Source organism: Bidens hawaiensis, unplaced genomic scaffold (genome assembly GCF_021521415.1).
Source record: "Bidens hawaiensis isolate Kalapana, Puna unplaced genomic scaffold, B.hawaiensis_p1.1 tig00017853_1, whole genome shotgun sequence".
NCBI lineage: Eukaryota > Viridiplantae > Streptophyta > Magnoliopsida > Asterales > Asteraceae > Bidens > Bidens hawaiensis.
In genome coordinates, this window is record NW_027492690.1 from 342,263 (window position 1) to 403,210 (window position 60,948).

At 33.6% G+C, this 60,948-nt stretch overlaps 6 protein-coding genes and 2 pseudogenes across 7 annotated transcripts; 6 read left to right on the top strand and 2 right to left on the bottom strand.

Moving 5' to 3' along the window:
- The first annotated feature begins 2,685 nt into the window (after nt 1-2,685).
- On the top strand, nt 2,686-4,575 carry LOC143554757 (vacuolar protein sorting-associated protein 9A pseudogene; annotated as a pseudogene).
- A 1,479-nt stretch (nt 4,576-6,054) lies between these two features.
- LOC143554758 (protein IQ-DOMAIN 2-like) lies at nt 6,055-7,901 on the bottom strand. The gene is made up of 5 exons (XM_077044449.1): nt 7,554-7,901; nt 7,382-7,455; nt 6,986-7,282; nt 6,690-6,902; nt 6,055-6,549 (listed from the first exon to the last, which is right to left on the bottom strand). Exons 2-5 carry the CDS (start codon nt 7,445-7,447, stop codon nt 6,160-6,162), a joined length of 966 nt encoding a protein of 321 aa, XP_076900564.1. The 5' UTR covers nt 7,448-7,455; nt 7,554-7,901; the 3' UTR covers nt 6,055-6,159.
- Nucleotides 7,902-11,814: 3,913 nt separating this feature from the next.
- On the bottom strand, nt 11,815-13,499 carry LOC143554759 (pentatricopeptide repeat-containing protein At2g42920, chloroplastic pseudogene; annotated as a pseudogene).
- A 3,440-nt stretch (nt 13,500-16,939) lies between these two features.
- On the top strand, nt 16,940-21,848 carry LOC143554776 (transcription factor GTE6-like). The gene is made up of 9 exons (XM_077044463.1): nt 16,940-17,025; nt 17,328-17,450; nt 17,681-17,899; nt 18,828-18,905; nt 19,112-19,336; nt 19,963-20,061; nt 20,150-20,208; nt 20,767-20,917; nt 21,508-21,848. The coding sequence occupies exons 2-9, from the start codon at nt 17,334-17,336 to the stop codon at nt 21,697-21,699; spliced, it is 1,140 nt and encodes a 379-aa protein (XP_076900578.1). The 5' UTR covers nt 16,940-17,025; nt 17,328-17,333; the 3' UTR covers nt 21,700-21,848.
- A 1,933-nt stretch (nt 21,849-23,781) lies between these two features.
- Nucleotides 23,782-25,195, top strand: LOC143554760 (putative serine/threonine-protein kinase PBL9). The gene is made up of 4 exons (XM_077044450.1): nt 23,782-23,852; nt 23,976-24,113; nt 24,191-24,336; nt 24,419-25,195. Exons 1-4 carry the CDS (start codon nt 23,846-23,848, stop codon nt 24,563-24,565), a joined length of 438 nt encoding a protein of 145 aa, XP_076900565.1. The 5' UTR covers nt 23,782-23,845; the 3' UTR covers nt 24,566-25,195.
- Nucleotides 25,196-39,462: 14,267 nt separating this feature from the next.
- On the top strand, nt 39,463-41,105 carry LOC143554735 (putative serine/threonine-protein kinase PBL9). The gene is made up of 7 exons (XM_077044434.1): nt 39,463-39,517; nt 39,630-39,775; nt 39,866-39,935; nt 40,207-40,436; nt 40,555-40,693; nt 40,794-40,936; nt 41,019-41,105. The coding sequence occupies exons 1-7, from the start codon at nt 39,463-39,465 to the stop codon at nt 41,103-41,105; spliced, it is 870 nt and encodes a 289-aa protein (XP_076900549.1).
- Nucleotides 41,106-43,576: 2,471 nt separating this feature from the next.
- LOC143554774 (uncharacterized) lies at nt 43,577-46,786 on the top strand. 2 transcript variants are annotated; one of them, XM_077044459.1, is made up of 4 exons: nt 43,577-43,616; nt 44,418-44,566; nt 45,176-45,460; nt 46,022-46,786. In XM_077044459.1, the coding sequence occupies exons 2-4, from the start codon at nt 44,429-44,431 to the stop codon at nt 46,631-46,633; spliced, it is 1,035 nt and encodes a 344-aa protein (XP_076900574.1). In that variant the 5' UTR covers nt 43,577-43,616; nt 44,418-44,428; the 3' UTR covers nt 46,634-46,786. The 2 variants fall into 2 exon arrangements, with proteins under 2 accessions (XP_076900574.1, XP_076900575.1); XM_077044460.1 differs by having other exon boundaries at nt 46,037-46,786.
- Nucleotides 46,787-51,320: 4,534 nt separating this feature from the next.
- Nucleotides 51,321-60,517, top strand: LOC143554775 (MLO-like protein 12). The gene is made up of 15 exons (XM_077044461.1): nt 51,321-51,545; nt 52,364-52,421; nt 52,524-52,675; nt 54,660-54,776; nt 55,123-55,183; nt 55,360-55,448; nt 57,294-57,368; nt 58,084-58,172; nt 58,251-58,300; nt 58,641-58,681; nt 58,756-58,929; nt 59,164-59,199; nt 59,297-59,364; nt 59,441-59,501; nt 60,087-60,517. Exons 1-15 carry the CDS (start codon nt 51,405-51,407, stop codon nt 60,498-60,500), a joined length of 1,626 nt encoding a protein of 541 aa, XP_076900576.1. The 5' UTR covers nt 51,321-51,404; the 3' UTR covers nt 60,501-60,517.
- Nucleotides 60,518-60,948: the final 431 nt, after the last annotated feature.

Below are 60,948 nucleotides of genomic sequence, written 5' to 3' on the forward strand. Positions count from 1 at the left end.
ATGCGATAACGATTTAATGTTTGTATTTTTAATGTAAAAGCTATAAATGAAAGTTATGTGTTTTTAATCTTCCAAGCAAAGAATGCTAACAACGAAACCCTAAACCCTAAACCCTAAAGCAAAAAAAAAAAAAAAAAAAAAAAAAAAAAAAAAAAAAAAAAAAACCGGTTAACCGGTTAGACCGGTTATTAAAAACCGGTTGTAAAAAAACCGGTTTAATAACCGGTTCTAACCGGTTTCTAAACCGGTCCAAACCGGTTTGGCCGGTTTGAGTTTTCATTGACAAAAACCGGTTAATAACCGGTCCGGTTATTAACCGAACCGGTTTTTTTCTGGATAAAAAAAACCGGTCCGGTTAATAACCGAACCGGTTTTTTCAAAAAAACCGATTTGTGCACCTCTACTTGACGATGGATAGCATTATTTTACGTTGACCATTAAGTTGTTGGTGACCCTTTAATTTAGTCTTTTTCGCAATAAATTATGTCATCTAGTACCATCATCAATTAAATTTAATAGAAGGCCACATCATTAAAGATAGGTATCCAAAGTGGCAAAAGAGTGAATCCAAAAAGTCATGAACAAGAAGTGACTTGATCTTGACAAGGGGTTTTGTATTTAAGTTATCATATGTGTTAAATATTACATAAACGATGAAAATATATAATCTGATTCAATATAATTTGGCTGTATCATTCATATACTATAAATTGTTGATTAATATATATTTGCTTAGATAATCAGTTGGTCATATGTCGTGTTCTCAAAACTGATCCTGACAAAATTACATAAAATTTCAACTGATACTGTCACATAAATTACCTTCACCCTAGATTGAAGATAATTTAGCAGTTCAGAAAAACTCGAGCCAAGATACAAGTTTAATGACCATACAACTATACAAGTGCTATTTATGATGTCATAGGCTCATAGTGACCCAAAAAAGGTTGTAGTGGTGGTAAATTAGTAATCATGCATTTCCCTAACTCTATTTTTGTAGCATCCCCTTTTTGTCTCCAAAACCAACACCACCCTTTTTTTACCCTTCCTTTTACTTCTAGCCAATTTACTTTTGTTAAGTCCATATAACTGCTTTTTATTTCTATAATTGAACAACTTTATGTTCATTGTTTCAAAAATGGAAATTAATTGCCGTTAAAGTTAGAGTGCAAAAAGCTATTCAACCATTAATCCCTTTTATTTTCAATGATGATTTGATAAAAGTAAACTAAACAATAAACTTTAAGTAAAAAGTTAAAAAACGCTACATCCGGTAATACTGGCCGGTTGAAACAGGTTTTTTTCATTTATGTTATGAATTCGCTTCTCCATAAATAGAGATGGACTGATAGTTGACTGTCCTAGGGCCATGGACTCATGGCTGAAAAGACTGGGCTTCTAAAGAAGAGTATTGAGCTTCTAAAAAAAGTGGGTACTGGGCTTTTGTCTTATTTGGACCGGAGTTTTACGATGGAAAAACTAAAATTATTTAATTGACTACTTTTAAAGTTTCAATAGCTTTTGTACAATCTAAATTTGTGAATGTTGCTTAAAATGTCATTTCTCTTACATGCATTCAAATCCTGTAAATATTACTTTAAGTGACTAGATATAAATGTCATTACAAAATATTCTTCTACGGGTTTCTTCCATCGATTTTGAGTTAGCGCATGACATGATATTACATTAAACAGAAACTACTTAACATAAAGCTATATTAGAAAACACAGAGTTCCTGTCCAATTAGTTTGAAATTCGATAGCATTGTAAATGTTAAGTAAATCACAAGGTTTTTTTTACACACCCATTTTTTAGGTGTTGACAATAGGGTGCCATTATCAGTTTGATAGGGTAGTTAGGTTGTTAGGATGTGTAATAGGGGGTAAAAGCCGGTTCAATTCATATAAAATGTAACATTTAGACGTCCAAAAAACAACTAATTAATAGGGTAAACTTACTGGGCCCATAAGAATTACTAGTAGGGTTTTATGAAAAATGTTATATAATCTTAGGTGTATAGGTTTTGGGTCACAAGTAGCGAAAGTGGCAAAAAGTACACAAAAATCTTCTTGACCAGTCGCATGAAAACGAAAAAAGAAAACTAAGATTTATTGATCTATAGATTCTATCCTCTTCGACGTTGCACAAAAAACAACGAGATCAATAGGCATGGTCTCGTCTTTGTTTCGATAAAACAAGAGAAAGAGACAGGCCCAATAGTTAAACCAATACAAATTTGAAACAAGCTTTTGGATACTACAAAAAAGGAATTGTAGTCCTGCTCATAAGTGAGTTTGGTGTAATCACGTTGTTTCTTAGTTCTACCTTGTAAACGAGGTATGTTGAACCGATAATTCACACGGATTCTGTAATATCACCTGAAATCAACACCAAATACTTACTACTTCCTCTATATTTACAGCACTGATTCGCGAACGAATTCCTGCTTATGATATTATTATTACCTCTTCAATTGTTTATACTCTATCCCTGTTATTCATATAATGTATCAATTTGAACCTAAAGTCAGTTATTTGCCCTAGAAAATATTAATTTAGGTCACATAGTATTTCAATTTGGGATCCTGAGAGCTTATCATTTAAATCACAATTTCAGTTTTAGATGCAATAGATTATTATTATAGTTCAATTCAGTAGTTAATAATCATAAACATCTTCTAGGCTATATCAATGGAGAATTCTGAATCATCAGTTTCATCTGCCGCAACCCGTACATGGCACGACTTTTTGGACCGAATGCGACAACCTTCCGCGACAGAATTCGTTAAACAGATCAAAAACTTTATCGTGTCATTATCAAACAACGCTCCCGATCCGGATCGAGACGCTGCATCCGTACAGGAATTTTTCAGCAACATGGAAGCCAGTTTCCGGGCCCACCCTTTATGGGCTGGTCGAACCGAAGAAGAGTTGGATAGTGCGGGTGAAGGCCTCGAGAAATACATAATGACAAAGTTATTCCCTCGGGTATTCGCTTCACACCCTGATGATATCAAAACCGACAATGAATTATACAAAAAGTCTGCTTTGATCCAACAATTTATACATCCTGATAACTTGGATATCAAACCAATGTATCATGAAACGTCATGGTTACAAGCACAGAATGAACTTATTAAAATCAACTCGTATAAATCACCACGAGACAAACTCTCGTGCATCCTTAGCTGTTGTAAGGTTATTAGTAATTTGATGATTAACGCGTCGGTTTCCGGTAATGAAAATGGAAATCCACCTGGGGCTGATGACTTTTTTCCGGTTTTAATCTATGTTACCATCAAAGCTAACCCGCCGCAGTTTCACTCGAATTTGATGTACATCCAAAGGTATAGAAACAAATCCCGACTCGCTGGAGAGGCGGCTTATGTTTTCACCAATATGCTCTCTGCAGAATCGTTTATTTTGAAAATTGATGCAAACGCGTTGTCGATGAGTGAAACCGAGTTTGTTAAGAATATGGAATTGGCTCAAGTAGTTGTTTCAGGGCTTTCTGGGGACGCTAATGGTGAGAATATGCATAGTCAAAGTGTATCGGAGTCGAAGTTGAAAGAAGTGCCGTCGGTTTCGGATTTGGAGAATAAAGGCGCGAGTATGGTTGTGGAGGAAGAAGCGAGTGAAAAGTTTGAGGATTTTCGGTATTTGTACTCGAAAAGTGGAGATTTGACAATAGATGATGTGGAAGATTTGTTAAATGGTTATAAGAAGCCTGTGTTCAAGTATGTTTGTCTTGCTAAAGGGATGGGTGTTCCGGTGGTGGTGCCGCCCCAAACGAGTGGTGAAACAAGGGATGATGGTGGGAGGGAAGGGTTGTGTGTGGCGGAACCACCACCGGAAAGCCAGACTGGTGGCGGGACTGAAAGTGGTGTGGATGGCGAGGCAAGAGTTGGTGGTGAAATGGCGGATGCTCCGGAAAATGATGGCGTAGGAGCTTCTACGTCTGAATCTCTGTCGACTAGTGAAGTTGATTCTAAAATTGAGGAAAATGTTGAAAAATAAATTGTATATTTTCGAATTTTGTTGTGGATTAGATCTTCTTCCATTTCCATTCATCTGTATTAACAAATAATTAGCATCATCTATATATGACGATCACGCTGTCAAAGTGCAACACCCAGTTCCAGCTGTGGCCCCTCCTTCAACCACGGTTCAACTCAGTTGCAGTCACATCCCTAGTCACGGTTTTGTTCATCCGGCTGCAGCTCGTGTTGTTTACAAAGTTAGATTTCTATTAGATCTGGGTAGTTAGGCTCATTTTATTTCGGCATTGGTGAGTTGTTTCTCGTTTATGCTTTAGTGGTCAGTTGTGTCCTTGTTATTTTGCGTCCATGTAGCCTATATAAGGCTTGCTTATTTGCTTTTGTATGCAATTTTGATTATACAGAAAATTAACATGTTTGTGTGTACATTTTTTTTACTTTCTTACATGCATAACTTTGATTATTCTACTAAAGTTAACAAGTGGTATCAGACTCCCTTCATGGTTGATCTTCCAAGTCAAAACCATTTTAGCAGGTTAAACAAAATCAGTGAACAGTGTTCACCAATCCGCGGCAGGTGAAGATGTATACTTGAAGTGTATTTTTAAGTCAAGGTTTTCACTCACTGTGACTCCCATCTTTGCTGTATACTTAAATCTAAAAGTTGAAACTTCATCCGTGTTCCCGTACTTCACCGAACCAGAAGCCAAAACAAAATGTACCATCACCAGCAATCAACCAAAAAGGAAGAAATAAAGACATGCGATGGCTATACATAACGCTTCAAGGGGCTTCTTGTAATCTCACGCCTACTAAAATAAATTGTTTGTTTTTGACTGCCCTGAGAGCTTCACGCCTGAGGCGTGCCTTTAAAATCAAGAACACCCACTAAGTAGAGATGTCGACGAAGTTCTAAAGAAGTGGAAGGTTAAAATGGGTAAGGCAATGTTCATTCTGAAGACGTCCAGAGAAGGTTTGCTAAACCACATTAGAGACACAGCAACCCCAAAGGTAACTTAGATACGCCGTCGGCATTGTTTTCAACTTTTGGAGAACCAACTTCGATTTGTGGCTGAATGTTACAAGACTACCCCCCCCCCCCCCCCCAATAGTTCCGTTGCTTTGTTTAACCCAAACGAACCCACTAGCAAATGTCTAAGCCTATCAGATTTGATAAATACTGTATTATCTATTTATCTTGTTGATATCTGTAATGGAAGAAATTATGTAAGAGCTCAGATTTTCTAATAGTTTCATATGTTAATTTATATATTTAGATCAATATATCAAAAATATAAAAATGAATAATCTTATGTTTCTTGATAGATAACATTAATGATATTTTACTTAAAAAATATATCCTATTTTTAATTATTTAATTACAAAAATCATACAAAAGAAATGATATATATATATACATATATATATATGTAAATATGTGTGTGTTAAATAAACTTATTAATTAACTAATAAAATTTTAAATAAGTTTATAAAAAAGAAAAAAAATAAAGTAAAAGAAAGAAAAACAAGAAAAAAAAATCATGAAGATTTTATTATTTAATAAGAAGGGCAAAATAGTTATTTCATAAAAAGTTACCAGGACTAAGTTTTAACACTAGCTAGTAGAAATGGTGAAATACATAACATATTAACATAAAGGACGATATATATAATATTCATCGTTAAAGAAAATTCATGCAATTTATATAAAAACAACTCTAGCTTATTTAGTGATGAATTGAGGTTACAAATACGATCACGACGAATCGTTAAGTTTCAGGCTTCGTGAGTTAAATTAAACCTGAACACCCCCTATGAATTTTTCCTTGTAAGATGCATAGATCTTTAACTAAAACACACTTAAAGTTATAGCCCGGACACAACCTTTCTAACTCATTAATCTACCAAGTTAAACAACCAGACAAATTACAAACGAGTTATAATTAAGTTGTATACGTGTTAAAGAGATCAATTGTTATGCAATTTTTTTTGTTTATTTCCAAAATGATGAGTGAAACAATGAAGCCACATCCCATTAACGCCCAAATACAAATTTTTTGTTGGGATATTAAATTCAATCTCATACATAATCTCTGCTTATTCCACACCCTTTACATATACATCTCAAATTCATTCTTGGTTCAAACCCTTTATAACTCTCTTCACCTCACCAAAACCATAGGTGCACATGTGGTCAGTTTACCGCGCGTAGACAAAGACTTTGTGACCAAGTTCCTCTTCGCGGGGACAGCTTTTAATATCTGTGACTTGTTATTGGTTGGTTTCACTCTTTGACCCGTTGACACAGACTTAGAGGGTGACACCTGGCGTTTGACCGGTGACTTTGTTTCCCATGGTCTGTTTGCATCCCATCGGTTTGACCAACTCCAATTCCATTCGAATGCAGGAACTGATTTCTGTGAGTTCCTCCACTCTTGTTGACGAATCTTTGCGTAAGCTAATGCCTTTTCTCGTCTTTCGGAAGCTTGTTTTCGGTTTCGCAACATGGCGTCTACTTGTTCCTTGGATCTTGGGCTCAGGTCAAAGGCTTGCTGTAATATCCAAATCATTATGCAACAACATAAAGTTAGAAAATAAATATTTTTTAAAAGACTCAGTTTTGCTATCCAAAAAACGCTAGTTTTTTTTATCTTTTTCATTGTAAAAAAATGATTGATGTAAAAAATATAACCTTTTCAAGAACTTGGCGCTTCTGCCTTTGTTGACGTTTGAGAGCCTGATTGACTTCAGCCGTTCGAGTCTTCCGGGTCCGGACCTGGGACTGGACCCGACCCATTTTCTGTATACGCATCAACGTGAACGCGGTTTGTTGCTTAACCGCTTGTCCTTGAATCCACAAATTCAGTCTCGACATTGCTCTTAAAGACCGGAAAGCCTTTCTTGCCTAAAACAACAAACTCCGCAAATTAAAAAACTTGTAATGACAAGAGTTAGTGATTCAAGTTTATTTTCTAAAAAGAAAATTACCGTGTATCCACGATAAGCGGTTTGAATCTTGATGGCACCGGCTTCTTCCGTTGTTTTACCAAGGAAGCAAGAGTTAGATGTCGTGCATTTGACATCGGCATCTTGTACAACGGTTGTGGTGTAGGTGACCGAGTCCACGTGTTTGATGTCCTCATTCTCGGGTAGATTGAACTCCCTTTCGGTTATTAGATGATATTGATCAAGGGGGTTAGCCAATGCAGGTTGTGTATGAGATGAACATGCATCCAAGCTCACATTCAATGAGTTTTTGGGACTTGAATTGGATTTTGGGGATCTCTGTCATCATGAACATGTTAGTAAATAATAACTCATATATATATATATATATATATAGTTAAATATGCAAAAAGTAAGTAGTAACACACACACACACACCTTCTCTTTTTTAGAAGAAGCCCTCATAGCTTTCTTCATGGCAGAAAACCAGCTTCTTTTCCCCATTTTACTCTCTTCAAAAACAATAACAATTTGTAATAAAAAATGTGATTTATTAATATATGTTAGGAATATGGTTATCATATATAAATGTTAATAATAATAATAATACCTGCAGCAACCAACAGGAAGATTCGATCCTTGACTTATGTTTCCTTAGAATTAAGGAATCAGTGAAAAAGGATAATCCTTGTTGCTGCTAGAGATTTGGGAGGTGAAGAGAAGAGATCCTTAGAAGATTGCTTGTTGCACGTTGATGGTAATGTTAAGAGCACGATGAATATATAGCATGAATGATGGCTATTTTGGGAAACCATAAAGGTGGTGGTTTGTGTGGAGGAGAAAGTCCATTTCTATATTTGGCATTTGATTATTATTTAAGCCACAAGTTAATTAGTGATAATTTATAAACCATCAAAATATGGTTTGCATTCCGTTAATTTTGTTATGAAGGCGTGCATTATTTGTTATTTTAATTGCCAAACGTATACTAATTATTTCACTAGCTAGTCCCGATCTATATATAGTGTCATAAGTTTATAAGTAAAACAATCTTAGGTCTGATCCAAATCTACACCAATTTGGACTAGAACAGCAGGACAACCTCTTTTTGTGTAGCTGCCCTGACCACAGGTTCCAAAGTTGTCATTCTTCGTGTGTCCCTCATCAACTTTACCGCAAACTAAATTCGTATTGAATCGATCTTATAAAGAGAGTTAATTTTTTACAATTATTGTTATTGAATTGAGTTGAGCTATATAAGATTGAACAAGAGTTGTGATTATAATGAAAAAAAAATATAACAATGATTTGTTATTCGGTTTATTATACATTTGCTTATACGTACTCGGTTCAGATTTATGAAACTGAAAATCAAATATATAGTTTTGTTTTAAATTGTTTTAGTTCGATTCATTTTGTCAGTTTAATTGACTAAATATCCAATATACCCCTCATGGGCTCATGGTATATTATAGAATGTTAAATCGTTAAGCCGTTTGCTAGCCGGACTATGTTCTAGATAAAACCGGTCTTAGCTTTATTTTATATTAGGCCGCCGGCTAATTAATTGTTGGTGGCTTTTCTTATTTGTTATTTCATATTAATATTATTTTAAATTATGTAATTAGTAAATAGAAACACACATATTTATTGTGATCGATATAATTATAAATATATTATATATAATCAATGTTAATTTATTTATTTTTATCAATAGCACGTATTACTTTTCTTCAGTGATTTATAACTTTTATTCCATTTTTTTCCTTCCTTTCGCTATGTATAATTTAAGATTATTACATGAAAAGGTTTCGCATTTTCAAGGCGTTCGATGTCCCGTGGTAGTAAAAAAAATTGTAATTTAGAAGTAGTGTTAGAGAGTGTGCGAGTTGCCGTTTAATAAAAAGAACCTAATAATCACATATTTTATTTTAGTTAATATGTTGAATAAAATATTGCAAGAAGGAAAGAAGAGATGAAAAGGCATAAGTAACAACACAAGCCTTTCAGAAAAGAACGAAAGCTATGTCTTGTTCTGTGTGAATGACCGATAGAGGTTTAAATATTTTATTATGGGATATTGGTTTTAAATACTTCCAACTTTGACTAATTGGTAGATAACCCTTCTAATTTACGAAATGTTTCCCAACACTCCTAACTTTTAATATATTTTCTTCTGGCACTTCCGGAGTAACGAGACACTAACTTCGTTAGTGTTTGGGGTAAAAAAATGTCATTTTTTCAAAGTTCAAGTGATAAAATCAAAATTTTAATTTATTATATATTTCACATCCTTCACCACCCAACCACCACCCCCTCTTCCGTGCCACAACCACCACCCCACCTCCCAGCCAACAACCACCCACCACCACCGCCATCAAAGACCACAACAAAAGAATCTGTCACCACCACCGTCGTACTCACCCTCGCTACCAGATCTAAGGTCACAGTCTTACCCTACCACCCCCTGCTATCATCACCATCTCTAGCCACCCTGGGTTTCTCTTTGCTTTTACGGTTAGTGCACTGCCATCATCATCCCCGCCACACACATGCACAAACACCATCGTCGTCATCATCTCTGTTTTTTGGATTTTGAAATGGGGGGTTTTGTTGAAAATTAGATACGGTGGTGGTGGTTTGTGGCTGCAGTGGCGGTGGTTGGTGGCTATCAGTGGTGGTGGTTTGTGGCTGCAGTGGCGTAGGTGGTTTGGTGGTTGCAGTGGCGATGGTGGCAGGGAAGAGGGGGTGGTGGGTGGGTGAAGAAGGATGTGAGTAATATAATAAACACAATTTTGATTTTATCTCTTGAACTTTGAAAAATGACATTTTTTACCTCAAACACTAAGTTAGTGTTTGGTTACTCCGGGAGTGCTAGAATAAAATATGTTAAAAGTTAGGAGTGTTGGTAAATATTTCGTAAGTTAGGAGTGTTATCTACCAATGGATTAAAGTTGGGAGTATTTAAAACCAATATCCATTTTATTATTGATCTTCTTATAAGTCGTATTTAATTTTTTAATTGATTAAAAATTGAATTAAAAACTAAAAAGTTATTACACATATAGTCCCTATTGTTTTGACTTTTGGCATAGTGTGTGAAATGGCGTCGTGCCCTTGTCCATATCAAATATCCACTTGTATTTTACCTAAAAGTTAAAAGTTTGTGTTAAACATCTTATTAGCAGAGCCAAATGAGAATAGAACCAATAATAGTACATAATTGGTGTACTAAACCTTAAAACAATAACACAGAAAATCATATACCATCGTGTCATACTCCACACTCATTAAGTCATTAGAGCTGGTTTTTAGTTTCAAATCTATTAAACGAAAACCGAACCAATTAACACCCTTATTGACCTCAGATTTGGTCTCGTATAGTACAACCATGGACATATGGTACCCCTCATGCCTTTTACATTATAGTGTTTTCCTTATTTAATCAACTTTCCAAGTAATATACTGATGAATGATGATATGCATAAAAGGAATTTCAATGTTCATCAAATGCAACGTATATATATTGTTTAATGTATTTATATTACCATAGTAATATAGACATTGTCATTTTTGGCCACATAAAAACTTTCAAAGTATAGTACTTGTTTCTTAAATCAGACACTCATGATCAATCAAGTTCAATAATAAAGTTTGCATGGTGTCTCATATATGGTGGTCGATTTCAGTACCGCCACCACCACAACCTAAGAACCTTATAAGCCCCCGGGACTTAGTTCTGCCATGGTAGCGATCCTGAGTCCTCTTGACGAATGTTTGTCTTTCCCTTAAATCTCTAATATGCATCTTCTTAGGATACTTGCCTGATCCAAATCCAAACATGAACACGTACCATGATCTTGGTTTTGTCCTTGAACCTTTTTGATGCTTCTTGCGCTCGAACATCTCAACGTTTTGTGGAGAAACTTGAATGAGTTTCCCACAAAACACAATCGGGTTCGATGAATCATGAGAAGTGATCATCATCTCACTTGAAAACTCGAAGTCTTGATCGAAATCATGACTCGTGCTTTGGTTCTCAACCAAGAATTCGATATTCTTGTCATTGTACAAGAAAATACCAGAAAGAGAGAGGGTGTCTTCATCTTCTTCGTTTGATTCGCATGTTGTAGAGTTAGGGTTTAGATTCTCCATTGATGGATACTTGATTAAGTACTGTGTGTTAAGTGTGTTTGGGTTTGTGAAACAAGATATAAAACCATAGTTATATATAGTTGACAAAAGATTTGGTGATGTGATGACATGGTTGTATTAGTAAATTTCTAAAAGTATTTGGACATGCCAAGTGGCAAAAGGAGGTGTGATTTGGTGGGATATCCATTTTATTGATTCTGCAAAAAAATGGCTGGCGAGGTTATATCATACCCAAAAAACAGTGTTAATATCACCGACCAACATTTACTTGACTTGGTGAAGTTGGAAATGGTTAATCAGTTTTTATTTGGTTCAGCTAGGTCATGAGTTGGTTAATGGTGAATTGATCTTGAAATGTTTGGGTCTAACCCAAAATAATGTAATAAGGTCTCTAAGTTTAGGCTTAAAATGTTTTTAACTACTAAATAAAAGGCTTGAAATTTTTATGTTGTACCTTTTGAGTTTTGACACTTGTATCACTCGTTTTGTACGAATACGTTATATGCACTGGGTCGTCCAGCTAACCGCGAATTTACTAAAACTCGGTTTGGGTCGGTATTGTCGATATAGATAACCCAAACCAACTTGCTAATTTCAGTTAATGGCCTATCCACTGCTTTGCCCCTATTGTAACAAAATTATTAAAAGGATAGCTCTACAAAAAAGAATCGCATGTCAGTTATAATTATGATCATCAATCTTATAGCACAACATTTACAACAAAAAATAAATGAATATTTTATTTTCAAGGGCTGTGGAAACTGATGTCCTGCAACATCAAAGTTAAGTTTTCTAACAAACAATGAATCTCTTGAATTTGAGGATGCAACCTACCACTAGCCACAAATTCATGAACTTCCCCATCCACTTCAATTAAACTGCACCCAGGCTTCTTTTCCATATGCCTCTCTTTCATCAACTTCCTTTCGTGTATCACCATATCAAAGTAACCACGCACCGCATACACATTTGATAAAAGCACATGACCAGAGCTCTCATCAACACCTAAATCAACCAGATTCTTATAAGCCCATTGTCCCATTTCAACATTACCATAGCTCATGCAAGATGACAAAACAGATCCCCATATAACCGCATCCGGTTTCATTGGCATGTTTTTTATAAGTGTTTTCGCTTCTTTAAGCAGTCCCGCTCTGCATAACACATCAATCATGCACCCATAGTGCTTAATTGATGGTTCAAGTTTATATCTTTCGGTCATTAAACAAAAATAATGTTTTGCCTTTTCAACCAATCGTGAGTGATTGCACGCGGTCAGAACACCAATGAAACTAACATGATCAGGGTCCATGTTAACATCAGATGACTCGAGCTTAGTAAACAGCTCGATTGCTTCATTTTCACGCCCGTTAATCGCAAGACCCATGATCATCGAGTTCCAACAAGACAATCCATTTACCGATGCGAATTCAAACACTTGCAATGCTCTTTCAACACTACCACACTTGCAATACATGTTGATAAGTGCTGTAGTTAATATCACATTCGGTTCCACTTTATTCTTGTTAATGTAATCATGAATCCACTCCCCTTGCTTCAGCGCTCCTAACTGTGCTGACGCGTTTAACAAACTCACAAGCGTATACGCACACGGCTTCACGTTTTCTGCTTGCATATCCCTAAAAAGACTCAAACTCTCAACCCACTTCCCGGCCCTCACATACCCACTTATCATACTATTCCACGAAACCGAACTTCTCTCAGGCATTTCATCAAACAGCTTCCGCGCATCGTCCACTCTCCCAAATTTCGCTAAACACATAACCATCGAATTCCAAGCAACAACATCCACACCTTCACCATCTCCAAACACCTCAAACGCCTCACCGAAACACTCGCAATTCGCATACATATGTACAATACTATTCCATATATAAACATCAAACTGCAACCCTAATTTCAACACTCTCCCATGAAGCTGAGCCCCATTTCGAACCAAACCCAGTTCAGCACACGCCTTGAAAACCGAAGGGTAAATCCGATTATCCGGGCCGACAACCGAGTAACATAGCAAGTCAATAAACAACAGTATCGCCATACGAGGGTTTGAGCTTCTGGAGAAGCCTCTAATGATAGTGTTCCAGGTGAAAATATTAGGGTTTTGAATTTGATTGAATATGGTTAAGGCGTAATTGAGATCGGATGCTGGGGATGTGGCGGCAAATGTTAATAAGCGAGAGGCTGCAATGGTGTCTTTGATTAAACCGGTTTTGATGATTTGGGCGTGTATGATTTGAAGGTGTTTGATGGTGGAGCATTTGGTTTCAAGAATGGATAGGTATGGTTGCTCTGATATGAATTTGGATATGGAGGTTGAAGATGATGGTGGTAATGGGGTTAGTGAGCAGAAGCAAGGCGCCATTTTCAGTTTTCTGTTGGATTACGTTGAAGTTGTATAAATATACGGTTCACATGGTATTAAAGATTTAACTAAAATAAATGATTTCATTGATGACATTAATGTAACTTGTAATATATTCTATAAAAAAGGCCAAAGCTTAATGCCGGCTTCACAGTCTGGAGTATGAATGTCACTTTTACCCGAAACTCAACCCGAAAAAATCGTACCCGAATCCAAAATAACCTGACTCGAGAAACCCGAACCTGAACCCGAGAAAAGACTGACCCGAACCCGAACCGAAGTAATTCGGGTTGGTTCTTGGATTTAATTTATAAGATTTGGGTCAACCTGAAAAACCCGAATAAACTTTTAGTTTTGAAATTAAATCTATATTTATGTATAATATGTCATGTCTTAATGTCTTAGCCACTAAAGTTACAAGAATTTGTAACTGACTGTACTCATTTTAACTATTATGGATCGATTTCTTATTTAATTTATGGTTTCCGTTTATTACTAATAGCAAACTGTAATCAAACACCAAATCACGTCCGATTGAATACGATTATGATTCGAGTTAGTTTTACTCTTCTTTTGAATTGTTTTATCAAGTTAAGCTAGTTTATTATTTGTGTTATAAGCAAAGAATAATATGTTGTTTTAATTTTATCATTGTAGTTTTTTTAGAAAGTTTTTTTGTGTGTTTTTTTATGGGATACTCGAAACCCGATTAACCCAACCCGAAAAAACCCGAACCCGAAAACCCGTGAGAGATTGGGTTGGGTTTCAGATCAAGATAAAAACTTTGAAACCCGAAGAACATGACCCGAAACCCGAAAAACGAACCAAAAGAACACCCTAGTCTGGAGGGGAATCAAACACCAAACCAAATTACAACACGTGAAAGCTTATTTAGTTAGACCAGCTTAACGACTTATATTTCGATCTATTTTGGAGCATAAAAAAACTTAAAGACTTTATATCGTTACTAATGCCTTCAATCTTTACTTCTTGCCTTCAAAGAGCTTGTCATTTCTAGCTTTTCAAATTCTTCAACAAGCAAGAATCATTACATCATGAAATACCCCACATTCAAGTGAAACTCCAAGATGTCGCTAACCATGAAGGTGTAGAGCGGCGAAATCTTACACCACAAGCTAATAGCGTTCCAAACCCCTATCGAAACCAAACAACCTGTAAATAAACTATCAGAAGACTCAAGGTCGAAGTTGCAGAGCATGCAAAGATGGTCTAGAACGGGAATGTTTCTTTTACTTAACGTTGATTTCGTAGGAATTGTATCCATTTCGCTCTCTAAATGTGTATACTAAACTTAGCCGAGACCCACTTGCACCAATTCTATCCAAACCATTGATTAAATTCCTTTTAAAACAGCTTCCACAAGTCAGAACCAAAATCCCAATTAATCACCAGAATGAATTTCAAACAATCGTCACATTTAGCATATATGTTGTATATATTAACTTTGATATAAAAGAACTAAATTGTAAAATTTGACTCTGAAATAAAAATATTTTTTAAGGATGATATTTTTTATCCTTATGATTGCAGGACTCTGTAATTTTATATGTTATTTTGTTTGTTTAATCCTGAAATACATTTTTCTCATTTGGCATAATTTTTTAAGTGGATACATATAACACAACATATACAAATAAAGAAACACGAAGTGGATCCGGATCGGATCCAAGTCCAAGTTCCCCGGTCTTCGAATGAATGAACCCACGATTTCGTCTTCCTTTCCGTTTGCTCAGATCTGCCATAGAAAAGTGGGGGTGGAGGTGACTGCTAAGAGTTTCCTCTTGTTTACAGACACAAAAATATGTATGGGAGCCAAAGGTCCAAGAAAAGGTCCTTGCAATGAATGATGAAGACTCCTTATATAGGAACTCCATGACTACCAGTATGAAACCCTAACCTTTATTGGACCAGACCCGGTTAGGGGTTACCTTCACAAACCCTCGGCCCAATGGGCCTAATTAGTAGACAATAATAATAATATGATAAACATAATACATTGTATAATAAATAAAAGGTCGTACAGGGTTTGACGCACACTACACATACAAAATTCATCAACTGATTATTTATTTTATTGTATTTTAGTTTGTACTGTACAATGATTTTATATCAAATCCGTTGTCTGTATTGTAAAATTGTGTTTTTAAAATATATTACATATATTATTTTAGAGTTAAGTGTCATTTTAGTACTTGTGGTTTGGCCAACTACGCAACTTTGGTACCTATTCTTTATTTTGTGCAAATGACTACCTCAGTTTCAAAAAGCTTGCAATTTTAGTACTTTTTTTAACACCGTTTATTTTTTCGTTAAGTCAAGGTTAAATTGGTAATTTCCTTTATTTTATCTTTTCCTTTAACCAAATCCCTCCTGTATATCTTCAACTCTAACCTATCTTCATCTCTAACCCTAAATCCCTAAATCGACCCTCCTGCAATATCAAACAATTGTATCACACCTAAATCACTTTCTCCACCAGATTTCTCTTTTCATACATAAATGGAGGCACCTCCACCACCGATGGAGCTACTGGTTAACGGCGGAGTAAATCCGGCGAACATCCGGTAGAAGCCGCTGGCCCACCCAAACGACAGAGGCGACCGAGCATCAGATTAAGCGAAATCGGAGATCAACACACGTACGATAATCACTGAAGAAACAAACCGCAACAATGGAAAAACGGAAACCGGAAACCGCAACACACTTCAAAACCGGAAACCGGAAAAACGGAAAGCAACCGGAAACCACTACTTTTGCATCTGATTCAGATGACAACGACTTGATTTCGTGGCGCCATTGAGAAGTGGGGTTTGGTTTACAAGAGAAGGCGGCGATGGTGGACTCAGGCAACGATTAAAAGATAGCTGAAAAATCGAGTGGCAGTTGTGGCTCAAGGGATAGAGAGAGACGGTGCAGGTGGTGGTGGAGCCTGGCGGTGATGCAGCAGTGGTGGTTGGCGGTGGTTCTGGAGATGGTGGTTGGCGGTGGTGGGGTGAGATTTGATATATGAAATCGATATAAGATCTCTTTTAATGTTAAGGGGGAGATCTGGAAGAAGACAGTGAGAGAAAAGGCAAAATTACCCAAATACCCTTGACTTAACAAAAAAAATAAATTGTGTTAAAAAAAGGTACTAAAATTGCAAGCCTTTTGAAACTGAGGTAGCCATTTGCACAAAATAAAGAATAGGTATCAAAGTTGTGTAGTTGGCCAAACCACATGTACTAAAATGACACTTAACTTATTGCCCGTGTAATTCACATATTAAGGTAAAGAACAATAAGAGAACATTGTTGTAAACACTGAGGACTAAAAATATAATTTACTCTACGGTTAACACTTTGATGTCTGTTTGCAAACATTCACAATAACCAGGGTCGGCCTTACCAAAACACAATTATGTAAGAATTATTTATACTTTTACTGGCATTTGATTGTATTGAGAAACCCTTACGGCTTCTGCTCCAAACTCTTTGCCGGCCGGACACTTTCTCCGATCCACAGGTGGCGTATCTCCGGCTCCGTTGGCGTAAGATTACAAGGCTTAGTTGACATTTATAACTCTCCCAATTTACTGATTCATCCTTCAATTCAATTAGTTTTAATTAGTTAGGTCAATTAACATGATAGCATAATTCCAACAGTTTTGTGCATGATTACGCTGATGTATTTAATATCAAGCAAATTGATTGTGATAAGTTTGTTTTTTGATTCTGAATTCATGTGAATTTTAGTCGGATAAGTGCTATATTTGTTAAGTGAATTAATTAATTAATTAATTAATTAATTATTGTGCTCTTGTTGTAACAATTTTTATACTCTTAGAAGGAAATGGAAGAAGAATTGATCATTTGTGTTGACGCGAAGACGGAGGATAATAATAATAATAATGCTGATGGTGATGATATTGGCCACAAAGTAGATGATTTGTTCACCAAGGTTGACAAGGTAAGATTATTATTATTATTATTATTATTATTGTTGTTGTTGTTGTTGTTGTTATTATTATTATTATTATTAGTATTATTATTATTATTACTATTACTATTACTATTACTATTACTATTACTATTACTATTACTATTATGTTATTGTTATTATTATTATTATTATTATTATTATTATGTTTGATTAGGTTATTTTGAACCTTATGTTAATAGCTTCATGCTTATTTGCAGCTGGAGCAAAGAGTTAATGAGATCGAGCAGTTCTTCTTAAATGCAAGCAAGGCGCAATCCGGTAGTGCTTCTGTGAAAAGCTCTTTTCTGAAAGATAAAGATAAGATAAAGCATGTTCCAGGGTATAAGAAATATCAACAAGAAGCAGAGCGCAAAGAGGCGGTTGCTGCCAAAAGAATGCAGGATATTATGCGACAATTTGGCTCGGTTCTGCGCCAGGTTTGCTTGTATAAGTTAGCTTATAGAAAACTGTTAGGCAATGGTTGAAAGTTTATCTGATCTTAATTCTGCACTAAGTTTCCTAATTGTTTAAACTTTGGTGTTATATGTTATAACTAGGTTTTGTTTTCTGAATTACAAACTAATTATAGTTGTATATGCATCGTGTTAATTATAAACTTATTATTATCAATGCTTTAATATTAGGGTCTGTTTGGTATGAAGTAATGGAATAAGTGAAGGAATGGAATGGATGAGGTAATGGAATGAACAACAGAATGAAATGGATCATTACCATTCCATTGTCTTGTTTGGTTTCCATATGAGAATGAAATGATTCATCACTTTATTAATATTATTATTAATATTAATAATAATAAATAATAATACAAATATTAATAATAACTAGTTTTTGGACCTATGCATTGTGGTGATATTACCAAGCCAAATAATAATAGTCGTAAAAACGTGAATCACGTATGCACGCTATGAAATGTTTTTAATTCACCAAATTTAAATCAATAATAATAATAATGTTGATAATATAATAATGATATTACATTGTATTATACAAATTAATAATATTAAAAATACAACGGTAATAATAATAATAATAATAATAATAATAATAATATAATTATTGTTGACTTTTCCATTCCTTGAAGGAATGAAAAGAATAACACCTTTTACTAAAGAATGAAAATGCTTAAAAAAGGAAAGAATTTCATTCCTTAGGAATGATCAATTCCATTACTTCATGACAACCAAACATGCTTAATTTCATTCCCTTGAAATGTCTATTTCATTCCACCTTTCATTTCTTCATACCAAACACTACCTTAGTGTTTAGTTGCATATGTTTCTTTAGGGTTTGTTTGGTGTATATATTGAGTTAAAATATCAATTTCATTTACAAATCATGTTACAGATCACTCAGCACAAGTGGGCCTGGCCATTTATGCAACCTGTAGATGTTGAAGCTCTTGGATTGCGTGACTATTATGAGGCAGTCTTGTTTTCAATCTCTTTCGCTGTGTTTATTTTACATATGTTTGAGTTTCTTATTGGCATGTTAACATGCTCTTTTTTAAAACTTGGTAAGGGCAGTTTTGTTATTTCGGTCAGAAAACCTATTAGGGATTATTAAGATGCATGACTGTCCTATGGTTGTTACAATGGTCTAACGTTTGGTTTATGGTTGGCGTGTGTTAGGTCATCGACAGGCCGATGGACTTCAGTACAATAAAACACCAAATGGAGGCGAAGGATGGTACTGAATACAAACATGTTCGGGATATATACTCGGATGTTTGGTTAGTTTTTTCAAATGCCATGAAATATAATGACGATAAAAGCGATGTTCATGGGATGGCCAAAACTTTATTGGAAAAGTTTGAAGAGAAATGGCTTCAGTTTGTACCACGGGTTACTGAAGAGGTAACTGTTACATTAGACAGTTTACGTTTGTTTAAGCTCATTTGTTTACGTACTAAACATATTGATGTTTACATTTAGTTATAATCGGTGTTTGTTCAGTTATGTTCGTATATATGTTCTTTCATCTATGTTAAGTTATGTTTGTTCGTATACGGTAGTGAACCGTTCATTCAACTGTTGCTAAACGAATATAAACATACACGAACAGGAAAGCATTGTTCGTTTAATTGTTCGTGTTTGATTGTTTGTTCAGTTAAAGTTAATACGGACATACATAAATATGCCTCACTGGTGTTCGTTTGGTTTGTTACAAGCTTAATCTTTGTGATCGTATTTGACACAATAATTGTTCATAAAGTTCAAAGAAAAGTAAAAAGTAAAAACTTCACCAGTTTTGACCCTTTATCCAACCCACCCGATCCATGCATTTTGGCACCTCTATTGAGGAGCTATGTTAGTCAAGATGCAATCTGTTTCTGTTACGTGTAAAAGAGAAGAATAATATTTATCTGAATATTGTAATTACAATAGATGGGAACCCTCAAGATATAGGAAACAAACCAGAAACTCTACAACAAATTATTTATAATAATAAACTCGTAAGTATATTATTATTAAATATGCAGGAAAAAAGGCGAGAGGAAGAGGAAGCAGAAGCACTATTGAGTTTGCAGCGTGCTCAAGAGGCAGCTCATGCTAAAATGGCTCGGGATTTAAGTAACAAGGTAAAATAATAATCTCTTGAATATTAAAACATATATTTGTCTATGAAATTCATATCTTTCTGAAATAAAAACTTTGCTATTATTTCAGCTTTATGAAACTGATATGCGGTTAGAAGAACTAAGAGAAATTGTGGTTAAAAAATGCAGGTTCGTTATCGTCATTTCATCTCTTATTCTCGTTCATGTTTGCATATTTACACAAACTTTTTATGACCCATAATTGGTTATGAAAATGTAAAAGTGAGGTGTTTGGTTATTTTTCGGTTAATATATAAGGTGTTATGGTTAATCAACCACTCCAGTCTCAGCCTTCCTTTTTGGGCCTTGTTTGATTGAGGCAAGGTCAATACAAATTTGGGCTTTGATAAGTAAAAAATTCAAATAAATTTAAAACATACTCTGGCCTTAATACATATTGAAGCTCTTAATTTCCTCCCTCGGGAAAATCCTTAAAACGTTTGGTTTGGTTAAGTTTGGTCATATATTGATTTGGTTAAGTTTGGTTTTGTAAATGTATTTAACCAATACTTTACCAATATTGTCACTCGTTCCTTATAATTGTGATGTTTGTGGCCAATAAATTTGCTTACTTGTATGTATGTTACCAAGATTCAAGGGTTATATTAGGTATTTGATAGTTATTCAAAGATTTTTATTGCACTAACTGCTAAGTCTGAAAAGTCTAAAACCGTAAGATATATTCAGGAAAATGTCGATCAAAGACAAAAGAAACATTGGAATAGCTCTTACCCGGTTGTGTCCCGAAGATCTTAGCAAGGCACTCGATATTGTAACTCGCCATAACCTGAGTTTTCAGTCAACAGCAGCCGAGATTGCCCTTGACATCGATGCTCAGGTCAACTTTATTTTTCAGTTCATCTTTAACCACCCACACACTACACACACACATATATGCGCGCGAGCGTGTGCGTCTATATATATATATATATTAAGTTTCCAACCCTTTATAGCTTAAACTTGTTAAATCGTTTTACGCAAAAAAATGGGAGAATTGCATATATCCCCTTGTAAACTTCACTAATTGCATATTTACTCAACTCAAAACTAAAATTGCATATCCCTTATTGAAGTTTCAGATAATGACAAAAAGATCCTTTCAAAAAATATCCAGCCAATTATTTGTTTTTCATTTTGATGATTGTCACTTGTATTTTTTATGATTGTTACTTTAAAAACTCATAATAAAGAAGAGTACATTATACATAGACGAAAGAAAATAATGAAATAAAAAAACCTTATTAAAAACGCTAAAAAGATTAAAAAAAATGTAAAAAGGATCAAAAGAAAAACTAATTAAATATGGGTAAATATGAAAATTTTGGAAATTATATAGTTTTTGTGAAAATAAGGGTTAAATAGTTATTTTATAAATCAAAATAGGTGTTCTATAATTTACATGACACCTATATTATATGTACTGTGTAGAGTGAATCGACTCTATGGAGGCTAAAGTATTTTGTAAAAGATGCGCTTTATGGTCAAAGCAAGAATGATGCACTGTGTGAAGTCAGCAACGAAGCAAATGTGAATCCCATTAAAAACGTTGTGTCCAAGCGGAAGATGCAAATATGTAATGCACTAGCCAAGACCGCAAAGAAAAGGAACCAAAAAGGCTAATTGCGCACTTAATAGAAGTAATTTTCTTAATGCGTCATTCATTAAGTACACATGAATGATTCTCGTGTTGTGTAAGATGTTAGATTCTCTGTTTTTTTTTCGTTGATCGGTTAGTTTAATTGAGCGTTGGTATGCACCATCTTAAAGAGTAGTTGACACTCCAGTGGACCATATTTTTTATTAATAGGAGTGTACCATTATTATTATTTTTATTTTTATTTTTTTAGTTTTTCTAAAATTGTCAAAAGTAGTGTAGTTATGAACTATAACAAAATTTTATCATAAACTTGTCTGAAAAGTAGGTTGATCAATTGAAAAGTACTGGACAATTTATTTTTTAGTAGCTATGAACATGGCATGTTTCACTAGTTATATCAACGTTTCATTATTTATTTAGATTTGACAAATCTTTTAATTACTAGTGTAAATCATTTACTCACATTTTTTTTTTGGCGCCAACATGTTCTAGAAGGAAACCAACAACTCTTGTAAAACCTCCTGACTTGCTTATGTCTGAGAGCTCAAAGGTGTTAATGACATCACGATTTTTATATTGAAAGCGAGATTTGAACTTATTATCATAAGATCAAAAAGTCTTAATGTCTTATTCATCCTAGATTCCTAGCTAATCTCATTCGACTTTTTAAGTAGCTCCCAAATTAAAAGAGTTCTAATTTATTGGTCTTGTAGAAATGACCATTTGAATAGGTTTTTAAAAAATGCATTGTTAGTTTCTGTCTCTGATTGCAATTGGCCTTCTGACACAATGGCATGAGAGTGATGGTTAAAACTTGTGATTCTTGAGGTCTCAGGCTTGAAACCTGACTCAAGGGGGTTTTTTCACAGTGATGGGTTTCCTTCTTTATGGTGTTTTTGAATGAGTCAGGCCTGGAGCGTCAAAATCAGTATGGACGGTTGACATTCCGTCTCAGGAAAGCTCTTTCAGGTATTGGCGTCCAAACGCTATTATAAAAAAGTTTAGTCTCTAACTATTTGAATGTGTTTCTTAAAAATGACAATTTGAATTGGTTTCTTATCATATATGTCGTATTCAAATATTAAAAATCTCTAAATTAAAAAAAAAAGGTATTCACACGTATTTAATGTTCCTTCTCACAAGTGTACATCAATTACTAGAAATAACACTTTATTTTATGAATGTTCAAAGTTCAAGCTCAGTTAAGAGCTTCACTTTAAGGACCTGTCAGCTGAAATAACGTCATAAATAAAAAATTAAATACGTATATATAAAATACATTTATTTTTTTTAAAGTAAAGTGTTTTAAAACTATTATAAAAATGATGATTATTTTAAAGTAAGGAAAATGTTTAGCCTAACCCATTTTAAAAGGACTAGAACAAAAGCGTTGGAACTAAATACTAGGGATGAGCTCGGTACCAATACTAGTTGATACCGAAATTAAAAAAAAAGGTACATGACTACAGGTACCGATCCCAAAACCAAAAACCTTAAAAGGTTGGCATTGAATTGAAACCGATGGTACCGATTCGATACCAATACCCAATACCATTTGCTAATTCGTACTGTATGCCATGCAAAAATAGAAAGACGTGTAGTTTTATGTGAAATGAAAAATAGCCTGTAAATGGTAGCAAGACAAAGAAATCAAAGTCGTCTTGATTAATCTTCTCACCAATTATTAGATTCCAAATTGTACAAAAAGAAATTGAACTCTTCAAATCAATCATCTTTACTTTTACTTTGAAAATTATAAACTTTTTATTTTTACTTTTTTGAATCTGTGAAGAAGATTAGAAGAAGATCAATGGGTTCATCTTTCAGTGTTGGATCGAACACTCGATATTCTCATCTTGATGATGGTAAGCATTCTGTATATTAAAAGTTTTATTAATTTAAAACCTTTATGTATGTTGATCAATGATCAAGATTTCTGGTGTTTATTTAATTGATAGGACCTGCCTCATTAGTATTCACTACGCCTAGATATTTTAGCGATGATGTACTCGAAAAGGCTACCAGAAATTTCAGTCCTGATATGATGTTAGTAGAAGCTGAAGGGGATTCGATTTACGTGGGGTGGATTGATGAAATATCAGGTGCAGCTACCGGCACCGCCATTGCTGTCAAGAAGTTAGACTATGTAGTTTATGACACTGATAAAGAATGGAAGGTAACTGAAAAATGTCATTATTTGGTTATCTACTTTTACAAAAAAAAAAAAAAAAAAGCCCTCTATGTTTATACTCTAGAATACTCCTATTAATTAAGCTGGTTTTCTATTAATATATTTCAGACAGAATTCGAATACTTAGGACAGCTAAATCACCAGAATATTGTAAAGTTAATCGGTTATTGCAGTTCGAAGTTGACTGCCGAATCCATGTGTATGAGTTCATGCCTAAAGGCAGCTTGCACTGCCTCCTTTTCAGAAGTGAGTTGTTGCAACCGTACAAAACCGACCCTTACATAAATAATGGGTCAAAACTTACAGATCTAATCTTTTGACAGGAGGTGATGACTCTGAAGTACCGCTTTCATGGAATCGTCGTCTAAATATTGCTGTTGGTGTTGCAAAGGGACTTGCATACTTAGATACCACTATAGCACATATAAGAGATCACGTGTTAACGCCCTTCATGATACTAATCGATTCTGTAAGCCATAAATGGTGGTTAATTCTCACTTTGTTTAGTTTTTCTTGTATACAAGTTTCACCATTTTCATGCTTTAATTCAGAATTACAATGCAAAACTTTCTAATCTGGTAGTGGATAAGACGTACAGTGGATATGTAGCTCCTGAAGACAAGGTCAAAGGTAATCTTACTAGAAAATGTTTACAAAAACTTTTGAGATGTGTATACTTTCCTGCGATCTCATTTTGAATCTGGCATTTGATACTGTGATGAAAGGTAATTTGTCCGCAAAAAGTGAGGTATACAGTTTTGGGGTGATTCTCCTTGAACTATTAACAGGCATTCCAGCCTATAAAAACGTGGTCGAGTTTGCTAACAGATATTTGAGAAATGAAGCAAGAATGCTAGACATCATGGACCCACGTATTGAAGGCCAGTATTCTTCTGCGGTAGCAACACGTGCTGGCTTACTTGCAATGAGGTGTCTCATGAATGACCCCAAACTCAGGCCTGATGCTGCTGAAGGTTAGCGAGTTGGAGCAGATGCAGGACGTGTAGAAAAGCTATGGAAAAATGTAGTTTCTTATCAACCAGTTATCGTGTTTAAAAGATTGCTAGTAGAATGTATATATTCCAGTTTGTTTCCTTAAGCATTTTGGCTACTATTGAGTTATAGGTTAAGAGTGGTGTGTAGTTCTTTTCAGCATTACAGTGTTAGCCTGTAAAATGACAGTATTTCATTTTGAGATGTTAATGAATGAATATGAATTAATCCTGTTCCAGATTGGTACAATATATTATATCGTTTTTAGTTTTTGACTAATATAGTCATGCTAAACAATTGTCATTCATGTCTAGTGAAAAACATTTCAATATGGTGTGCTTGACTACGTACTTACAAATACTACCTCCAAATCTTTAATGCGAAGACTACTGCATCTAATTCCGGTTCAAGAGTTTGGTAGGTATCCTCATGGATTTTCACTGCGCGAAGCCTAAATAAGACTCTCCTGCATTTCATTCCTAACGAGTCAACATTGTGTTGGTTATTTTAGTGTTATTGGATTAACTTGTCGATCGAGGAAATAACGTTAGAGATTAAACAAGTTAGGTGACGCGGGAGTGCGGGCTCAATTTAATTATAATGTTATTTGGGCTTTATTATTGGATTTTATACTCGGGTTTAAGTAATTAATTTACTTGGGCTTAAGGCTAATATTAGATCGGCTTATAATTATTTTGTTTGGGCTCATGTGGGAATTAATAAAAACATATTGATCGAGATTTTCCCTGGAAGAATTCCAATCTAATAATCTCTCGAGACACACATACAGAGAGAACGACGGTTACTGGTTCTCTCTGGATCTTCATCAAGAACAATAAAATTCAATTCCATGTACAGAAAATCTCTGTCTTATCCGATAAATCATTGTGTGTAACCCGCAAATAGGTTTATCTGAAAGTGATTCACGATTCAGAGATTAATCCAGGCAATTGTTCAATAAACCAAGATTGAAATCAATATTACAGGTTTGCATTAATGATCGAATTCATCCTCCAGGTACGCAATATATACAACAAAGATAAACCTATTTAGGTTTGATTTGGTAATTAACTGGTTCGGTTAATATGCCTGGGTTAGAATGGAAGTTTTATTGAAACCTATTTTTGCATATAGTGATTATAATTTGTATGGTATAGTGATTTGATTGAAATTGATCAGATAGGTGTTGGAATTTCGATTGCAATTACATGTTTTGTGGCATGTGATAATTCAGTAGGACGGTTATATTGAATTATCATACATATGTGAATAAATTTCATATGATATCATTAATTAATATATTAATATGTTTTATAAAAGTATGATTTTATCTTCAGTCTAATTTGAAGATGGTAATTCAATCATTAGAAAACTGAGAATTGTTTATATTAAATTACAAATGGACATAAACCAATTATGAGTTAATAATATATGCGTTTAAATCTTCAACAAATTGGTTTATATTCATGGTATCATGCTTTATATCTAACATGGTACATTTTATGAATTCATCTTCAAGATAGAAAGAATGATTTATGCAAGTATGAAAATATATGACACATGGTCATATGAATGTCTAGGATTTTTATGATGCATATATTGGTATTAAGTTCCTTAAATGTGAAACTTTTGTATATATTAACTGAAAAGTTATGCATCAATCACTAAATGCAATTTGTGATTTCAATAACTTCATCGAAGATTCCATATGATTAAATTTTAGTGGAATTCATGGAGACTGGCCACTTATCTATAATGTTTCTCTTTGAAAAGTTTGAAAAGCTACAAAGAATAGATAAGTAATCGGTATCTAAATTTGATGACATATATATCAAAACATAAGAGTCTAGTGCGATGTTTGTGACTGTCAATTAAATAAAATTTCTTCAAAAAGTTTTTATTTTAAACACATTATGGATAGATTTAATGTGTGACGGTTAGCTTACTATGTAATGGATATCCAGTAAACAGAAATCGTGACTCCTCTTGTTCATATATGATTGAGTATGTGATTAGTAAATCATGAGTTTTGTAATTTATTCAGTTTGCCATTAAGGACATGTTGATAAGAAGTATTAATGAAGATGTTTGTTTAGATGGTACACACATGGGGTTGATGGGCCACGACCCGGGTAATAATTAACTCATTAGAAGTACACAAGTTGGAAAACCCTTTGGGATGTGAAATAAAGGAAACTCGATCTTCGGGTTTGTTATTGGACTCGAAAAGTCTAATGGTTTTAAAATAATTCGGTGAAGAATTATTTTTGGTTTATTTCTTATTCCTAATATGTACAGGATGACATGCTTGCATGGTGAATGGACTTGGGTGATACGAGTCATGTATACAAGGATCTAAGATGGTTTGAAGAATTCAAATCATATGAAAACGGATATATACTTCGGATGTGAAGTGTAAAAGTTTGACTTGTATTGACTTCTGAAAAACATTTGTTTTAGATTATGTGTTGTTTGTTTTATGGATTAAAAAGAATCTATTGTCTAGTGGAACCAGGTTATTAAGTCAGATAAATATATTTTATCTTGACATGAACCTTTGTTGGATTGGATATTCGTGTAATGGAGTATTTAAACCAAATATTAATGTCTCATTTATTATTGAATATGTTTGTATGTCATAACTATTGCAAAGTAGCGTAGACTATGTGTATATATTGTGACGTGCCACGTTAGGCCATGTGAATTATTTTGGAGTGAAAAGAAAAATAGAATCTTGAAGGAACTTAGTTTAGATATAAAGGATTAGGGGGAGGTTGATGTTATAAGTATTGAAGAAATTCAATCAGTTTGATTGTTATTTGGTTAGCACTCCTATATGTAGATCCTAATATCAAGTTTATGTCTAATCAAGGTGATTCTATTTCACAATTAGAATATTCAAAATTAATTGGATATTTGATGTATGCTATGATTGCACAAAGACTTACATAGTGTATGTTGTGGGTAATCCTAGTGCTCACAAGTAGTAAACAAACTACTTAACTATGGATGTGTATTCTCTTTTGGAGAAGGTTTCATTACTTAGGTAATTAAGGAATGAATTTGCATCATTTAACAATGGAATTCGAGTTTCTAGCATTTGCAACAATTGATAAAAGTGGTTGAATGGCTAATAAACCATGATTACAAAATTCCATTGTGGTCGAACCGATATCACAAAAATCTATCAGGAGTGATAGTGATGACTATGTCAAATGTATAATGAAAGTCTAGACGGTTATATGTTATGCAATACAATGTGTGATATCAGTTGGTTTGTAATATATGAGTATAATTTGACTGATGATCTAACTAGAAGGTTAGGAAGAGATCTCGTGAACATATCAATCATGGGGATGGGTTTAAAGTCCATACATTAATATCATATGTCAAGACACCCAATTCCCATCTAATACAACGTTAGATGCTGAATTCAATGCGGAAAGCTTGTCATAGATATTGGAACACAATATCATAAACATCCCAAGGTTTGTGTTCGGACTGCGAGATAAAGTAGGTTGAAGTATAGCTTCTTAATAGTTCATTGATAAATTGCATTGCGGGTGCGAGAATAATGAACTACCTATAAGAATATGAAGTTTAGCCGCTTCAAGAAGCTTTGGACTTGAGCTTTGATATATTCTTTGAAGGATTAGGACACAGGCTAGTAAAACATTGTGTCGAGTGGAATTTGAATTTATAAACGTATGTGTATTTTGCCTTGAAGTATTCAAATGGATAGCAAGGGTTCAATCCATAGGACACCCCGATATTCGAATATTTTGATCGTGTAATTTACTAAGATGAAAATTCAATCCGTAGGACATTTTCATTTATGCATACGTTTTGTGTTTATGTGACGATGGTTAAGTTATCATGGATATCACTAAAATAGGGGAGGATTGTTGGTTATTTTAGTGTTATTGGATTAACTTGTCGATCGAGGAAATAACGTTAGAGATTAAACGAGTTAGGTGACGCGGGAGTGCGGGCTCAATTTAATTATAATGTTATTTGGGCTTTATTATTGGATTTTATACTTGGGTTTAAGTAATTAATTTACTTGGGCTTAAGGCTAATATTAGATGGGCTTATAATTATTTTGTTTGGGCTCATGTGGGAATTAATAAAAACATATTGATCGAGATTTTCCCTGGAAGAATTCCAATCTAATAATCTCTCGAGACACACATACAGAGAGAACGACTGTTACTGGTTCTCTCTGGATCTTCATCAAGAACAATAAAATTCAATTCCATGTACAGAAAATCTCTGTCTTATCCGATAAATCATTGTGTGTAACCCGCAAATAGGTTTATCTGAAAGTGATTCACGATTCAGAGATTAATCCAGGCAATTGTTCAATAAACCAAGATTGAAATCAATTACAGGTTTGCATTAATGATCGAATTCATCCTCCAGGTACGCAAATCCCATCATGTAGTGAAAACACTAGAGATTGGGTTAATCTTATTCAAAGATTTTTATTACACCAAGTGCTAAGTCTATGCAACGTCTAAAATCGTAAAATATATTCAGGAAAATGTCGATTAAAGACAAAATAAACATTGATATAGCTCTTACTTGGTTGTGTCCCGAAGATCTTAACAAGGCACTTGATATCGTAGCTTGTCAAATATAATTGCCCGAGTTTTCGGTCAACAATACTCGAGATTGCCCTTGACATCGATGCTCAGTCAACATTATTTTCTGTCATCTTTGTGTGTCTATAATTTGCATGCTACCTATATTATTTGTGTTGTATAGAGTGAATCTACTCTATGGAGGCAAATTATTTTGTGAAAGACGCATTATTAAGTCAAGAATGATGCACCATGTGAAGTTAGCTACGAAGCTAATGTGGACCCTATTTAAACCATTGTGTCCATGTGAAAAATGCAAATATGTAATGCACTAGTCACTTAAGCTAATGTGAACCCTATTAAAACCATTGTGTCCATATGAAACGCAAAGAACAGGAGCTTTTTAATGCATCATTCACTAAAGTATGCATGAATGATTCTCGGGTTGGATGGTTGATGCCCCCGACCCGACACCCAGTAATGTCCGATTATATATATATATATATATATAAACGAAAACATAAAAATCCTACGTGTCGTGATGTGGTCGCTCCCCCTTTTTTTGGAGTCACCAGATTTGCTTGATTTTTAAATGGAGGCTTCTCATGCATTTGACCCGAATTCATGGGTATGGGTCTTACCAAACCCAGATATTCCATAAACGGATTATAACATCTCATTAAATAAAAATTATTCTTACCAAATTATTGATGTAAAAATCCTATAAAATAGGATATACTAAAAATTAATATCCTATTTTAAAAGATATATATATATATATATATATGTAATTTAAATTAAAAAAAACCAATTTTATAGTAAAAAAATAAACGGGTCTTGGTCTCATCAAACCATAAGTATATTATTAACTTTCATAAATATTATTTATAATTAAAAAAACCAATTTTATAGTAAAAAAAACAAACGGGTCTTGGGTCTCATCTAAACCATATAGCTTTTAAACCGGGTTATAACATCTCATATATTTGTGAAACAATCTATCATCAAACCATAAGTATATTATTAACTTTAGACAATAAAAAAATATAAATTCAAAAAATAAATAAATATTAGAACAAACAATATAAAACAACCCCCGTAATACGGGGAATAAAAACTAATATATATATATATAGATAAAGGATTCAATACAATAATCCATAATCGTACATTACGTACGCGACTCGCATCCCCGTCGATTTCAAGTAACACGTGGTGGCAATATTGTAATATTCATCAAATCGTTGCTCCCATCGATTTCATCCACCTTCAACATGACCGTTCAGCAATCCGTCACCATCAAACGATCCTGTCCACCATCCAATGATTCCGTCCACCGTACACCATCTTCCTCCGTCACGACCTGTTGATAAAATTGACCAATTGAAATTGAAATTGTTAAACTAATTGACCAATTAAACTTTGAAATTGGTCCAATTAATCATCAATTTGAAGTTTCAATTGATCAATTTTGAGTTTTGAGTGATGGGTTTTAACTGAATGTTTAAAGTTTTAAGCGCCATTTGCAGAAACCCAGTTGCAGATGTTCCATATTTTGTTCATATGATCGAATCAATGATCAAATTAATGGTCGATTGACGATTATTTGATGATTATGAGATTATATGAAGTGATTTCAGTGTTCAATTTCATGTTTACATGTGTTTAATTTTTTTTCTGTTAGTTTTAGAAGTTCTGAACACCCAGAACTTCTTAGAACTTCTAAACTTTATCAGAACTTCTAAACTTTTTTTAACACCCAGAACTTCTTAGAACTTCTAAACTTTATCAGAACTTATAAACTTTTTTTAACAACCTGAACTTCTTAGAACGTATTAGAAAGTTTCAAAGATGTTTATTGTTTTTTGAACATCCAGAACTTCATTGAACGTTTTAGAACGTTTAAATATGCTCTTTTTGGTCAGAACGTTTAAAGGTCTTCAGTTTTGTTTCAGAACGTTTAAACATAATATTTTGAACTCTAATCAGAGCTCGATTGAGTGCGTTATTTCTGCAAATCCATAATCGATTGATGATTCTAAAGCCTCTTACACATCAATTCGATTGATTAAATCATCAATTTTGGTGTTTATTTTGGTCAGAACGTTTAAACTTTGAGCAGAACGTTTAAACATGAACCCTAATCATAGCTCAATTAAGTGTGTTAATTTGTATTTTCATAATCGATTGATGATTCTTAAGCCACTTACACATCAATTCGATTGATTAAATCATCAATTTTTGATCAATTTGAAGATTTTTAATGTTCAGGGACGTTCTATTTCAATTTTGGTTTTTGACTTTAGAGATTTCATACTTTAAGCTGTGGTTAGAGTTTAGAAATTGGATTAGATTGAGCGACAAGTTCCGAATTTGGATCAGAGTTGATTTGTAATCGACGAATTGTGATCGCGAACTACTGTTGGGTTATTTACGAAATTGCCACCGCGCGTTTTTTAATCAAACGCTCTGGAATGTCGCGTACCTAATGTATGATAAGCCACTATTGTACGTTAACCCACCCCTATAAATATATATATATAGGGGAAGGTTATCCTAAAAATAAGTAGTTTCCTAGGAAGACTAAGAATAAATCATAGCCATTGGATCATGTTAATCAATGGTTGAGATTTAAAATTACCAATAACCGACATAGTTTCCTAGAATTACTCTTTCACCATTATAACCGACATACTTTCTTAGAATTATTCTTTCACCATAGTTTGTAATGCCAAATGTCAAAATTCTATTGGTTCTTACCATTCTTAGTAAACAACTTCTTTTTATTTGAACCATTTTCTATATATATATATGTGTGTGTGTGTGTGTGTATTTATGAAAAACTATATGCATATATTTACCTGCCTCTTTATTGTAATTGGATCCTTTTATTTGAAATGAAAATTTTTATTTAAATGTTTAAACTCAATTACATAACAACTAGCTTGGTTTAATGGCAAATGGTTATGACTCTCAATCAAAAGGTTGTGGATTCTAATCTCATTTGAGACATGCTTTAAGCCTATTTTAGTATTTTTACACAAGTTTTTCACAATGCAAATCAAAATCAAAGAAGCCAATTTAAAAACTAAATTGTTTAAACCTAACAAAATACTCATTTTACTTAGACCCACAATATTTTTCGCCTTCAGATCAATTTTTTTTTCAATTCTTAGAGCCGGCCCTGCCTTATTAGATTTGATATAATTACTTTTCTTTTCATTTTCATATTCATATTGGGCCACTCCTGTTGTGGGCTTATGGATCCAATAAGCAACCATTATCCCCACGTATTTCATCCGTTTGGAAAACTCCGAACTCTTCTATGGAAGCTCCTATGTGTGGAAGATCTGACAAGTTTAACGGCTACTTCGTTCTCCCAACGACTATTTATTCATCATCTTCTCCGAAGAGACACACAACAATCAATAATGTAGCCGTTAGTAATTTTTGTTGTTCTCGGGGTTTCATCCCTCTGTTGTCTACTTCATCTAATTATAATTTGTATGAATTTGTTTTTAGTTTGATTATTGAAAATTCAAGAAGCATTTGATTTCCTGTTTCTGACAGTTATGTCCATCAATCATGTAATGAGATATCTACCACCCTAAAGAGTACATGTATCTATAACTCTATAAGTGCAACCAGAGGTGATGTCTAGAGAGTCCGTTGACACTGCAATGGACCAAATTTTATAGTAATAGGAGTGCACAATTCTTTTTCTTCTTCTGATTGTTGTTGTTATTATAATTATTAATATTATTATTTCTTTTTAATATATCTAAATTGTCAAAGTAGGGTAGTTAAGAGTTAATGTAACATAAATTCGATCATGACCTTGTTTGAAAACTAGTTTGTTCAAATGAAAAGTAATGGACAATTTAATTTTTAGTAGCTATGAACATGACATGTTTCATTAATTATCTCAACGTTTAATTATTTAGATATGACAAATCTTTTTAATCACTTGTGACTTGTGTAAACTATGTTCTTGCATTTTAATGACTCCAAATCTCATTCAACTTCTAAATAGCTAGCTCCTACTTGCATTTTAAAAAGTTCTAATTGTAGAAATGAGTCAAATAACCATTTAAATTGGTTTCTTATCATATGTGCAATATTTAAATATTAAAAAATCTCTAAAAAAGTATTAACATGTATTTAACGTTCCTTCTCACAAATGTATGCTACTTCCTATGGATAACATCATTGTAAGTGGGCTTGAACTCGGGTAAGGAGTGGTTGGTGTAGGAGCTTTAAGGTCCTGCTAGCCATGCTAACATTATTAAAAAGAATATAATTAACTAATAAAAATGAGTTACCAGGATATTTACAGATGTAGTGAGTTTTCATTTTAACCATGCACCATGTATCATATTCCCCATCCCAAAAGTTTTAGTATTTTAATTTATTCAATTTTTATTTATGATTTTTATCACATATTTTAAGTTAAAAAGTTGGTTTGTGTGATTGGGAATAAAATAGAGTAATTTTTTTCTTAATGTAACTTTTATTCTCTTTAGAAACTAATGTGTAACATATATGTAACAATTCAATGCATAATTTCTATTATACAAGTTTACTTTTTCGTATTATATTAAATGTATAAACATATATTAAATACGTTTAAAAAAATTGATACTTATATCAAGTTTCCAAAACTGTTGAGTGAGTCTTTTTTTTTCGATCAGTGACTTTCATAGTTAAGTTATCTCACTGCGCGAACACGCCACGCCCTGTCACCCCACTCAGGCCAACTATGTTGACATGATCGGGATCCACACTGGTATCCGAGTTTGGCTTGGCGATCCCGGTAAAACCCAGTTGGCTCACCCTGCCCGAAGACACGACATGTTTTAATGCTCTGGTAAAATCCGGTCGGAATCAGGATTCGAATCCGGGACATCCGGGTCATCCATCATATTCCTGGCCATTGGGGTAAGCCCCGCTACGAAATGCATTTACTATTATTTTTAAAATAAAATAAAATAAAATGTTTTAAAACTATTTTAAAAATAATGATTATTTTACTAGTGGTATATAACAATTATCAGGTGAGTATACCATGCAAAAATAGAAAGGCACGTTGTTTTATGTGAGTAATAAAAACTAACCTGTGAAATGTAGCAAGACAAAGAAGAAATCAAGCAATCCCCAAATTGTACAAAAAGAAATTAAACCACTTCAAATCATACATTCTCCTATTCCACCAAGGTAATAATCCCGGCAAGGTAATCAATCATCTTTGATTTTACTTCGAAAATTGTTGAGATGTTAAAATTTTTTCAGTCAGTTAGAAGAAGAAGAAGAAGAAGAAGAAGAAGATCAAATGGGTTCATGGCACAGTGTTGGATCGAACACTCGACATTCTTGTCTTGATCAGGGTAAGCGTTTTGTGTCACCGAGATCTACTGCTAACACTTGATTTTTTCAAATCTTAACTTATGGATGTTGATATATGCCATTATGATCAAGATTTTTGTTACGTTTATTTAATTGAATGGACCTGCCTCAATTTCTACTAGGCCTAGATATTTTAGCGCTGATGTACCCGAAACGGCTATCTAAAATTTCAGTCATGATATGATTTTAGTAGAAGCTGGACAGAATTCAATTTACGAGGGTTAGATCGATGAACAATCATATTTAGTTACATTCTCCTCTTCCCCCAAGGTAATAATCCCGACAAGGTAATCAATCATCTTTGATTTACTTCGAAAATTGTTAAGGTTATATATATATTTTTGAATCAGATAGAAGAAGAAGAAGAAGAAGAAGAAGAAGAAGAAGAAGAAGAAGAAGAAGAAGAAGAAGAAGAAGAAGAAATGGCTTCATGTTACAATGTTGGATCGAATACTCAATATTCTAATCTTGATCACATTAAGCTTTTTGTGTATATTAGAGAATATTATAGAATATAATATTATAGTTTGATTATTACAGTGTTAGCATAATTAGGAGATAGTTTATGATTATGTTTCTTTGTGTTTATCTGTATTGTACTCCTATATTTAGTTAATCAATAACAACTTACACCTTACGGGGTTTTCATCATTATACATGTCGATCTAACTGACACTTAAAACGATTTAAATCTTTATGGATGTTAATATATGCCACTATGATCAAGATTTCTGGTGTTTAATTAATTAACAGGTTCTGCCGCAGTACCCACTAGACCTAAATATTTTAGAGATGATGTACTTGAAAAGGCTACTAGAAATTTCAGTCATGATATGATGTTAGTAGAAGCTGGACCAGATTCAATTTACGTGGGGTGGATCGATGAACAATCACGTGCAGCTAGCAAGCCAGGCACCGGCACCACCATTGCTGTCAAGAAGTTAGACTATACACCTTATGACACTTACAAAGAATGGAAGGTAAGTGAAAAATGTCATTATTTGGTTATTTTGTATGTTAGTATTTGTTTATCAAAAAGACCCTTTACACTCTATAATACTAGTACTCCTATTAATTAAGCTGGTTTTCTATGAATATTCTTGCAGGCAGAAATCAACTACTTAGGACAGCTAAATCATCCTAATTTTGTTAAGTTAATCGGTTATTGCTACTTAACAGTTGTCAGCCGAATCCATGTGTATGAGTTCATGCCTAAAGGCAGCTTGCAAAGCCTCCTTTTCAGAAGTGAGTTCTTGAAACTGTACCACACGGGTTGAGTAATGGATCCAAAACCGACCCGTACATAAATAATGGGTCAAAACTGACACATCTGATCTTTTGACAGGAGGTGATGACTCTGAACCTCTTTCGTGGAGTTGTTGTCTAAACATTGCTGTTGGTATTGCAAAGGGACTTGCATACTTAGATACCACTAAAGCAAATTTAAGAGATCATATGTTTACATCCTCCATGATATTAATCGATTCTGTAAGCCTCAAATGTGGTGAATTCTCACTTTGTTTAGTCTTTCTGTTATATATGCAAGTTTAACCTTTTACATGCTTCAGAATTACAATGCAAAACTTTCTAATTTGGAGTTGGAGAAGAAGTACGATGTACGTGTACCTCCTGAATATAAGGTCACAGGTAATCTTACTAATAATTAATAAATGTTAAACAAAAACTTTTGGGATTTGTTTACTTTCCCGCGATCTCATTTTGAATCTGGCCTTTGATATTGTGATGGAAGGTAATTTGTCTGCAAAAGGTGAGGTATACAGTTTTGGGGTGGTTCTCCTTGAACTATTAACAGGCAGGCCAGCCTTTAAAAACGTGGTCGGGTTTGCTAAGACTTATATGAGAAGTGAAGAAAAGATGCTACTACACATCATGGACCCATGTATTGAAGGCCAGTATTCTTCTGCAATTGCAACTCAAGCTATCTTACTTGCGATGCGGTGTCTCATGAAAGACTCCGAACTCAGGCCCAATGCTGATGAGTTGGTTAGAAAACTGGAGCAGATGCAAGAGTGGTAGTAAAGCTAAGGAAAAAGTTCTTATCAACAAGTTAGGGTGTTTATAATATTACTAGTGACTTAGAGGGTAAGAACAGTGTGTAATTCTTTTCTGCGTTACTTTGTTAACCTGTAAAACGACAGAATGTTATTTGGAGATGTTAATGAATTACTATGAATCCGCCCTTTTCCAGATTGGTACATATCATATGGTTTTTAATTTTTGACTGATATAGACATATAGTCATGCATTAGAAAATTGTGTCAATCTTTTATTTTTATAATGAAGAATGTACAACGGAGTATGTTAAACAATCATAATACACCCCAAAAACGGGCTCTATTACATATTTGAATTGCACAAAAAAAAAAAAAACATTTTTCAAAAACAAACACATGTGTTTTACTTTTTGAGAACAAGGGTGTTAATTGTTATAGAGTTCTTCTTTGGGACTCAAAAAATATAAATTACTTTATTAGCTTTTCCTCACTAACAAAATCTCACTAACAAAATCCTTGATCAGTTCTAACCATATTTTTCGCTTCAAGATCATATATCTTTTTGCTCAAAGAATACTTCAAGCTCTATTATATTTAAATATGGTGTGCTCGACTACGTACAAACACTGCCTCCAAATCTAGCTTTAATGCGAAGACTCAAGTCCCGGATCGAAAATTAAACACGAATTAAACGAATAACTCTCGTTTATATTAATAAGAAAATCTCACTCAAAAAACTGATTACAACTTTATCAAACCCTAACTCGGTTTGACTTTTGACGAACCTTAACTAGGTTTCATTTAGATAACCCTAACTCGGTTACATCTTGTGTGTCTCTTAGATGAACCCTAACTCGGTTACATCTCACACCACCCGTTCTGTAATGTCTAACCATGACAGGTTTATATAGACTAACCTAACTTGTCAGCCAAAATATTACCAAATATAATAAACCTTAATTGTAACCCATTACATATTAATGAATCCTACGGGCCCAATAGGTCATACCCGGTCACCTATACGTGACGGGCCTATTAAGTTGGAAATTACTTCCAACAAAGACTACTGCATCTAATTCTGGTTCATTAGTTTGGTAGGTATCCTCATGGATTTTAGTTGCGCGAAGCATATGATAAGACTCTCCCGTGTTTCATTACCTAATGAGTCGACATTCCTATCTGGCAATGAAAACACTAGAGCTTGGGTTAATCTTATTCAAAGATTTTTATTACGCATTAAGTTTGTGAAAAGTCTAAAACCATAAAATATATTCGGAAAAATTAGATTAAAGACCAAAGAAACACTAGGATATTATAACTTTTACTCCGTTGTCAAAATAGAGTAGCTAAGAGTTAATGTAACAGAAATTCGATCATGACCTTGTTTGAAAACAAGTTTGATCAATTGAAAAGTAGTGGACAATGTAGCTATGAACATGGCATGTTTCATTAATTATCTCATCAAGGTTTCATTATTTAGATATGACAAATATTTCACATGTGTTTAATGTTTCTTCTCACAATTGTATGATGTCACTTACTAGAGAGAACATCACAATAACAAGACATAAAGACCCATGCCAGACTAACAAAATTAAAAAATACACGTGATTAATGAAATTTTAAAGACATAAAAACCATATATAAAAATTGAATAAAGTAGAGCACCAAAACCTTTGGGATGACGAATATCACTACCGTTGTAAAAACCGTGTAAGATAATTATTAAATATTAAAAGCTCTAAACCAATTAAAATACAATAATTAAAGTATTGACATGTATTTAATGTACATTCCTTCTCACAAGTGTATATGCCAGTTACTTATAAGGAGAACACTCTCTCATAAAAGGATTCGAACTCGAGTAAGAAGTGGTTAACATAGGAACTTCTCTTCAAGAACATGGCAGCCGGAACATTGTCATTAAAAAAGTACTATCAACTGATAAAATTTAAAGACATAAATATCCTAAATAAAAATTGAGTAATAAAAACACTAAAAAATTGGGATGGCGAATATAATACATACCAAAGATTTTAAATAAAAACTCACTCTAGTTTGGTAACTCATTTTCTACCACACTGTTAAAGTAAAAAAAGTTTGGTTCGAGTAATTACGTATAAAAGAGAATAAAAATGTAAAAAAGTTTCATTTATTTATTTTTCTTCAGAAACTAGTATGTAACAATTCGACACATAAACATTTTATAAAAGTTTATTTTTGTGTATTAAGTGTGATAACATATATATACTACATATGTTTACCAAATTAATGGATTGTTATATCGAGTTTTCATTCTATAAAATACATTTATTATTTTTTTAAAACATAAAATATTTTTTTTTTTAAATTATTTTATAAATAATGATTTGAAAATAACCATAAACGAAAGCAATGAAGCTCATGAATGCATGTGACTATGTGAGTATACCATGCATAAATAGAAAGACGCGTTTTTCACACAGAAACTGAACCTCTTCAAAACATATTTTCTCCAAGGTAATATTCCCGAAGGTAAACAATCATCTTTGATTTTACTTTGAAAATTGTTAAGAGATTATAATTTTTTTTCTTTTTGAATAATAAGAAGAAGAAGATCAAATGGGTTCATGTTATAGTGTTGGATCAAACACTCGATATTCTCGTCTTGATCATGGTAAGCGTTTTGTATCATCGAACTACTGTTGACAGTTGAAATTATCTAAAGTTGCATGGATTTTGATATATGCCACCATGATCAAGAATTCGGGTGTTTAATTAATTGACAGGACCTGCCTCAGTATCCACTAGGCCTAGATATTTTAGCGATCATGTAGTCGGAAAGGCTACCGAAAATTCCAGTCATGATATGACGTTAGAAGAAGCTGGACTGGATCCAATTTACGTGGCATGGATCGAAGAACAATCATCCAAGGTAATAATCCCAACAAGGTAATCAATCATCTTTGATTTCACTTTGAAAATTGTAAGTTAAGATTATGCATTTTTATTTTGAACTAGTTAGATGAAGAAGATCAAAACGGGTTCATGTTACAGTGTTGGATCGAACACTCGATATTCTAGTCTTGGTCATGGTAAGCTTTATAAATATATAATTTGATTATTATATTGTTATCATAATTACGATTAGGAGATAGAATATGACTATGTTTCTTTGTGCTTATGTATGCATTGTACTCCTATATATAGTTAATCAATAATATATTACATGACCTTACGGAGTTTTCATTATTATACATGTCGATCTACTGCTGATGCTTGAAAATTTTTAAATAGTTAAATCTTTATGGATGTTATAATATATGCTACTACGATCAAGATTTATGGTGCTTAATTAATTGACAGGTTCCGCCTTCGTACCCACTAGACCTAAATATTTTAGTTATGATGTACTAAAAAATGCTACCAGAAATTTCAGTCGTGATATGATGTTAGTAGAAGCTGGACCAGATTCAATTTACGTGGGGTGGATCGATGAACAATCACGTGTAGCTACCAAGCCAGGTACCGGCATCGCCATTGCTGTCAAGAAGTTATTCTTATCTTTTCCTTATGGCACTTACAAAGAATGGAAGGTAAATGAAAAATGTCATCATTCATTCATTTGGTTATTTTATATGTTATTTGTTTATCTACTTAAAAAAACAAAAACAAAAAAAAAAAAAACCTTTATACTCTTTAATGTTCTTGCAGGCAGAAATCTACTACTTAGGACAGCTAAATCATCAAAATATTGTAAAGTTAATCGGTTATTGCCACTTAACGGTTCGCTGCCGAATCCATGTGTATGAGTTCATGCCTAAAGGTAGCTTGCAAAGCCTCCTTTTCAGAAGTGAGTTCTTGCAACTGTACCACGCGGGTTGAGTAACGGGTCCAAAACCGACCCATACATAAATTACGGGTCAAAACTGACAGATCTGATCTTATGACAGGGGGGGTTGACTATGAACCTCTTTCGTGGAATCGTCGTCTGAATATTGCTGTTGGTGTTGCAAAGGGACTTGCATACTTAGATACCACTAAAGCAAATATAAGAGATCACGTGTTAACGTCCTCCATGATATTAACCGATTCTGTAAGCCTCAAATGGGTGGTTAATTTTAACTTTGTTTTGTCTTTCTGTTGTATATGCAAGTTTGGCCTTTTACATGCTTCAGAATTACAATGCAAAACTTTCTAATCTGGTAGTGGATAAGACGTATAGTGGATATTTAGCTCCTGAATACAAGGTCAAATCTTACTAGAAAATGTTTACAAAAACTTTTGAGATGTGTATACTTTCCCGCGATCTCATTTTGAATCTGTTTCGATATTGTGATGGAAGGTAATTTGACTGCAAAAAGTGAGGTATACAGTTTTGGGGTGGTTCTCCTTGAACTATTAACAGGCATTCCAGCCTATAAAAACGTGGTCGAGTTTGCTAACAGACATCTGAGAAATGAAGCAAGAATGCTAGACATCATGGACCCACGTATTGCAGGCCAGTATTCTTCAGCGGTTGCAAAACGTGCTGGCTTACTTGCAATGTGGTGTCTCATGAAAGACCCCAAACTCAGGCCTGATGCTGCTGAATTGGTTAGCGAGCTGGAGCAGATGTCATGCAGGACTTGTAGAATTGCTAAGGAAAAAGCTCTTATCAACAAGTTTGGTCGTTTAAAAGATTACTAGTGACTTAGAGGTTAAGAGTAGTGTGTAATTCTAAAATGCCAGTATTTTATTTTAAGATGTTAATGAATAAATATGAATCAATCTTATTCCATATTATATGGTTTTAAGTTTCTGACTGATATTATATGGTACATATTATATGGTTTTTAGTTTCTGACTGATATAGACATATAGTCATGCACAATGTTTTCAGACCTGGCCCGGGCGTCGACCCGAACGCCTTACCGGGTCAAAGGTCGGACTGACCCGGTAGGGGGAACCGGTGTTTGACCCGGATGACGTCATAAATAATTTAAATATATATATACATATATATATATTTATATATATAATTCATATACATATAAAAAAAAATAATAACAATAACAAACTTTAATGTTTATTCGTGTTTCATACATTGTTTTTTGAATATATATGATATATATTTGATCAATAAAGATATCAATGAAGCTTGGTTGGTTGGCTCAAGGGTAATTAACTTGAATCTATCTTTTATAAAAAATTAAAAACATAAAGCAGATGTTTAAGTCCTCTAGAACAAATAGCCACACTGAAACAAGCATCCAATTACCTAAAAAAATTTATGAATTCATCAACTTTTCTCTAGACTTAATTAAAAAAATTTATGAATTCGATTTCATGCCAACTTGTTTTAGCGCAACCAGCAACTCGCTACTAGCAGCAATATTAATGAGCTAACATCTTCATTTGTAACCGAATCTAGAAACTTAAACAATGCACACAAGGCCATATTGGAGCGATTACTACGAAAAGGGTGTTTATACATGCGAGTTGACTAGTGATTTACGGTGACTATCGTAGAATAACCAACCATAGATTTTTTTTGAATCACAATTTGCATTAGCAACGAGCCATACCTCTCCGATCGAGAAGCTAGCAGAGGCATGCAAACAACACAAAACACACTACACATATAACAAATTCCATCTATCTCAATCTAACTCCAAGCATTATATATAAATAACTCTAACACTTTGATATCTCCTAGAATATTATCGATCTTCATAGGTTTGTTTTCAAAAATCAAGCTGTTATGAGCTCTTTAAATGCAGAAACAAGCCACCATTATGATCGATTAAACTATCTTCCTTTTGTGCTTGGTATCTGGGACGTGTTTGTGAATACTAAAGATGTCGTACACCGAAATTACATATATGGGGGGATGTCACACCACCGACCCAACAAAGCAAAAAGTAAACATGTGATATTTACTAGGGGTGCAAACAAGCCGAGCTGCTCGCGAGCTACTCGAGATCGTCTTGTTAAAAAGCTCGACCGAGTTCGAGCCTAAAAGTAAGCTTATTTAATAAACGAGCCCAAACTTCACTTATCGAGCTCGAGCTGGCTCGCGAGCCTAAACGAGCCTGACGTTTATATCTTTTTTTAATATATATTTAATAATTATTAATTAATAAATATAAAAATGTTACGAAAAAATAAATAAAAATAACTAAACAATATATAATACATTATACACAAAACTATACTAGAAAAATAATAAAAAATAACTGATAAATAGTAAACTAGTTGAGCCCAAGCCGAGCTCGTGCTTGAAAATCTATTCACGAGCCAAGCTTGAGATCTGAAAATAGAGCTCGAAATAAACCGACTTCGAGCTCTGTATAAATTAAATAAGCTGAGCTAGTTAAACTCGGGCTCGGATCCGCTCATTTACACTCCTAATATGTACCTTCCAACAATAGTTACAAACGGTGGGACCACCTATTTATTAAAAAATACTTTTATCTTTTGTTTTAAATAAAAAAACAACTCGACTTATGTGTCCATGCATTATTATGGCTCACAATAAATGTAAGGAAGTGAGTGACAGCCACCAAATCCTCACCAATTATTCTAATTTCTAAGCATAACAAGCCCAATGGTGAAACATGACTGTACACAATACGGTGTCGTTTCAAAAGTCCCGAATTCCGTCCAGGAGTGTGGACACCATATACATATGATAAAAAACTTCACACCTCCTTCAATTCCTTTTATCTCAAACTCCATCTTCTGAGTTTGATTATTTTGTTTGTTGTCTACTCTCAATTCTTCCATCTCGTAAGGTATCAATACATTTCTTCAATTCATTGATCGATTATGTTGACTTTTGTGTTTTTAATTGAATTGTTGATGAAATTGAGAACTAGGATAATAATCGGATAGGATTTCGTTGCTGAATTTGATCCTTGATACATGCATGGATCGATGATTTTGATCAATTCGATAATTAGGTTTTGTTGATGCTAAAGGAATTAATCGCACATTTTTATGTGAATTTGTAAGTTTTAGTCCGAATTGCTGAAGAAACTGTGAACTAGGTTGATGTTGATCAGATGGTGTTTTGAGTTCTGATTTAGATATTTGATATTGTGAAATTGTAAGTTTCTGCCTTAGCATGTAAATTCATAACTTTAGCTGTAGATTAACATCTGGTATTCTTTTTTTAATGAACTAAGAGTCTATTTGATTGAATTTTATTAGATGAGGTGTTTGATGTCTCTAGGTTTTCTGTTTTCATATAACTCGAATGCGATTAGAGTTTGCATAACACAGATGGTGATTTCAGCACATGTGTCTCGTGTTGTATGTATGTAAAGTTATTAAATAAACCTATATATAGTTATTAATTGATTGTTGACTTTTATGTATGACACCTAGTTAATATCTTTGTGGTTACAATTTCTACAACCCAAGCTTTAGTTGCCATTTTTTTGAGCATGTAAATTTTTGGAATTTGTTTGCAGGTTGTGTGATTTATACTTAAATTTGTCTTGTATTGATTGACCTGTTAATCGCATATAACATGTGACATTTTGTTTATATTTTGTGTAATTTGCTTGCTTACGTTTCTCTAACATGTGCAGTCTCTCAAGAAATGAATTTTTTCTGCAAGAATATGGCTGGTGAATCATCACCGTCACAGGATGATATTGTGCGATGTCCATTTTTGCGCAACATTAATGAACCAACCAACTTTTCCTTTTCTTCACCCATGGCTTTTCCATCAATGCCCGTAAGCTTTTCTTATTTCTATTAATAATTAGTGTGTCAAGTATGATTACAGAAATCATATTGTTGCATTAATAGGCTATAGGAGTTAAGTTTGTTTTTCGTCCCAGTGGTTTGGCCATATTTACTAGTTCAGTACTAGGTCCATTGTTAAGTCATACCAGTCACTGGGGTTTCATTTTGTTAACCATTCTCGTCCCCAACACTAACTCTGCTAGACCTTTTTGGCTAGTATTTATGAAATGACCAAAATACCCTTTTTATCAGAAAAACATATAAATACTTCTCTATCTACTCTTTCTGCTGACAAACCCCCAAAATATTGGCTGATATGTCATAAGAATTGGACTCGGTACTAAACTAGTTAAAAACTTAAAATAGTCAAGCCACATGGACGAAAAAGAACTTAACTCATAATTGAATGTTCTATACAAAATGATTTAGGTGGTTGTATACATTAAATATACATTCTGGGAGACTTTCAGCCCTTTTGAGTTTTGACTTTTGACCTATTTGGCACATTTCTCTTTTAAGTTTTAACTTAACTTTACAGTTTGACTAGTTAGAAGTCAAGCATAATAACTAATGTGATTATCTGTTAATTGAATATCAGGCTCGTGGAACAAAGGGCCCTATATTTGAGGATGGCCCCAATTTTGATATGGCTTTTAGGCTTTTCCATGGTCAGAACGGTGTTGTGCCACTTTCTGAGGGATCACTGCAGTTTCCCCAAAAGTTGAAGCCTGAATCCGTAACCCAGCAGTTTAATCCTTTAGCAGCAAAGGCTGCAACTATCAGTCTTTCGGGTTTTGGAGGGTCTTTCGGTTTTGATGCATTCAATGAGATGTTCAAGAATCAACAGAAAAAACACAAATCGTCGAAGAAAAACTCATCTCAGGTTTGTATAAAAGCTACCATATTTATAAGATGCTTATTCTAAATCATGATAAAATCTCACGAAAATGGTAAAAAAAAACATTATAGTTTGATAAATTGGTTGCAATTATTATTCTTTTTTTTTGCTAACGATGAGAAACCGTAACTGGGGACAGCTCACGGGACCTGCCAGTATACCCCGCTAACTAAAAAGATCAGGACTATTTAGTTTTTAGTGTTTGGATAAAATGATTTATATTTATAAATTTTAATTACTTAGTTTCATACCTGCTGCAAAACTGATTATTTAAGAAATTTTTAAACTTTGTTGATAATAGTATTAAAAAAGTATAATTTTGGGAATCATGCATCATATAAAAACTGATTAATGCACTATTACAAATATATATTGTTAATAGTAATATTGCAAATAATATATAGAAACTACTGTTATAGTTTATTACAGCTTCAAACACATCCAAACACTATTTTCTGCAACATGTTTTATTACAGATGATATTTGATTACAAAAATGTGATTAATGATGCTTTTGTACTTGCATTGTTTTCAAATAATTATACAGAAAGGAAACTCTAAGCACGAGGCAATGGGCGAGGAGTGGTTACAGAGTGGGAACTGTCCAATTGCCAAGTCATACAGGGCAGTGAGTAATGTCCTACCACTTGTGGCCAAGGCATTCAAACCGCCACCTGGCATAAAATATGAATGCCCGCCAGCCATTGTGGCGGCCCGGGCGGCTCTAGCACGCACCGCCTTTGCAAAGAATCTCAGACCACAACCTCTGCCCGCAAAGATACTAGCCATCGGGGTACTAGGCATGGCGGCTAATGTTCCATTAGGAATTTGGCGAGAACACACCAAAAAGTTTTCACCTTCCTGGTTTGTAGCCGTTCATGCAGCAGTCCCATTTATCGGCATGCTCAGAAAGTCGGTTTTGATGCCAAAAACAGCTATGGCGTTTACCATTGCCGCCTCTATTCTTGGACAGGTTATTGGATCTAGAGCCGAGCGATACCGCCTGAAAGCTATTGCCGCTAGACCTCCGACTGTGTTGATGGAAACTTTTGTTGGCAGTGGTGGTGGGTCCCATCCGGCAGGAGTTACAGGTGGGCATTGTGGTCAAGCGGTTGTGTGGAAATCCACCCCCTTGCAGGTTGCTAGGCCTTCTGCTTGATGCATGTAAGGTTATGGTTATTGTTGGTTGGTTGTGCTATGTTGTGTTGTCTCATGTTGAGCATGAGTTTAAAATAATAAAAGTATTGTGTTTTTATTGTGATAAATGTTGTCAAATGTGTCTAAATGTAAGAAAAATCAGCACTAATTATGGTTAGCAACCCACCGAAGGTCAATAGAGATATATCACTCTAATATGCCCCCTTAAAGACATAACAATGTAAAGACAACAAATGATAACAGATAAGAGTCATAAGTACTATACCTCTAATCAAGGTTATATCATCTCAAGTTGTTTTATATATGCTAATGAAGAACATGACTACTAAATAGGTAGCAACAATGTTGTCACGCTACAGTGTAGGTGTACAACGAAGAGTAACGTAGACCACATAATTCAACGAAGCTCAACAAAAACATGAGCAAGAGCATGATACTCGGCCTCTGTAATGGATCGAGTAATAAAATGTTCAACTGATGAGGTTGGATCCAAAAAAGATGTAGTAGCCTGTAGTACATTGATTGTAGTTTGGGCACAACCAAACTAGCATCAGCAAGAGCAGACATGACAAAGGTAATCAATTCTCAATGGTCAACCCATGAGAGATATTACCCTTAAAGAACCGCAAAACACGATTGAGAGTAGCCTAGTGATGATCAATAGTTCTCCGTAGATTTTGAGACACATTGTTGATTGCATAAGCAATCTCGGTTGGAGTTAAGACAAGATACCTGAGAGCTCCAACAATGCCTCGATATAAAAGATGATCATCAAGAGGAACTCCAGTTTACCGGATGATCTAAGAGTAGATAAGGATTGACACATAATGAGACTAATGTGTGTAGAAGATCATGCGAATATCATAGCTTGGAAAAGATGTCAAACATCATTAGAAAAGGTAACTTGCACTACCAAGAGCCTAAACTCGATATATACATGCACATTATGAATGAGTGAAACAACAAACATTCTTTTAATTTCCACTTTCGCTAAATTTTAAAGATGCTCAAAAAGTCATAAATCTACCCTTGACAAGAACAAGTTGTGTGTTTTTACATATAAGGTATGTGTTATATACCATTCTTCTCATTTTCAATCATTCGCTACATCAGTGTCACCTCAACTTTTCCTTCACTATTCAACCCGTATTATACACCATTCTCCATCACTTCTTTTTCTTTCTATTTGTATTATTAAATATAAAAAAAAGGTAAAAAAACAAAAAATATGATTGTTTAGAGTGACAATTGGCCCGTGTGAGGGTGTTCACTAGTGACGACAAGGGGGCGGGGTTGGTGGCGGTGGTTCCGGTGAGCTCATAAGTGTCATCTCAACATCCCCAATGACCGAAAATGGTGTATACCGACGGTTTAACCAACTCGTCATAAATTCCTGGACCCCACACAAAGATATATATATTGGCGTGTTTTATTTGGATTTCAAAATGCCTTCCATTTATGATAATGAATACGTAGTAACTGTTTATTGGTAGTTGACATATTAATTAGTTTACAGATGTCAATCTTATCTACAACAAATATCTAAAGGATAGTTTTGGACCTTTTGTTCCTCTATGCTTTACCTTTCAAAAATACATATTCATCTTTTCATAAATATAAAAATAAAAATAAATCCTCTATTATTCTTTTTTTGTTTTCTTTAGTTTTGTGTTATCTCAGTCATGTTTTCCACACAATATTCCAGGGGTTTTCTTTTCTTGTGAATAATATATATGTGAGCTTGTAAAAAAATCTATTGAGTGAAATTTTTGGAGTTAGCAAAAAAAATCTATTGAGCTCAAAACGTATTGGTGATTTTAGAATTAAGTTGCATGATATTTTTTATGAATCAATAATTTCTTCTGTCCACGATTGATATGGGATTTGCCTAGGGTGTTATGAACCCCTCCCCCTGGTATCCTGCCCCACCATCCAATCCAGAATACGGGATCGCCTAAGGTGACCGCTCGAACGACACACGAGGCTCACCATCCGGCTTGCCCCACCATCCCGAACGTCACATGGGTGGCTCTGATATCACTTGCGCAACCATAAACAAATCCATGAGTTTTTCGTGAACAAAACGGACAATATTCATGGTACGAGGCATGGTGTTACAACTCGTGTTTCTTTTTATTGATTTTCGGTTCCTTGTATTCAGGCGTTCGTATGCTCCTCTAGTCTTCATAAAAATGTGTAAACTCTACAATTAAAATATTATTGTGATTATATTCTAAATTTACCGTAATCATTATTTCATTATTCATTATAAACGTTTATTATATCCTATTGTTATTGTTAATTATTAGTAATCAAAACCTTTATTATGGTATATAAAATTAGATTGGTTACTATTCAAACCGCCATAGAAGATTGGGTTCCCCAAAAAATGTTCTACATGCAACTTGTTTTGCCTATGGACTTGTCACATTTATTCATTTTGTATTGTTATGCAAATCGTAATTGTTCATCCGGTCTAATGAGATAATGATATAGATGTGATGGTTAATGTGTGAGATCTTTATAGGCTAATTTCAAACAATGTTAAAAAAAAGGCAAACACAAAATCATGAACCATTCACCATATAAAAGTGTGGGTTCAAATCCCTCCAAGTATAAGTGTTCTATTGTATGGTGTTTGCTTCTAAAATAAAGTGACGAATTTAAATCCTTATAAATTTAAGTTTGAGGAGATTTCAGGTAGAATAATATATATATATATATACACACGCGCACACACACAAGTCAAAATATCATGAGAAAACTATTAAGATATAAGGATCAATAAAAGCATTACTAATCGATCAATCTTTTTATTCATTTCGTTTTATGATTAATCTTAACGATGTTAAAGACATTTAAAATATTAAAGTATATAAATAATGAGGTTACATATATGTACTTTGTATAAAACACATGTGTATAAACTTCATGGTTACATATTGTATATTTATTTGTTGCATTTCTAACCTTATAATTAAAAGAAATATAAAATGTTTTATAATTTATATCATAAATCTGTGTGTGTATACATACATATATATATAATGGTTCAAGAGAAAAATGATATTATTGCAAGAAATGTGATAAATGAATACGGACCACTAGTTTTGTTTTAAGTTTTAAATGCTTAAAGCTAAATATAGAAAATATTAATTATTCTCTTTCTTCAGTTAATATAACTAATAAACCATAATATTTATTTATTTAATTAATATAACTAATTAAATTATTATAATTAGAAAATATTAAGAACTTATTTATTTTTATAACTTACTTTTGTTTCTTGAAATTTTATCATACATAAGTATAATTTATTCATAAATTAAATTTTCTTTCTATCCAAAACTAATTTCTTCCAACTCAATATGTTAATATCCATCAACACATACTTACATTATGATGAATAATACCAAGAAACAATTTTACATGTGTTTGCATTAGATATCAACAAAAAACATACAACCTACACAAAAACGTATAATCTACACTTGTCTAAGAATAAAACAGCATATAGCCTACACACGAAAACATTTAACCTACACATAAAATTCATCATCAATAAAATACACACGCACACGAAAACATATAACCTACACACAAAGAACATATAACCTACACACGAAATTTTATCTTACACAAATACAATTTATTCATACATTAATTTATTTTCAAAACCAGTTTCTTCAAACTCAACATATCAATATCCATCAACACGTAGTTACATTGTGATGAATAATACAAAAAACTATCTAACACATGGTTGCATTAAATGTCAATAAAAGATATACAACCTACACAAAAACATATAACCTACACTTGTTCTAAGAATAAGAAAACATATAGCTTACATACGAAAAACATATGACGTACGCATGTGTAGGGTATGTGTATCTTTGTGTAGTTTATATAATTGTTGATGTCGAATTACATATGTAAGTTATATGCTTTTTGTATGTTGTACGTTTTTATTGCTCAAAACAAGTGTATGTTATATAACATTGTGTAGGTTGTATATTTATCGAACTTAAATACGTTGATATATGTTAATATATTGAGTGGAAATAATTTTTTTAATATAAAGGAATAATATTATATGAATAATTTGTATTTATGTTGAATAAAATGAAGAATGTGTAAATAAAAAATAAAACTAAAGTAGTGTTTTTATCTTTTTAATTATAATAGTTAAATTAGTTAGATATATTAATTAGATATATTTATTATGGTTATATTAGTTGATTAATTGGAGAGAGATGATGCATTTATTGTTGTGTTTACATTTTTTTTATTTATTTTTAAGCATTTACTAACTTAAAACAAAATTAGTGGTTCATATTCATTTTCTTATATTTCTTGCAATAATATCATTTCTATATTGAATTTAAACATATATATATATATATATAAAAGTTTAAAATATTTTGAGAACTCTTACGATTTGTGAGAACTCAAAGGAACTTCATGTAACAATCTTTTTTCATATGTGTTATATGTAAGTGACATTTACTTAGAACTAAAAAATGCTACGCGAGTTGACTATTGAAACATGTATAACGAGCAGTTACAGTTTAGCGTGAATGCCTAATGTCATTACTCGTTAGACATGTTTCAATAATCGACTTGTGTAAAAAAAATAAAAGATGTTTTAATAAATGTAAGTTACATATAATACATATAATACACCAAACTCTATTATCAACTCACCTTCTTCAATAAAGAGACAGACAGAGGTGCATATATAGAGATACATAGAGAGGGAGTGAAGAGAAATGGCAAATAAGGTAGAGTTACTTAAAAAGACAAAAGAGAGATCATTAAAGATAACACCATCATGGGCAGTAGCAGTGGTGGTGTTTGTGATACTTGCCATCTCAATTGCTCTGGAATACATACTTCATCTCACTGGCCACGTATGTATCCTATCTTTTTCTCTGATCATTAATATCACCTAAAATGGTTTTGGGGTTTGCTTATATAAAGATTTTTTTTTCTTAAAAGCATGATATAAAGATGTTGTAATAAGCAACTTTTTAATGGTTAATTCATATATGTTCATTTTTCATTAAATAATCATATAAACTAGTTTGAATAAACAAGTTTAAACACCTTTAAAACTGAAATGAAATATTTTATACAACTAATTTGTTTTTCCAAGCTGTATTGTTTAGGAATCAATCCCTGATTATAAAATACCCTCAAATTAAACTGCTTAATTGTTTGTGATGTGTTGTCCCTAATGGAAAACTGGACAATTGCAAATAGACTGATATCATAACTGTCGCAAATCTTGTGACCGACGAGAAACCAGTGGCAAATCAGTTGCATTAGTGACAGTTTAGTCTGTCACAATTCTGTTGCGAAAACCATAAAAATTAAAAATTCAGTTTTAAGTATATAAATATTAAATACCGGTCATAACTCATAAGTTACCGATATCAATAGTGGCGATGGAAGAAGCAATCACTAATTCTGGTTGCAAATTGTTTTGCAAAATTGCAAAAAACACAACTAATCAAAATTAAAGTATAAATACTAGTCGTAAATTAGGCTGTCACAAAAGCAACTGCAGCTCGGTCGCAATATTTGCTATAGCTGAAGCAGTCTCTAAATATAGTTGCAAAATTACCCTTGGTCACAAAACTGTCGCAAATACCCACTTTTCTAGTAGTATGTAGAATTAATGAAACGAAAAATTAATGGTGAAGAATGACTTTGTTTTAAATTCCAGTGGTTACAACACAAACATAAGAAATCACTTCATGAAGCCCTTGAAAAGATCAAAGCAGGTAAATTTCTAATATTTTCTATTTATTATTTATATTAGTTTAACTTGCTCAGAGTATATATGTTACATTTTTATAGTGTGTTTTTCTTGAATTGTACTTCAGAGTTGATGCTTCTAGGGTTCATATCACTGCTACTAACCGTGGGTCAAGAACCAATTTCCAAAATATGTATCTCAAGTGAAGTTGCAAGAACATGGCACCCTTGTAACGATGACAGTAAGGACACTGATTTTTATGATCCTTGTCTTAAGAAGGTATGTTATTTTTCTTTTAACGGTAAGTTACTAATAATAATTATTGTTATTATAATAATAATATTTATTATATATTAAATGGTAGGTGCATGTAGGCTATAGCCATATATAGGCGGTGCCAAAAAAATAATTAATATTGTCGCTCTAGTTGAAGAGGGCCCATAAAAGAGTAGCTAGGAATGGGAAGTATGAATTTTTTTTAGACAGAATTACAAATTTTGTCCTTTAAAAAAAGTCAAATTACGGTTCGTGTCCTTTTCTAAGTTTCCTTGCAGGCGGTGTACTTTAAACTTTTTTTTTCTACAAGTTATGTCCTTTACGCTAACTGGGTTAGAAAAACTCTGTTAAATCCCATCACGTGAGAAGCATGTGAGGGTAGTTTTGTCTTTTTGCCTACCTGCTTCTTCTTCTTCTGTTTCTGTGCTGCCTCATCTCACTTCTCTCTCTATGTTCCTCAAACACCATCACCACCGCCACCATAGCTCCGCCACCAGCCACCGCTCCATCTCCGATTCCCTCATCCACAATCGTCCTCAATTCTGATTCGTTTGGAATTAGGGTTCTATCACAAAACACCTGTTTTTAGGGTTTTAATTTCTGATTCGTAATCGTTGGTGGTGGGTCCGATTCGTAACCGTTGGTGGTGGCGATGGCAGCTGTCTGTTATAGTTGTCTGTTATGGTTGCTGATTATTGATCGTCTATAATTGAGTTGAGCGGACGGTGATTGTGTGAGTGTTTTGCAAGCTGATTTACGGCCTGCTTAGGGTTTTGCAAGCTGATCCTTTCTCCGATGATGACGTGGCACTGATCAATCCATCTTGACCGTCACCTTCATCGTCATCATTGTTGACCATATTTTCCTCCTCTTGCGGCGGCGCGTGAGCTACTTCCTCCACAACACTCGGCGGCGCGTGAGAAGAATCTGGAGTTGGAGAAACTTTATTCTTCTTTCTATCCTTCTTATTCTTTTTGTTACTATTATTATTATTGTTGTTAATCAATCCATCCTCATAAGCATCAATGATTTCATGAATCAGCTGGCGGTTTGGTGAGCCATCCCACCGGACCCAGTAACTAGTGTAACATGAAAAGCAGTAGCAGTTGAACCTCGGAGGGTGGCTTCCGCCGGCTCCGGTGTCGCCGGATGACGATGAAGGTGTTGATGATGGGATTGTTGGTTTGAAGTGATGTTGATGTTTGGTGGCCGGAAATGGATGCCGGAGCTCCGACGAGTTTTCCGGCGGGATGTTTCTGCCCTTGTGATGAAGAAGAAGCAGGGTAGGCAAAAAGACAAAACTACCCTCACATGCTTCTCACGTGATGGGATTTAACAGAGTTATTCTAACCCAGTTAGCGTAAAGGACATAACTTGTAGGAAAAAAAAGTTTAAAGTACACCGCCTGCAAGGAAACTTAGAAAAGGACACGAACCGTAATTTGGCTTTTTTTAAAGGACAAAATTTGTAATTCTGTCTTTTTTTTAACAGCAAATTTATTTTCATTACTTTTTTTAATTTTATATTTGTAAAATTTGAATTCACCATCTTTATTTTGGAAGGATAGACACCAATGTATATACCACTAGACATGCATTTTTAATCTTTTTCTTGGTTTTACTTATAATTGCTATTTATACGTTTTAGTTTGATTTGAATATAAATAGTCTTAAAGTGCTGGATAAATGCATGTTTTTAATAATAGTGGTTATCTAATTAAGCTTGTTAATTTATTGTGTGCTTGACCCGACCCAATTTTTACCCTCCACCAGTACAAAACTTTCTAGATACATCATTGGGTCCAATACTTTGCACAAAACAAAGTTATCGTAAATGCAATTTCATATATGGGTTATCACTAAAGTGTACAAATTACCTCTCTTCATGTGTATAATTTTTTACAAAACCTATTAGTTTATTATACACTTGCGATTGATTTTGTTAATGTATTCTTGTGGTGATTACCATATTCATGTTAACTGATCAGGGAAAGGTACAAATGGTGTCAAACTATGGGATACACCAACTCCACATATTTCTCTTTGTGTTAGCTGTGGTTCATGTCACGTATTGCCTTCTTACTTTGGTTTTGGGAAAACTCAAGGTACTCATAATCTTGATCGAATAACTTTCTAACATATGCGTGTGTTTGTGTTTTTGAGCATTACTTTAAAATTAACAACTCAAATTCGCATTATGTTCGTATGTACATGTGCTCGGTCGTTTTAACGTACTATGGGTAATAATAAAAGTCCCTTTACATATGCTTTGATTAAGTTTAATTAAGTTATCTGTGACAATTTGGAAAGAGAAGGTCTAAGAAAATGATGTATTAGATAGTACTCTTAAAAATAGAATAGACCTTAGAATAAACTACTTTAGCTCCTCTCATCTTAACAAGAATATGACTTAGGTTTTTTTTTTCTTTTTCTTTTTGAAAATGAATATAGATGAGGAGGTGGAAGGCTTGGGAAGATGAAACAAGGACGGTTGAATACCAATACCATCACGGTAAGTATGTTACTTTTCAATGTGAAGTGTTCTTGAAAATTTAGAAATTTCTAAAACTTAGGTTTTTTGAAATATATAAATACATGTAGCATGGGTTTCAAAATTTTATAAAGTTGGATAACATGGGTTTATTTAAATCAGTAAAATATTTGTTTGTACTTTATCTTGAACACTAGATCCCGAAAGATTCAGATTCGCGAGAGAGACGACATTTGGACGTCGGCATTTAAAAGCTTGGAGTACCTCGACAATTCTCCTATGGATTGTAAGCACTTAATACTAGTTAGGCCTCTTAAAAAAAAGTTACCTAATTTAATCTAAGAAAACGATACTAGTTTTTAGTCTTTTCAAAGGTCACATGCCTCTAAAACAAAATAATGTGATCATGCATATGATGGGTTTAAACTTGAATAGATAAACTTGAGTAGCTATCCAAAACTTAGTTATAAGTATTTTCAAATTAAGATTAATAAAGAAAAGTATATGTAGACTAAAAATATCTAGGAATTCAAGAAATTCCAACAACGTGCACAAGTTGACCTCTTCAATTCTTCATTTAAAGTGACAATAACATGCAACCAAAACATGGATTGGCCCAACTCTGTCACTGTAGTTTAAAACACAACCACAAACAGAGGGCCCATCATTAATTTTCGTAACAAAACATTAATTTTGACTAATTCTTAGACTGAAAGTTCAAAGAAAAGAAAAGTATTCAAATAGTGACGTCGAACTAAAAAACGAAGATATAAGTAGCCATTTTACGTAACTGTTCAGATAACTTCTTCCACTAAAATCATTTGTTAGTTTCCTAGTTTACTTGTAGTGGTGGACGCCTCATTGTCACATCATACAAAAAAACCATCAATATTATTTCGGTGTATTCTGAATGAGGGTGTAGGATCGTTTAACACGAATGTGATTTTGATAATGAAATTGATCAACACACGTAGATACTTAGATTGATTTCCAAAAGATAAATACAATTAAAAAACCCAACACAAATCTCTCTAATATGTGTTATGACACCTAACGTCAAACTTAGGCTAATTACATATTTAAGTTCCTAGAGTATGTCTAAAACATATATAAACTGTATTTTGTGACGACAAAATATATAAATAATATGATCGGGATAATATTTTCGTTCACAACTTGAACTTCACATGATAAACCTTCATCCAAACAATCGTGTTTTGACTTGATAACATTGATGTTGACACAATTACTTGATTATATTGATAACACTAGACTGTAATATTAAACCCAACAATCTTCCATTTAGACTAATGTTATCAACACCTTGTATCTTCCTCTTAACCATCTTCAGACCACTATCGATGAAGTATTTCTATGTGTCCCTCGGGGTGGCACTTAGTGTCGTTAGTTCCTTTTGCGACAGTACTAGTGTCGCAAGAAATGCCACTCAATAGTGTGAAATAACTGTATTGTTTAATTGATAATGTCGTAATCAAATTTCAGATCCAACATTATGTTTTTGTATAAGACAACAACAAGAAGAACTAGCCATATACTTCTTTAAAAAACTTAGTTAAAATGACTGTTATGTAATATTTGTTAAACTGTACCAAATTAGTTAAAAATAATACAATATTTTTTGGACAATTTTAGCATAGTAACTTCACTTTTGCCAGTAGAACAAGATTGTTAATTATGTAACAAAAATTTATTTTTCACCATTTTTTTGTTTGTAACACTTTTAGTTTGCACTTGGCAATCCCACAAAATATTTATATAAGTTCAAGAACTTAGTTAAATACAAAAATGTATTTAGTGAAGACTTCTTAAACTGAAAGAACAATCCTAAATACTTTATGATATAGTGTATGTAATTTTATAATTTATACTTTGTTTATTTATTTATATTTATATTTGTATTTAATAAGAAGATTAACCAATACTAGAATATCTAAAATATACTTTAAATATAACAAAGTTTAAAAACATATTACTTCAAATGGTGATGTTGAAATCAATTAAATCATATTGGTATATTTTTAAATACATCTTTCTTATTTACTCTAATGAAAACTTTTAAAGTTTTCTTTTCTACATTTATGAATACTAATTTATTCATCTTTTTTTATAGGGTTGTTTTTTCAGGCAATTTTTCTCTTCAGTCACAAAAGTTGATTACCTTACCCTTAGACATGGCTTCATCAATGTAAGTACCTGAAAACAGCCTTCCAAACTTATTATTTTCCTTAAACATCTCACAAAGGGACAGATCTAGCATGGGTTGAGAGGTAGCTCGCGCTACTCTTCGACTTTCTTGGTGAATTACATTTTTAGCGCAAATTATGTGTTTTTCTTCATTTTATGTATCGGATATCCCTAAACAAAAATTTGTTAGCCCGCTCTACCCCTCAACGTATCTTCTAGACCTGCCACTGATCTCGCAACCCTTCGTGTGGATTCTGTAACACAAAGGATTTACCATTTTCTATGAAGATTTTACAGCAACATATATATTTACATAAACACGAGCCCAACATAGGCTCGTTAGTGTTTTTCTCCAAAAAAAATTCAGAGGCTCATTTTTTATTCGTAGTTCACTAAGGGGCTGTTTGGTTCATTCAGATCTGAATGAGTCAGGTCTGAATGAGCCTCTGTCCCATTCAGCAATAACAAATCTAAATGATTCAGACCTAATTTTAATCATTCAGATGTTTTTCTGTTTGAAACCAAACAGTCTGAAGTCTGAATGAATCAGATATTTACATCATTCAGATGTAAACAAACAGCCCCTAAGACAATACCTTGATCGGCGAAACATTGAACTCAAAATTTCTATATCGTTTCATTTTGTATAAGAATTATTTAACCATTTGATTCATTATATGTTTACCCTATACATATTTGTGTGTGTATATATGCAGACACATTTGACTCCCGAAAGTCAACTTGATTTCCACAAATATATCACTAAATCGCTTGAGGAAGATTTCAAAGAAGTTGTTGGAATAAGGTTACTCATATTACTTTGTTAAAAACCATTTTATTTTGAAGATGAAGCTTGTAACAAATGAAGGTTTTTTATATGCAGTCCTATAGTGTGGTTTTTCGCCGTTTTGCTTCTCCTCACAAACACCCATGGTATGCTGTATTTTTTCTTAACTTTTCGAACTCTTCAAATACATTTTCTTAAATCAATCACCGCATATTAATAATGGAACTAATAATATTTTAGTTATATGTTGTATTTATGGGGAAATTGATAACAAATAATAATAATAACTATTTTTAATGAGTCTGTACATTTATGAACAAGTCACATAACTTTTTCTATATATATATGATCACGAAATAAGGAACAATTTCACGTATCTAATTCATTTCACCTAAAGTTAGATTCTCACTGAACGTACAATTTGTTGCCCTCTATTTTTTTATTTATATACTTTTGTGTGCGTATTCACCTTTTTGTTTTTGACAGATTGGTATGCATATCTTTGGCTGCCCTTCATCCCATTAGTTGTAAGTAGTGTTATGTGCTCTCATCTCATGTTGTCATGACCATGTGTTGATGACTTGAATTTGAAACAATGCAGGTAATACTTGTGGTTGGAACAAAGCTACAGGTGATCATAACAAAAATGGGGAGACGGACCCATGAAATGGCCGATGTGGTGAAAGGTACACCCGTGGTAGAGCCAACGGATGATCTCTTCTGGTTTGGAAGACCACAACTCGTACTCCTTTTGATCAACTTCGTTCTCTTTCAGGTTCAAAATTTGTAATTACACAAAGTTAAATCAACAATGTCATGTTATACACATTTTTATTATTAAAATGGATAAAACAGATATAAAAATCTTCTAATGTGAATGATTGCAAGTGAAGCAATTTAGGTCCAATTAAGATACTAGGACATTTGTCAAATTGGTCCATATACTGAGTATTAATCGTTTTCGTGTCATCTTGACACTATGTTTAATAATTTCTTGTTAACTTGACAGAACGCGTTTCAACTGGCGTTTCTTTGGTGGAGTTGGGTAAGCATCTTGAATGGATTTGAAAACCAAATAGTTTTGGGATTTGATGTCTTACTTCTTATAGTATTAAGTAACTGTTTGTGGTACTTTCTTACAGGATACATTCGGTATTGGTACTTGCTTCCACCATCGAACTGAAGACATCGTAATCAGGTTCACAATGGGGTGAGTTCCTTATATTCATAACGCGTAACAAACATAACAAGTATTGCGCTAACTTTAGCATGTTGCTCGTTTTCAGGGTGGTAATACAGTTTCTATGCAGTTATGTGACACTCCCATTATACGCATTAGTGACGCAGGTAAATTTGTCGAGTCTTTTATAAAAGCTAATACACACCCTCTATTCTTACTCCTAAATCTACACCTTTGTCCACCATGAGATTTGAACTAGGTGTGTGCATGAAATAAAAAAAACCAATCCGTAACCAAGAAAACCAAACCAAAACAAAAATCGATGGTTTGGTTTTATGTTTTCATAAAACCAAGTTTTCGGTTCGGTTTTTCATGCATTAAGAAGGAAAAAACCAGACCAAACTGAACCGAACATTTGAATTTTCATTTTAGATGTTAACAGTTTATAAGAATTCAATAACAATGTAACTCAAATATTTTAGTCTTAAAGGAATTATAACACTCAATTAATCATTGATTAAAAAAAATAGGACCAAAGTAATTATTTTAGGACACTTTTTTGGGTCCAAAATTCAAAGCCAAAATAGTAAAACTGAAAAAACCTAAACCAAACGGTTTTCAAAACTCAATTACCGAATTTCAGTTTTGGTTCGGTTTGAGCCTAAGATATGGCTAGGCCGAACCGTTGCAAACAATGCAACGGCACAATAACACAATTTAACCGTTGATTATTATGGTTGACCATTCAACAGATGGGTTCAAGAATGAAACCAACCATCTTTGGTGACAATGTCGCAAAAGGTTTAGAAAAATGGCATCACACAGCCATACACAACATCAAACACGGCCACTCGAGTACAAACACACCATTCTCAAGCAGACCCGGAACCCCTCTTCACGGGAGTACATCCCCGTTACATCTTTTACATAGGCACCCGGACAACAGTGTAGATAGCCCGCCAGAATCACCGAGAGGCGAAGGCTGGGCCAATGAGTCTTCTTTAAACGAACCAGATAACTTCAGAAGAGACAATCGGACAGATGTTGAAGAAGGTGAGATTCAAGAGATTGATTTGGGCTCGAACCGGTTTCCAACTGGACCGAGACCTGTTAGAAGTCAGAGTGCGGTTGCTATGTCGGAATTCTCTTTCGGCTACGGTAAGTAAATATATTGTGTGTTAAATTAAGAATACCTCTAGAGTAAGTAAATTTTGTATTTTAAAAAATAGTACCTTCACAGCTAGCTGAATTTGATGTACCAGTTCTATGTATACATGATCTTTTATTTTGATATATTGAACTCAAAATAAATGTAAATGACTTGGAAGTTGGAACCAAACATTTCGGTACTGGTACCGGTACCAAAAATTTGCGATTTTCGATACCAGGACTGATCCCATCCCTATGTTAAAGCCTAGGATTTAGTTATGCCAATTTGTTAAAAAATGTCAATTTGATGAAAACATAAACCCTGAGTGTTGTTCCCCAATTTATACAGCTCAACGGTTATTAACAAACTTACTATCAAAGTTGCCACATTCAGTCCCTACTCTTTTATTAACTTAACAGTTAGAGCTAAAAAGCTTAAGAACTAATTAAGAATAGTTCCAAAGC

Bases quoted from the DNA above. Each gene is read 5' to 3' on its own strand.
- LOC143554760 (XM_077044450.1), top strand. The intron at 24,114-24,190 runs GTGAGTTGTTGC...ATCTTTTGACAG, and splicing joins GCACTGCCTCCTTTTCAGAA to GAGGTGATGACTCTGAAGTA. The intron at 24,337-24,418 runs GTAAGCCATAAA...GCTTTAATTCAG, and splicing joins TCATGATACTAATCGATTCT to AATTACAATGCAAAACTTTC.
- LOC143554776 (XM_077044463.1), top strand. From the start codon at position 17,334: ATGGAAGAAGAATTGATCATTTGTGTTGACGCGAAGACGGAGGATAAT. The intron at 17,451-17,680 runs GTAAGATTATTA...GCTTATTTGCAG, and splicing joins TGTTCACCAAGGTTGACAAG to CTGGAGCAAAGAGTTAATGA. The intron at 17,900-18,827 runs GTTTGCTTGTAT...ATCATGTTACAG, and splicing joins TTGGCTCGGTTCTGCGCCAG to ATCACTCAGCACAAGTGGGC.
- LOC143554735 (XM_077044434.1), top strand. From the start codon at position 39,463: ATGGGTTCATGTTATAGTGTTGGATCAAACACTCGATATTCTCGTCTT. The intron at 39,776-39,865 runs GTAATAATCCCA...TGAACTAGTTAG, and splicing joins TCGAAGAACAATCATCCAAG to ATGAAGAAGATCAAAACGGG. The intron at 40,437-40,554 runs GTAAATGAAAAA...ATGTTCTTGCAG, and splicing joins GCACTTACAAAGAATGGAAG to GCAGAAATCTACTACTTAGG.
- LOC143554775 (XM_077044461.1), top strand. From the start codon at position 51,405: ATGGCAAATAAGGTAGAGTTACTTAAAAAGACAAAAGAGAGATCATTA. The intron at 51,546-52,363 runs GTATGTATCCTA...TTTAAATTCCAG, and splicing joins TACTTCATCTCACTGGCCAC to TGGTTACAACACAAACATAA. The intron at 58,930-59,163 runs GTTCAAAATTTG...TTAACTTGACAG, and splicing joins TCAACTTCGTTCTCTTTCAG to AACGCGTTTCAACTGGCGTT.
- LOC143554758 (XM_077044449.1), bottom strand. From the start codon at position 7,447: ATGGGGAAAAGAAGCTGGTTTTCTGCCATGAAGAAAGCTATGAGGGCT. The intron at 7,283-7,381 runs GTGTGTGTGTGT...TCATGATGACAG, and splicing joins CTTCTTCTAAAAAAGAGAAG to AGATCCCCAAAATCCAATTC. The intron at 6,903-6,985 runs GTAATTTTCTTT...TTGTTGTTTTAG, and splicing joins CCGCTTATCGTGGATACACG to GCAAGAAAGGCTTTCCGGTC.
- LOC143554774 (XM_077044459.1), top strand. From the start codon at position 44,429: ATGAATTTTTTCTGCAAGAATATGGCTGGTGAATCATCACCGTCACAG. The intron at 44,567-45,175 runs GTAAGCTTTTCT...ATTGAATATCAG, and splicing joins TGGCTTTTCCATCAATGCCC to GCTCGTGGAACAAAGGGCCC. The intron at 45,461-46,021 runs GTTTGTATAAAA...ATAATTATACAG, and splicing joins CGAAGAAAAACTCATCTCAG to AAAGGAAACTCTAAGCACGA.